The sequence below is a fragment of the Aegilops tauschii genome, chromosome 6, assembly GCF_002575655.3.
Source record: "Aegilops tauschii subsp. strangulata cultivar AL8/78 chromosome 6, Aet v6.0, whole genome shotgun sequence".
NCBI lineage: Eukaryota > Viridiplantae > Streptophyta > Magnoliopsida > Poales > Poaceae > Aegilops > Aegilops tauschii.
Genome location: NC_053040.3, coordinates 281,374,197 through 281,446,285, shown reverse-complemented (window position 1 = coordinate 281,446,285; position 72,089 = coordinate 281,374,197).

Sequence of the window (72,089 nt, the reverse complement as noted above, 5' to 3'; positions counted from 1 at the left end):
TGTGAGTTCGTGGAGTTCGTTCTGGAGATCTTAGCCAGTTTGGATGTGGGTTGGTAGGGAGGAAATCTTCGCGCGCACCCCAGTGTTCGAACCTTGAGGGTTTTGCCGGAACACGTGATCCGACATTTGGCGTGCCAGTTAGGGGTGCGCCGTAGCATTCCCTCCACCAATCTACGCTCCGCCACCACCGCGCTCCGCCTTTATGACAGGCGCCCCGCTACCGACTCCGATGGCCGATGCTGACGACGGGGCCAGGGGGCTCCGAGCCCTGGCCCCCGCCCTGCGGCAGGTGCGATGGCTGCCCAAGTTCAAGCCGGAGATGCCGCCGCGCTACGACAGCGCGGCGGACCCGTCGGCTTTCCTGCTGGCATATGAGGAGGCTGCCCTCGAGGCCAGGGGCGACGACAAGATCATGGCCAACTGGCTCCCCATGGCCCTCGTCGGCGAGCTGCGCGCTTGGCTGCTCAACCTCCCCGGGTCCACGGTGGCATTTTGGGAGGAACTGCGCGACCTCTTCACTACGCGCTACGCGGCACTGGCGCACCACGCGGTCGCGGATCTGCTAGGCGGCTCTCAAGCGCCGCCTTCAGATCGCCATGTCAAGCCATTCCTCCGTCAGATTGGCGCCCCCCCAAGCGCTCGGGGGCTCCGCCGAGCTGGGCTGCACCCGAAGCTGACCTCACCTTCGGCTCAGAAGACCACCCCGACTCCACTGCCGGCTCGGGCATGCTCCTGATGCTCTGCACGCGCACCATCTACAACGTGGCCGTCACCAAGACCCTCATCGACGGCGGCGCCAGCCTCAACTTGCTCTCCATAGAGGCCTTCAGCCTTCTTCACGTGCCGCTCGAGCGGCTCAGCCTCAGCAAGCCTTTCTCTGGAATTGGTGGCGGCACTGCCCGCTCCCTGGGGCAGATCCGCCTCCCCGTCACCTTCGGCACGCACGACAACTACCGCACCGAGCTGGTCGACTTCGACATCACCCTCATCGGCCTCCCGTACACTGCCATCCTCGAGTACCCAGCTCTGGCCCAGTTCATGGCAGCGACTCATCCGGCTTACAACCTCATGAAGATGCCTGGAAGCAAAGGCATCCTCACCGTCAAGGGGGACGCCAAGGAGGCCCTGGCGGCGCTCAAGCTTGCGCTCAAGACCACCGCGGCGGCGCAGCCCGACGACGCATGCGCCTCCGAGCCCAAGGAAGCCGCACCGACCAAGAAGAAGCAGCTGTTCACCCAAGACAAGGCGGAGACCAAGCAGGTGCCGGTTGACGAGGACTGGTCCTCAGGAGCCACCTTTACCATAGGTGCCAGCCTCGACCCGAGCCAAGAGGAAGTGTTGGTGAAGTTCTTGCGTGCAAACAAAGATATATTCGCATGGGAGCCCAACCAGCTGGTGGGGGTCCCGACAGAGGTGATTCAGCATCACTTAACGGTGTGTCCCAATGTGCGCCCCATGAAGTAGCGGGCGAGACGGCAGTCCATGGAGAAGCAGGCCTTCATTGTCCAAGAGACCCACAAGTTGGAGGCAGCGGGTGCCATTCACGAGGTTCGGTACCCCAAATGGCTGGCGAACCCCGTCGTAGTGCCGAAGAAAGGAGGGAAGGAGCGAATGTGCATCGACCAGATCATTGACTCCACCGCCGAGTGCGACCTACTGTGCTTCCTGGATGCGTTCTCAGGGTATCACCAGATCAAGATGGCGGTAGAAGATGTAGAGAAGACAGCCTTCCTGACCCCGTGTGGGGTGTATTGCTACACCCGCATGCCCTTCGGACTACGCAATGCGGGCGCGACCTTTCAACGGCTGATGCACATCGCCTTAGGGCGGCAGCTCGGGAGAAACACAGAGGCCTATGTCGATGACATTGTGGTGAAGTCTCGGGAGGCAAGGACCTTGATCCAGGACCTGAAGGAGACCTTCGCGAGCCTGCGCCAAGTGAACTTGCGGCTTAACCCGACGAAGTGCGTGTTCGGTGTCCCTTCCGCTAAGCTGCTGGGGTTCCTCGTGTCCCACAGAGGGATCGAGGCGAACCCACAGAAGTTCAAGGCCATTGAGGACATGAGCCCACCGCAGACCCTCAAGGAAATGGAGAAGCTGGCTGGTCGGGTAACTGCGTTGGGACGCTTCATCTCCAAGCTGGGAGAGTGCGCCCTACCCTTCTTCAAGCTGATGAAGAAGAAGGGCCCATCCGAGTGGACCCCGGAGGCCGACCGAGCTTTTCAAGACCTCAAGAGATACCTGACCAGCCCTCCAGTGATGGTGGCGCCACGACCTCTCGAGCCCCTAGTACTCTACCTTGCCGCCACCCCGTACTCCGCCAGCGCGGCGCTGGTGGCGGTTCGGGAAGAGCACCAGGCCAAGGGCGCGCCGCGCCAAGCTACGCCGCCAGCCGAAGTGACGCAAGATCAGGAAGGCGCCGCAAGGGCCTTAGCAGCATCAACAGAAGACCAAGCTCCGCAGGACGACGTCACCGAGATTCTCACAAGCGATCAGGCGTCAGGAGTCCCACCACCTCAGGAGACGCCCCAACTGCCGCAAGACACGACCCTCACCAACACACCAGCCCTCGTCGAGCACCCGGTGTATTTTGTAAGCATGGTGTTGCGGGACGCGAGGGCGCGATATCCCATGCTGCAGAAGCTCCTGCTCACGCTCTTGGTGGCCTCGCGCAAGCTGCGGCACTACTTTCAAGGCCAACCCATCAAGGTCGTCTCAGCCTACCCATTGGAGAGGGCGCTCAGGAGCCCCAACTCTGCTGGAAGGGTCGCTGAGTGGAACATCGAGCTACAGGCATTCCAGTTGGAGTTCAGCATAACCAGGGTCATCAAGGGAGCCGCGCTCACTGATTTTGTGGCGGAATGGATGGATGCCCCGACACTTGAAGTAGGCGAAGACCGGCCCACCTCACCAGGAAGTGAGGCGCTAGACGGTTGGGTCATGTATTTCGATGGCGCCTTCGCACACCAAGGCGCAGGGGCTAGAGCAGTACTCATCTCGCCCACTCAGGACAAGCTCTACTACGCAGTGTAGCTCTGCTTTCAGCAGGGCGAGAAGGTCTCCAATAACATCGCAGAATACGAAGGCCTCATAGCTGGCCTGAAGGCCGCGGCAGCTCTGGGGGTGAAGCGCCTTACCGTTAAGGGCGACTCGCAGCTCCTCGTCAACTTCTCCAACAAGGTATATGAGCCGAAGGACGAGCATATGGAGGCATACCTCGCGGAGGTGCGCAAGATGGAGAAGCAGTTCTTGGGCCTGGAGTTGCAGCACGTGCCCCGGGGCACCAACAAGGAAGCTGGCGACATCACCAAGAGAGCATCCAAGCGGCAGCCCCAAGAGCCCGGCGTCTTTGAGGAATGGCTCTTCAAGCCATCAGCGACACCACCACTTTCAAGCACAGCTCAGCCTCGGAAGGAGCTCCCACAGCCGCCTGCCACAGGAGCCCCAGCCTATGGCCCGACCTCAGGAGCTCGCCTGCTCTTGGCGCTCGAGCCCCAGGAGGGATGCTGGACCAAGGAATTCAAGGAATATCTGATGCAAGGGGCGCTGCCGGAGAAGGAGGAGGACGCAGAGCGCGTGGCCCGGCAAGCTACGGCATACTGCATCCAGGACGGTGCGTTGTACAGGAAGCGACCAAGTGATGTTTCACTGCGTTGCATTTCCAGAGACCAGGGGAAGGAGTTGCTAATTGACATACGCGATGGGGACTGTGGGCACCATTCGTCATCATGGACCCTCGTCGGCAAGGTATTCCGCAGCGGATTCTACTGGCCCACGACGCTCAATGACGCGGCCGAGCTGGTGAAGTCCTATGAAGCCTGCCAGTTCCACGCCAAGTAGATCCATCAGCCAGCTCAGGGCCTCCAGACCATCCCGCTCACATGGCCGTTCGCGGTCTGGGGGCTGGACATCTTGGGCCCATTCCCTCGAGCGCCTGGGGGCTACCGCTACCTCTACATCGCCATCGACAAGTTCACCAAGTGGGTGGAAGTGGAAGCCGTCCACACTATCCCAGCAGGTTCCACAGCCAAGTTTATCAAGGGTCTCGCGAGCCGCTTCGGGGTTCCCAACCGCATCACCGCCGACAACGGCTTGCGGTTCACTAGTAACCTCTTCAAAACATACTGTGCTAACCTTGGAACGCAGATCTGCTACGCTTCGGTGGCGCACCCCAGGAGCAATGGCCAGGCCGAACGCGCCAACGCAGAGGTCCTAAGGGGCCTCAAGACCAGGACCTTCAAGAAGAAGCTCGAGGCCTGCGGCAGGGGCTGGCACGACGAACTCCAGTCCGTGATGTGGTCCATCCGCACCACCGCCACCAAGCCGACGGGTGAGACCCCGTTCTTCCTCGTCTACGGAGCCGAAACGGTCCTCCCTCACGAGGTCAAGCATCGCTCCGCACGGGTCCTGGCATTTGATGATACGCAGCAGGACGCCACGCGGGGGATGGACCTCGTGCTGGGGGAGGAACGTCGCCGCGAGGCTGCACTGAGGGCGGCAAGGTACTAGCAGGCGCTGCGGTGATACCACTGCCGCAACATCCGCTCCAGGACGCTTGAGGCAGGCGACCTCGTCCTGTGGCGGGTCCTCTCAAGGGAAGGGTTGCACAAGCTCTCACCTATGTGGGAGGGCCCGTTCAAGGTCGTCCACGTCTCTAGGCCTGGCGCCGCGCGCCTTGAGACGCACGACGGGGTGCCCATCCAGAACGCCTGGAACATCCAGCACCTCCAGAAGTTCTACCCATGAAGCAAGGCCCAGTGCCTGTGAAGAAAGGCCTAGTGCCTATAAAGAAGGCCCGGTGCCTATGAAGAATCGCCGCCCGTGACACTCTCACGTAATAATGAGTGGGGCTGTACACGCCCCGGAGTCTCCGGAGAGCCACCCTCGGGCCTCGGGGGCTCCCTCCCTCGCCTAGTGGCAGCACTTAGCTCCGCGCTGGTGAGAAGACTTGAAGACTAGACTAGGTGCTAGACGTGGCTTTTCATTTGCTTTCCGTAGTTGGCTCGCCTTCTCTTAATTGAAGTTTGTTTCTGGTGTTCCTTGTTGATTTGGTTCGGTCGCCTTTTGCCGCCATTTCCGACTCTAGTTCGCCTATGTTCTCTCTCTTGCATACCTCGCGAGGGGGCTAGGCAGGTACCCTCGCGAGCATTTTTTCTTCTCTTTGCCTTCCGCCTGCTTTCTCGCGAGGCACCCTCGTTCGAGCCCACAAGCTAGCGCATCTCTCCTAATCCGTGCCCCTCGGGTACCGCGATATGAAGCGTTGGGTCAAGGCTCGGGTGAACAATAAGTCTCCTAGCGAGCTTCCTAACGAATTTGTTGCAGTTCCTGAGTGACCACTAAGTCAAGACGGGCACGAGGAAACAAGCGCCTCATGATGAGGAGGCTGCCCCAACGCGCCAGGCTAAGAAAGAAAGGAGGAACAAAACAAAAGCGACGCTGTAGCGGTCTACGGGGGCAGGCCCCTGGCAACGTCCCGATGTTAGCCGGATCCCTCCTCGCGCTTCACGGAGGCGCGGTGACTAGATGACCCGCTACCACCTTCGAAGCGAGCGCGGCGGCGTGGCGGCTGGTCGTAGTCGCCGCTGCTGGAGCTGTCTTCAAGAGAAGAGCCACCGTAACGGGACGAGGCGTGGCCGACGGGCTCGCCCTCGCCCTCGTCATGACCGTCGCCGAGGCCGAGCACCTCCGCGCCGTCGTTCATCTCGGGCAGCACCCGGCGCGGCGGCCATCTTCCCCAAACACCCTCATGTAGAGGGCCGCATCACCATCGTACTTGAAATGGAGGGTGCATCGCCTGCTCAGGCCGCGCGTGGGGGCGAACGTCTGCCAACCTCGGGCCAGAGCTATGTTGCCCGTGGCGGAGACCTCAACCACGACCCAGGAGGCCCTGCTACAGTAGCCGTCCGCCTGCAGCCAGAGCCCGCCTGGACCAGAGGCTGGCAGCTTGTCAATGAAGAAGCGCGGAAGCTGGAGCCAGTTGCCGGCCGGATCCTCCGACCAGACAACAAACTCCGGCAGCACCTCTGCCGAGTGGAAGCGCGGCCGGGGAGGCCGCGCAACCACGGCACGTCTCCCTTCATCGACGGGACTGCCGCGACCAGAGCGACCCCTGCCACGCGCAGGGACGCCGCCCCGGGAGCGGGGGGCCGCGGTGGTAGTCATGGTGTGCTTACGGGGATGGCCGCATTCTCGCTTGGGCGCCGGGGAGCCGGGCCCCTCGCGAGGGGCCTTTCCCTTCTCTGCGGTGGAGAACCTCTTCGACGGCGCCATGGGAGTCAGTGGTGGAGCAGAGGAGGAATAAGCAAGCGGAATGGGAAAGAATGGGTGACGGGGGCTCCGCCCCCTCCCTCATTTATAGCAGGAGAAGGCCAACCAGTGACCCCCACGATCACAGGAAATAATGGTTTTCCTTGCATGTCGCAGGGACTTGTCAAGTCGAGCAGTTGCCGAGGCAGTGTGGGGAAGCGGCGCTCCGCACTTGACCCTTGGCTTTTTTGGGCCCGCAGGCTTTTTGGGGCCTGCGGCGCTCCGCACTTGACCCTTGGCTTCGCCTCGAAGCCAAGCCCGAGCGCGCCTTGGGCCCGGGGGCTACTGTCGGCGTTCTGGGAACGGGGGTCCCCAGACTTGCCTGCCTGCAGCACGCGGCGTGGCTGTGCTAGCGGGCCTGTACGGCCCATCTTCACCAACAAGGCATTCCGGACCCTCGCGAGGGGCCAAGCCTCGCGAGGCGGACGACACAAGACCTCCTCAGGAGCGGCCTCACCAGGTTGCCTCGCGAGGAGCGAAGAGATCAAGGCAGGGCAAACCTCGCAAGGTTTGCGTGACGTGAGCCATGACGATCAAGATCAGGCGGGCGCCAGGCGGGCGCCAGCGCACGCAGCATCCTTGTTTCCTCTTTGGTGCTAAAGGGGGCAAGCGCAGGCGCAGAGTACCGAGGCATCAAGCAAAGGTTGCCATATCGGCGCAACAAGACCAAGACCAGCAGGACGGCAAGACGGAGGTCACCATGGAGCCCAAGGCGGCGTCACCACCAGATCCTTTTGCAGGCGAAGACCACTTTTGTCAGGATAAGCGGTACTAGTTGTCCCCTTTCAAATTGGCCGTTGTTGGCTCCCTTCTCGCTCAATATTTGGGAAGAGGACCAGGGACTATATAAGTAGAACTAGCCACCACAGTAGGGGGATCGATTCCATCTTCCATCCTCTCACCCACAAGCACACCAAGCACAAGAACACCTCAACCTCAGGAGGTTGTTCTTCCCCTTGTACTGTTCATCATCAGCCCAAGAGGCAATCCACCACCACCACACTGGAGTAGGGTATTACACCATAGCGGTGGCCCGAACCAGTATAAATCTTGTGTCCCTTGTGTTGTGAGTTCGTGGAGTTCGTTCTTGAGATCTTAGCTAGTTTGGACGCGGATCGGTAGGGAGGAAATCTTCGCGCGCACCCCAGTGATCCGACACTATGGGAATCACAAACTTTAACACAAGTATTTCTCAAATTCACAATTACTCACTAGCATGACTCTAATATCACCATCTTCATATCTCAAAACAATCATAAGGAATCAAACTTCTCATAGTATTCAATGTACTTTATATGAAAGTTTTTATTATATCCTTCTTGGATGTCTATCATATTACGACTAAAGTTATAACAAAAGCAAATTACCATGCTGTTTAAAGACTCAAAATAATATAAGTGAAGGATGAGAGTTCATCAATTTCTATAAAATAAAACCACCAACGTGCTCTAAAAAAGATATAAGTGAAGCACTAGAGCAAAAATTGCCTAACTCAAAAGATATAAGTGAAGCACAAAGAGTATTATAATAAATCACGATTCATGCGTGTCTCTCTCAAAAGGTGTGTACAGCAAGGATGATTGTGGAAAACTAAAAATCAAAGACTCAAATCATACAAGACGCTCCAAGCAAAACACATATAATGTGGTGAATAAAAATATAGCCTAAAGTAAAGTTACCGATAGACAAAGACGAAAGAGGGGATGCCTTCTGGGGCATCCCCAAGCTTAGGCTCTTGGTTGTCCTTGAATATTACCTTGGGGTGGCTTGGTCATCCCAAGCTTAGGCTCTTGCCACTCCTTATTCCATAGTCCATCAAATCTTTACCCAAAACTTGAAAACTTCACAACACAAAACTCAACAGAAAATCTCATAAGCTCCGTTGGTATAAGAAAATAAGTCACCACTTTTGGTACTGTTGTGAACTCATTATTTATTTATATAGGTGTAATATCTATTGTATTCCAACTTATCCATGGTTCATACCCCCGATACTACCCATAGAATCGTCAAAATAAGCAAACAACACATAGAAAACAGAATCTGTCAAAAACAAAACTGTCTATAGCAATCTAGATATTTCGAATACTTATGTAACTCCAAAAATTGTCACGGTAGATGTCCTCGTGAAAGGACTTAATCGTGGAGCCATCGCAACTAGGAAGCTTAAAGGGGTTAAAGCGTGACAAGGGACACGAGGGTTATACTGTTAGGCCCCTTACGGTGAAGGTAAAAGCCTAATCCAGTTGAGGTGGAATTGCTAGGGTTTTGATGACCAGTGAGCGAATCCGCTATGCCTGGCTCTCGATTTGATGTTACTTGCCCTAAGCCGCCGGCGGGCCGTCCCCTTATATACACGGGTTGACACCCCGCGGCCTACAGAGTCCCGGCCGGCTCATAAACAGTGTCCGGCTCGGTGACTATTTAATCTTGCCTTACAATGCAAGTCATGCTATTATGGCGGTTTATCCCTATGGGCTTTAAGTCGCCTTTGGGCTTGGGCCCTTAAGTGAACCGCCATCTTCAAGCTTGATATTGGGCTTATATGATAAATCGTTATAGCGTAACCCGGCCCCTCCTGGCGGGGTTACACTAGTAGTTATATCCCCAACATTAGGCCCCAGATTGATTTGAACCGGTTCATGTCAATCTTCAATACTTAAGAAAAAGTCTTCTGCCTTCTACCTGTGCAAAAATTTATAACCCGCCATGACGTCATCTTCTTGATTTATGATAACCCGCGTGACGTCATCTGCCATTTAATTTATATTTTATTCAATCATATCCCAACGGATCCTTATCATTAATGACCGTCCCGAAAATCGAGGCGCCTGAGTAGCTGGATAACAATGTTTCAGCCTCCTCATTCCTCGTGCCTACTCTGTCAGTCTTCTCCTTATAAATAGGCATGACTTTATGTCTTTCTTCATTCTCCCCTTTTCCGTCGTCTTCTTCCTCTCGTGAATCCGCTGCTGCTCGAGCTCCGCCGCCGCCGCCGCAGAGCACTTCGTCTTCGTCGACCTCGGTCGCTGCATCAACCTGAATCAGTCCAGAGAACGGCGGCGACCCTCCATAGTAGATCTGCAGCTGTAAGCCTTCGTCTTCCCGCACCTCAGATCCGCATTAGGGTTTGCGAGTTCCTCTGTGCTCCTCACTGTTCATCATAGATTCTCCATGGTTTTTTCATTGCATCTTCTTCCGATCCAAAAGAAGTACTAAATACATGCGGTAGTTGTTTCGCATCCATTTCAGACGCTAGTAGATCCCTTTTCTATTTTAGAGGCCTCATCAGAACTCACAAGCTCATCTGCACTAGATTTTTAGGTCTAGAATATTTTCTTTTTTGAACAGCCATTTGATCCAAATCAATAACTGCAACCTGTGAAACCTGCTTTTGTACACTTAGGTAAAATATGTATTTGTTAGATCCACCTGGTCATGGCGACTCTCGTCACCGGTTTAAAAAAGGCAATGCTCAATCGATAATCCAGACCACCCATGGCGGTTTAAATAACTTCACTGCTTCCGATTCTCATGGCGATTTAAATAACCTAACATAATTAGCCATATATCATTAGGCCCCTTTGTAAGCCGCCACCTTGAATATGTCTTGTCATACTTGTTCTCCGGCTTTAAGTTTCAACCGACAATTTCACTCTTTGTCAGGCTTCCGTTTTCACAATGCCGCCCAAAGCTCCCAAAGCACCCGTTACATGCAATTGGGTCAAATCCATTGTCACAGAAAACACACTTGCTAATTTTGTGAAGACTGGCTATCTGCCAAAGAAGGAAGTCATGTCTTACCGTGCTCCTGATCCAACAGAAGAGAAACCTCAACCCAAAGAAGGGGAAGTCATCGACTTTACTGATCACATGAACCGGGGTTTTTCTCCACCCGGTTCAAAGTTTTTTAGAGACGTCCTGCACTTTTTTGACCTCCGACCTCAAGACATCGGGCCCAATTCTGTGTCAAACATTTGCAACTTCCAAGTGTTCTGTGAGGTGTACCTTGGAGAAATACCCAATCTGCTGCTCTTCAGAGAATTATTTTACTTGAACCGCCAAAACGAACGTGCCAACGGACCTAGCTTGGAGCTTGGTGGGATCTCAATCCAGCGAAGGAGAGACTGCATTTTTCCGTATGCTGATCCACCGAGTCACCCCAAAGACTGGAACCAGACATGGTTCTATTGTCAAGATACCTCTCCGGCTAGTGAAAATCCTCTGCCCGGCTTTCGCGCCCTGCGCCTTGAGTCTACTCATCCTCTACCAGATAAGCTGTCAGCTGCTGAACGCCAGAAACATGCCCCCACCATGAACAAAGTCAAGGCTCTTCTGGGGAACGTCTTGAATGGCATTGATTTGGTCCGGGTTTCGCTTGCCTGGCGGGTTATTCCATTGAGCCGCCACCCTTGTTTGATGTGCAACTACACAGGCCAGAAGAATGATCCTCTGCGGCACAGCCCGGACGATTTACCTGATGACATCATTGATGATAGGACCAAATCACTTGTGAATGAGAGCCTGGTAGACTGTGGCAAAGTAGGTTTGAGCCCCTTCTGCAAAGCTAACCCGGCTCCAGCGGTAAGCTAGTAACTTAAGCATTTTTATCTTATACTATCACCTTTGAGGTTTTACTTTTACTCAAAACTCTTGTTGAAATTCACCTTTTGGAAAGCCAACTATGATCATGAGGCTGCAAAGAAGGCCAGAAAGGCTAAGAAGGACGCCAGGAGAGCCGCCGCCAAGAAGAAAGGACACAAACCCAGCGCCTCAGACATGCTTCGACTAGAAGACACCTCTGAGTCAGAGGTAGCTCTTGATTCTCTAGGCTCCTTTTTTAACTATCTTATTGACACTGATTATCATCAGGAGGATACAGGAGCGAGTCATGCAATGGTTGAAGAGGTAACTATTATTTCCTCCGACTCTGAGCCTTTGCCAAGACAGAAAGTCCGAAGAGTGACCCAGAAAGTAAGATTTTCACATCCTTTAGTTTACAAAGATCCTCAATTTCTTTTGAAGCGACAGACTCATGAGAGCCGGAGGCAGACCCGGACCAGCAAAGATGTGGAACTCTCCTCCGGCTTGCCCAATACACCAAGAAAGCGTCGGAACGAGGTCACCTCTGACTTATATCCCTTTTATCCTTTGGCGGGTCTCACTCGTCAACCACTCAATTCTTCTGACTCAAATTATCAGGAAACTTCACCTTCGTCCGGCGAATCAATGCAGTCCAATTTACCGACCTTTAAAACCGCTCCAGGGTAATGATAACCTGCTTAATTTGTGCTCATTTCAATTTGCTACACTTGTATTAACCTTTTGATTTCATGCAGTGGACAAGCAAAGCCCAGCAAGAGGGTGAAGAAGAACAAGCCGACCGAAGAACCGGTCTTAAATGAGCCGGAGCTTGGAACAGCTGCACCTGAAGCCTCCACTCATGAGCCGCCACCTGAGCCAGCCCATGACATACCAACTCCCACTGCTGACCCGCCTGTCGAGCGAACCATCGATGGTTCTGGAAACCCGGAATCCCCTAGCCCGACCAAGATGGATGATCGTCAAGATCTTGATGTCGAAATCACCAAGACCAGCTTTGTTGAGCCGGGGAGGCCTACCGTGCTGGCCAAATGTTCTGCCAAGGAAGAGCTTCTTGAACGCCGCAGAACTAAGCTGGATGTCACTGATTATACTCACATGGGTATTGGAGAAATCTTCTTTGGCTATATGAGCCAAGTGTACAATAGCCGTGACATGGAAATTAACATGGTGAAGCAGATGCACCGAAAATCTGAGGTATAACACTTCTTGATGTACTTTATTTATCCTTACCATACTAGCCCCCAAGTCTATTGCTTATGATGAAATATGCTGTAGTCTTAAGACCAACTTAGCAATATATGTAAGAAGTCCGGCTTATCCTGTAGCCCCCAAGGGCCGGCTTAAACAGTATGTTTAAACCAGTCCTTATCATGTTTAAATCAAAAAGTGCTTGTAACAGCAATATGCATTAGCCCCCAAGTGCCAAGTATCTTTGCTTGCAAAGTGCTTGGGACTTACTTTTATGAACCGCTACTGTAAGCAGAGTTCTTCAACACACATTAGCCCCCAAGTGCCAAGCGTCATTGCTTGCAAAGAGGCTTGGGACTTCAATGTGTCATTATGATAATCCTGACTTTAACCCGGCATTTGTGCAGGCCACCATTAGTCAATTTGAGTCAGAAATATCTGATTTGAAGAATTTCCTGGAAGCACAGGAAATTGAAACCTAAAAAGCCAACTCCAAGTTTGAATTCAGTGTATCTGAACAAGAGAAAATGAAAAAAGGCTTTGAATCCGAGAAGAAGGCCTGGGCTGATGAAAAGATCGCCTTGATCAATCGGGCTGAGAAGGCAGAGGCGGCTCTTGCAGAAACAACCGCCGAATTATCCGGTTTAAAACGCCATGTATCTCAGATGGTTTCAGCAATCTTTGGTAAGTTACTCTACAAGTGTTGAATCTTGGCTAATAATCATATCAATTGCGATGAACTCACCTGACATTGTAATGCAGGCCCCAGGAGTTCAAATCTTAACCAAAGCATGCTGGTATAGCTGAAGGCGGTTTATACGATGGTAGAACAACTTTACACCAGGTCTCAGCGTGCCTTTGCTGCAGTGGCTTTGTCAATTGAAGTCCCCACCCTCCTGGCGGATGTACTGAAACGGCTTGCCGTGCTACCTCAGTGGTTCAAAGAACTAAGGCGATCTTCTACGAGAGCCGGAGCCGTAACTGCATTAAGCCGGGCCAAGGCATGGCTATCGGAGCTAGACCCGGCCGACATCGCCATCGGGTATCCAAGCCTAAAAGAGGATGGCACACCGTTTGGACAGGAGGACTTCACCACTTGTGTTAAGGAAATAAGCCCTGTGGCCACCCTGATTGCTAATGACACAGATCTTACTAAGTATCATCCAGGCTATGACGCTGAAAACTGGAGGATTCCAATGCCACATTGTGAAGTGATCAGCCTGAGCCCTCCAATTCGTAAGCATACCTTCGCCCCTGAAGTTGACCCGGCTGGATTAATTGATGATGAAGCTGAATTTGAAGCTTTGAGTGGCATTGACTGGTCATCATCAACCTTCCAGGACAGGGAACAAGATGGAGGAGCGGAAAGGGATGATCCGGAAGCTTCAGGCCAACAACGTAATTGCTCCATCGGGCGGCTCATATTTACGCTTTGCTGAAAAAACAATGTTTGATCATTTGGACTCGGGGAGTCATGTAATAGGATAGAAAACATTTGATTTTGTCGTGCCATCGTGCACGTGTGTGGTGCTCAACACTTTTTAAGCCGCCATCTTATATTCCTCCATGTTGTGCGTATCATCTGTTTTCTTTATGCTTCAGAAAGCCATTGCACTGCCCTGCGTACAGAAAGATATCACAAGATCCTTGGCGGCTTACCGCAAGGCGGATCATAGATATGTAAACTTGTTTATCAATTATAACCTTGAAATACAATTGATGATATCATACCTGCGATCCTTTGAATGATACCACCGGTTCATGTGATCCAGATAATGAGGGTGATACCCCAATTCTGTAAAAACCGGCACATATAATGTTTGTTATGTGCTGACAACTTATTGATCAAGGTTAAGACAGGTGGAATAAGCCACTCACTAGATGCTTTCAAATATGATCAAAAGGTCTCGAGACAAAGTCAAAAAATTGTGATTGCAAAAAACTTACAGGAAACAAACAAAGTTTTGAGGCTTCTGATTCGAATACGATCAGAAAACCGTTCCAAAGGGGTTAAGCTAAGATTCGAATATGATCATATAGCCCCCAGTGGCTTTGGCGTTGCCGATCAAGAGGGTACCGACAGCTATGTTCTCTTTGGTTCGAATATGACCTATGTTTGAACAGGAAGCCCCCAAATGACCTTGAAGGTTGTTTAATGACGCTGATTCGAACACGATCCATGTCAGACCCAAAGGGGTTGAGCTATGATTCAGATACGATCAAGAAGCCCCCTAGTAGGTTTGGCGGCATGCCAATCAAAAGACTATCGACAGCTATGTTCTCTTTGGTTCGAATACGACCTATGTTTGAACAGGAAGCCTCCTAGTGATCGTGATATTTAGCGGCTAGATTTCAATACAATCATGAGCCGGACCAAAAGGAGAGCCAGATTAAAATATGATCAGTTCCCTGCCGGTTATTTTAAAGATATAATAATGAGGACATATAAACCTTTGAGGATGAAAAGGACAGAGGTCTTGCTTTATTACTTTTCATAATATATACATCATCAAAATATGTACATCATCAGAGCCGGCACCTCAAGTGTAGTAAGGCTGAAGATGAGCGATATTCCATGGCCGACGGGTCTCTTCCTCCGGCTTACGTGAGTCTTTGCGCTCTCGAACATCGATGAGGTAATATGACCCGTTGTGTAAATTCTTACTGACCACAAAGGGCCCTTCCCAAGGCGGGGATAACTTGTGCGCATCAGACTGATCCTGGATGAGCCGGAGCACTATATCACCTTCTTGCAAGGTTCTGGACTTAACCCGGCGGCTGTGATAACGCCGCAGGTCCTGTTGGTAAATCGCCGAGCGGGCTGCTGCTAAGTCACGCTTCTCATCCAACAAGTCAAGTGCATCCTGACGAGCTTGTTCGTTATTAGCTTCAACGTAAGCCGTCACACGGGGCGAGTCATGACGAATGTTGCTTGGTAGAACTGCCTCTGCTCCATAAACCATGAAGAAAGGCGTATAACCCGTAGACTTGTTAGGTGTAGTATTGATGCTCCATATCACAGAAGGTAACTCCTCCACCCAACAACCTGTCCGCTGTAAAGGGACCATGAGCCGGGGCTTAATGCCTTTCAAGATCTCCTGATTGGCTCTTTCCGCTTGACCATTGGATTGAGGATGAGCTACTGATGACACATCGAGCCGGATATGCTCACGTTGAAAGAACTCTTCCATGGCACCTTTGGACGGATTAGTACCATTGTCAGTTATGATGCTGTGTGGAAAGCCAAAACGAAAGATCACCTTTTTCATGAATTGAACCGCCGTGGCTGCATCGCACTTATTGACCGGCTCTGCCTCAACCCACTTCGTGAATTTATCAACCGCCACCAACATGTGTGTCTTTTTATCCTTGGACCTTTTGAAAGGCCCAACCATGTCAAGCCCCCAGACTGCAAACGGCCAAGTAATTGGAATCATCCTCAATTCTTGAGCCGTCACATGAGCTCGTCGTGAGAATTTCTGGCAACCATCACATTTACTGACCAGATCCTCCGCATCAGCATGAGCCGTCAACCAATAAAAACCATGACGGAAAGCCTTGGCCCTAGACATTTAGAACCAGCATGATGACCACAATCGCCTTCATGGATCTCACGAAGGATTTCTTGACCCTCCCCAGGCGAAACACAACATTGAAACGCCCCAGTAACACTACGATGATGCAACTCACCATTAACAATTGTCATCGACTTAGACCGCCGGACAATTTGTCTAGCCAAGGTCTCGTCCTCAGGCAACTCACCCCGGGTCATGTGAGCCAAATACAACACTGTCCAATCTGGGATGGCGTGAAGAGCCGCCACCAATTGCGCTTCTGGGTCTGGGACACCTAAGTCTTCCTCTGTGGGTAACTTAACAGAAGGCTTATGCCGAATATCTAAGAAAGTGTTAGGTGGCACCGGCTTATGCTGAGATCCCAGCCGGCTTAAAGCATCAGCCGCCTCATTCTTTCTTCGATCAAAATGCTCCACTTGATAACCTTTGAAGTGTCCAGCGATAGCATCAACTTCACGGCGATAAGCCGCCATGAGAGGATCCTTAGAATCCCACTTGCCTGACACCTGTTGAGCCACCAAATCTGAGTCGCCGAAGCACCTTACCCGGCTTAAGTTCATCTCCTTAGCCATCCGAAGACCATGGAGCAAGGCCTCATACTCAGCTGCATTGTTAGTACAGGGAAACATCAACCGGAGCACATAACAAAATTTGTCACCTCGAGGGGAAGCTAAAACAACTCCAGCCCCCGAGCGCTCCAATTGCCTAGACCCATCAAAGTGAATAGTCCAATATGTGTTGTCCGGCTTTTCCTCAGGCGTCTGCAGCTCTGTCCAATCGTTGATGAAGTCCACCAGTGCTTGAGACTTAATAGCAGTGCGTGGCACATACTTTAAGCCATGAGGCCCAAGTTCAATGGCCCACTTGGCGACTCGTCCTGTGGCCTCTCTATTCTGAATGACGTCTCCCAAAGGAGCAGAACTTACCATAGTGATGGGGTGACCCTGGAAGTATTGCTAAGCTTCCGGCTCGCCATGAACACCCCATAAACGAGCTTCTGCCAATGTGGATATCTTTGCTTAGACTCAATAAGCACCTCACTGATGTAGTAAACCGGCCGTTGAACCGGATGCTCCTTGCCAGCCTCTTTGCGCTCCACCACAATTGCAACACTGGCAGCACGTGAGTTAGCAGCCACATACAACAATAAGGGTTCCTTACCAATGGGAGCCGCAAGGACTGGTGGCTCAGATAACTGTCTCTTTAAATCTTCAAAGGCAGCATTAGCGGCATCACTCCAGACAAAGTTGTCTATTTTCTTCATCATCTGATAAAGCGGTATGGCCTTCTCACCTAATGGGCTTATGAACCGGCTTAAAGCAGCGATACGACCTGCCAGTCGCTGAACATCATTAACGCACGCCGGCTTAGCCAAAGAGGTGATTGCCTTGATCTTCTCCGGGTTAGCCTCAATTCCTCTGTTAGAAACCAAAAAACCCAAAAGCTTTCCTGTCGGCACGCCAAACACACATTTGGCCAGGTTAAGCATCATTTTGTACACCCGGAGATTATCAAAGGTTTCCTTCAGATCATCTATCAAGGTCTCCTTCTCTCTGGACTTCACCACAATGTCATCCACATAAGCATGAACGTTGCGCCCAATCTGATTGTGGAGACATTTCTGCACACATCGCTGATAAGTTGCCTGGGCACTCTTAAGCCCAAAAGGCATAGACACATAACAGAAGGCTCCAAGCAGAGTTATGAAAGTCGTCTTCTCCTGGTCCTTAACTGCCATCTTGATCTGATGATAACCAGAATAAGCATCCAAGAAACTCAAACGCTCACAACCCGCCATAGCATCAATGATCTGATCTATATGGGGGAGAGCGAAAGGATCAGCCGGACAAGCCTTGTTTAAGTCCGTGTAATCCACACACATACGCCAGCTGCCGTTCTTTTTAAGTACAAGCACCGGGTTAGCCCACCACTCCGGGTGAAAAACTTCAACAATAAACCCAGCCGCCAAGAGCCGGGCCACCTCCTCACCGATAGCTTTGCGCCTCTCCTCGTTAAACCGCCAAAGAAACTGCCTGACCGGCTTAAACTTTGGATCGATATTGAGAGTGTGCTTAGCGAGTTCTCTCGGTACACCCGGCATGTCAGAAGGTTTCCATGCAAAGATGTCCCGGTTCTCACGGATGAACTCGATGAGCGCGCTTTCCTATTTGGGATCCAGATTGGCACTGCTACTGAATTTCTTAGATGAGTCGCCTGGAACAAAATCAACAAGCTTGGTGTTATCGGCCGACTTAAATTTCATCACCGGCTCGTGTTCCGTGGTTGGCTTCTTCAGAGACGTCATGTCTGCCGGATCAACATTATCCTTATAAAACTTCAACTCCTCTGCTGCACAGACAAATTCAGCATAAGCAGCGTCGCCTTCCTCACATTCTAGGGCTATCTTCCGACTCCCATGTACCGTGATGGTGCCCTTGTGACCCGGCATCTTGAGCTGCAAGTAAACATAACACGACCGCGCCGTGAACTTGGCATAAGCCGGCCGTCCAAATAGAGCGTGATATGGGCTCTTGATCTTGACCACTTCCAAGGTTAATTTCTTAGCCCTAGAGTCATGCTCATCTCCGAAGGCTACCTCCAGTTCAATCTTACCCACTGGGTATGCCGACTTACCAGGCACCACTCCATGAAAAACAATGTTGGATGTCTTAAGATTTTTATCAGTCAGCCCCATACGACGGAAGGTTTCATAATAGAGGATGTTGATGCTGTTGCCTCCATCCATGAGTACTTTAGTGAATTTGTATCCACCAACTTGAGGTGCCACCACCAAAGCCAACTGACCCGGATTGTCAACCCGGGGAGGGTGATCTTCCCTACTCCATACAATGGGCTGCTCTGACCACCTCAAATAACGAGGGACTTCCGGCTCAACAACGTTCACAACCCTTTTGTGAAGTTTCTAGTCTCGTTTGCACAGACTAGTGGTGAACACATGATACTGTCCACTATTCAGCTGCTTTGGATTGCTCTGATAACCCGATTGCTGCTGTTGCTGACCTCCCTGGCCAGACTGTTGATGATAACCACCTTGATTTCCTTGAAAGCCGGAACTTGAGCCGCCACCTGAGTCATGAAAATCGCCTCCACCTGAGCCACCGCCGGGCCCAGGGTGGCCGTCGAACATGTTAGAATTTTTGAAAGACTTCATGATCGCGCAATCTTTCCATAGGTGAGTGGATGGCCTTTCCCGAGTGTCGTGTCTTGGACAGGGCTCATTGAGCAATTGCTCAAGAGTAGGACCTGACCCGCCAGACCGAGGGGCGGCCTCCCCTTGCGTCGTTGATTGTTACCCTATGAATTGGTGTTAGCCACAAACTCCGGGATACCGTCGGCCTTACGCTTATTGCCTCCCTGACTCGCCGGGTTATGCTGATGACCCTTTCCATTGCCGTTCTTCTTTCCCTTCCCCGCCTTCTCTTCATCAGACGCGGGACCCTTGGTACTATCAGAATCGGCGTATTTGACTAGAGCCTCCATCAGCTGGCCCATGTCATTACAATCACGCCTGAGCCGCCCCAGCTTCTGTTTCAGAGGTTCAAATCGGCAATTTTTCTCCAACATTAAGACCGCAGAGCCGGCATCCATCTTATCAGATGAATGTATTATCTCCTTGACCCGGCGCACCCAATGGGTCGTGGACTCACCTTCCTCTTGCTTGCAATTAGTTAAAACTACAATTGACATGGGCTGCTTGCATGTGCCCTTGAAGTTCTGAATAAACCGGGCCTTTAATTCTGCCCATGAACCAATGGAATTAGGCGGAAGCCCCTTCAGCCAAGTGCGGGCCGTTCCATCCAACATTATGGTGAAGTAATTGGCCATTGCCGCATCACTGACCTCCAACAATTCCATGGCCATCTCATAGCTTTCAATCCATGCCCCAGGCTGTAAACCGGCTGTGTAATTTGGCACCTTTCGAGGTCCCTTGAAATCCTTGGGCAAACGCTCATTACGCAAAGCCGGTATCAAACAAGGAACACCGTCAGTTCTCGTGGCCACGCCTACCTCAATAGAAGTCGTTGGATAATCCGGGAAGGTTTGGTGAGCCGCCTGCTCAGCCGCCTGCTGAGCCGCCCGCTCAGCCTCTTGACGTATCCTGCCCTGTACTGGATTATGCCCACCTGGCTGGTTACGGCGTTGGGCGTTGCTTGATACGGCCGCATAATCCATATGTCTGCTGTAGCTCGGGCTCTGGCTTGGGCGAGGAGTCGAATGAATCCTATCTCGACTATAAGAATAAGCCTCCTGCTACGCCAGAGCCGTCTGAAGAAGTTCTCTGACCCTTCGCGTCTCAACTGCTGTTGGAGAGTCGCCATCCACCGGAAGAGCCGCCAAACGCGCCGACGCAGCGATCAGGTGTTCCAAAGGGTTGGAAAAATGACCCGGTGGTGTTGGACGTAGCGAGGTAGGGCAGTATTCATGTGAGGAGGTTCCATCACTCGGGGCTTAACCGGGTCTGCCTCCGACGGATTACTAGGGCCGGCTCCGGGCATGCAGAAGAGATTCCGAGGATCACAAACCGGAGGCAGACGGGATTGAGCCTTCTGGTGCCTCCTCCTCATCACCTCATTAGACACGTTCAGATTCATTGTAAGCTGGAAAGCCTCTGACTAGATCTGCTGAGCTCGAGCATCCAAAGCCACCCGTTCTGCGGCCAATATGGTGTCCTCAGCTGCTAGGGCTTCTTTGGCTCGGGCTACCTCCTCACGTACCCGTGCTATCTCTGCATCATGCTCAGCCTGATCCGCCGGAATAACTGTGGCGTTAACAGGGCCGTCAATCTTTCCATGAGATCAATCAGCACCTGAGCCGGCGGGCGCACAGGGCCTCCTGCCCCGGCCGCTCCTGTCCCGGAAGTTATTGCTGCCGCAGCCATAGAGTTTCGACCGGGTTGAGTGCCAGCCATGAAGATCCCTACTCTGCTCCGCGGCTCAAAGGGGTCCGGAATACTGTTGCCATCGGAACAACCCCCAAGCCCACCGTCTTGTAATTGGTATAACAAATCCGTCTCACCAGTGGACGACTCACCATCAGAGTAGACGGCCGTCTCACCACCATCCACAGATCCTTCACAAAATTCCCCTCCGTGGATGCAACCCACGAAGGCACGCTTCATGGCGGGCTGAGCCCAGGAGGGTCTCGCACACTGAGCCGTCTCGATGATGTCGGTGCAGATGTCTGGCTCAGGGCCCGGCTCGCCAATCCAGCCGATGAAGACGTGGATTCCTTTGAAGGGGACCCGGTACCCGTACTCAATTGAGCCGGCATTGGGGCCCCAGCCGGCGTCATCGATGTAGAGCTTGCCGCGACGACTCTTGGTCATCCGGCCCACTGCGTATCCCTTGAGCCCTTCGAAGCTGCCCTTCAAGAACTCAAATCCACCGTGCGCTGGCCCCAAGGTGGGCGCCAACTGTCGTGGAATTGTCACGGCAGATGTCCTCGTGAAAGGACTTAATCGTGGAGCCATCGCAACTAGGAAGCTTAAAGGGGTTAAAGCTGGACAAGGGACACGAGGGTTATACTGGTTCGGCCCCTTACGGTGAAGGTAAAAGCCAAATCCAGTTGAGGTGGAATTGCTAGGGTTTCGATGACCAGGGAGCGAATCCGCTATGCCTGGCTCTCGATTTGATGTTACTTGCCCTAAGCCGCCGGCGGGTCGTCCCCTTATATACACGGGTTGACGCCCCGCGGCCTACAGAGTCTCGGCCGGCTCATAAACAGTGTCCGGCTTGGTGACTATTTAATCTGGCCTTACAATGCAAGTCATGCTATTATGGCGGTTTATCACTACGGGCTTCAAGTCGCCTTTGGGCTTGGGGCCCTTAACTAAACCGCCATCTTCAAGCTTGATATTGGGCTTCATATGATGAATTGTTATAGCGTAACCCGGCCCCTCCTGGGCTGGTTACACTAGTAGTTATATCCCCAACAAAAAGAAGTACTAAATACTTGAAGTGTATTTAGTACCATTAAATCCTCTAAGTCCATAGTATAAGAATTTTCATAAAGATCAAATAGGACAGTTTGAGAATTGCGTGAAGATGAAAATTCAAACCTCCTCACAAAGGAATCAGTGAGATAGTGGTACTGACGGCACTTATCTGCCTCGAAGCTCACAAGATCAGCGTTACGCACATATGCGTTAAATTCTTCCTTGATTCCTGCTCGATCCATGATGTCCTCTGCAGGCCATTCACAAGCACGCACTAGAGCGTCCCTTGGTGGTTCATCGTCGGCATCGTGCATTGCGAACATGGGTCCTTGCTTCCTTGAAGGGCTACCTTGGTACACTTTCCTAAGCATGTTTCTTCCTCTGAAAAATTTCTGAAAATTTTAGTAACTTCAAATAAAAGTGAACCAAACTCAACAAAATTGATAGTAACTACTCCCATAAGTGCCTAGAGACTATATCATGCATTAGAACTACTTGGGACCATATAAATTTGACATGCAAGCTCAAGAACATGGTCACCTAGGCAGCACAAATTTGCAATGAATAAAGCACTAGAACAAAAACTAATTCGACCATTGGAGGAGTCACATACCAAGGAACAATCCCCTAAAGCAGTTTTGTGAGAGGTGCTTTGAGCAAGGAGATCGAAAATCGCAGCAAAATGAGCTAGAACTCGTGCTTGAGCTGGTTGGTGATTTTTTGGGAGGAAGAAGGAGTGTGTGGTGGCTGGAATAAGTGGAGGGGAGCCACCATGGGCCCACGAGGCAGGGGGCGCGCCCAGAGGGGTGGGCGTGCCCTGGACCCTCGTGGCCAGGTGCTTGCTCCCCCTGTTGTGTTCTCAGTGCCAGATATTCTCAAATATTCCAGAAAAATCATATTTCAATTTCAGAGCATTTGGAGAGCCCTTCAGTTTCCCGTGAGTCATCCGGCCCACTGCGTATCCCTTGAGCCCTTCAGTTTCTGAACCCATGGCTCTCTTTCCTTACCGTGTTTCCTAGCAATGAAATCTCTCTTATCATAATGTTGATTCTTTGATTGTGGGTTATCAAGATCAACAGCAGGTTCAATTTCTACATCATTGTCATTGCTAGGTTGAGCATCAACATGAACATCATCATTAACATTATCACTAGGTTCATGTTCATCACCAGATTGTGTTTCAACATCAGAAATAGAAATATCATTGGGATTCTCAGGTGTGTCTACAACAGGTTCACTAGAAGCATGCAAGGTCCTATCATTTTTCTTTTTCTTCTTTTTAGAAGGACTAGGTGCATCAATATTATTTCTCTGAGAATCCTGCTCAATTCTCTTAGGATGGCCTTCAGGATACAAAGGTTCCCGAGTCATTTTACCAGTTCTAGTAGCCACTCTAACAGCAAAATCATTATTCTTACTATTCAATTCATTGAGCAAATCATTCTGAGCCTTAAGTACTTGTTCTACTTGAGTGGTAACCATAGAAGCATGTTTAATAATGAGTTTAAGTTCACCTTTAACTCTAGACATATAATCACTCAAGTGTTCAATCATATAAGATTGCGTTTTAATTCTCTACCAACATAAGCATTGAAGTTTTCTTGCTTAACCGTAAAATCATCAAACTCATCTAAGCATTGGCTAGCAAACTTAGTAGGAGGGATTTCAGCTTTATCATATCTATAGAAAGAATTTACCTATACTACCTGTGTCGGGTTATCAAGACCATGTGTTTCTTCAATAGGTGATGGATTAAAATCATGTATTTCTTAGACAGGCGGTAAATTCTTAACATCTTCAGCTTTTATACCTTTTTCTTTCATAGATTTCTTTGCCTCTTGCATATCTTCAGGACTGAGAAACAGAACACCCCTTTTCTTCGGAGTTGGATTAGGAGTTGGTTCAGGAAGTGTCCAATTATTTTCATTTGTCAACATATTATTCAATAGAATTTCAGCTTCATCTGGTGTTCTTTCCCTGAAAACAGAACCAGCACAACTATCCAGGTGGTCTCTGGAAGCATCAGTTAGTCCATTATAAAAGATATCAAGTATTTCATTTTTCTTGAGAGGATGATCAGGCAAAGCATTAAGTAACTGGAGAAGCCTCCCCCAAGCTTGTGGGAGACTCTCTTCTTCAACTTGCACACAATTATATATATCCCTTAAGGCAGCTTGTTTCTTATGAGCGGGGAAATATTTAGCAGAGAAGTAATAAATCATATCCTGGGGACTACGCACACAACCAGGATCAAGAGAATTAAACCATATCTTAGCATCACCCTTTAATGAGAACGGAAATATCTTCAGGATATAATAGTAGCGAGTTTTCTCATCATTAGTGAACAGGGTGGCTATATCATTTAATTTAGTAAGATGTGCCACAACAGTTTCAGATTCATAGCCATAGAAGGGATCAGATTCAACCAAAGTAATTATATCAGGGTCGACAGAGAATTCATAATCCTTATTAGTAACAAAGATAGCTGAAGTAGCATAAGCAGGATCATATTTCATTCTAGCATTCAGAGTTTTTTGTTTCAGCTTAGCTAATAATTTCTTAAGATCACTCCTATCATTGCAAGCAAGAAAGTCTCTAGCAGTTTCTTCATCCATAACATAGCCCTCAGGCACAACAGGCAATTCATATCTAGGGGAGAATCTTCATCATCACTTTCATCAATATTATCAGTTTCAATAATTTCATTCTCTCTAGCCCTAGCAAGTTGTTCATCCAGAAATTCACCAAGTGGCACAGTAGTATCAAGCATAGAAGTAGTTTCATCATAAGTATCATGCATAGTAGAAGTGGCATCATCAATAGCATGCGACATATCAGAATTAATAGCAGAAGCAGGTTTAGGTGTCGCAAGCTCACTCACAACAGAAGGTGAATCAAGTGTAGAGCTAGATGGCAGTTCCTTACCTCCCCTCGTAGTTGAGGGATAAATTTTGGTTTTCGCGTCTTTCAAGTTCTTCATAGTGACCAGCAGATATAAATCCCAAGTGACTCAAAGAATAGAGCTATGCTCCCCGGCAACGACGCCAGAAAATAGTCTTGATAACCCACAAGTATAGGGGATCGCAACAGTTTTCGAGGGTAGAGTATTCAACCCAAATTTATTTATTCAACACAAGGGGAGCCAAAGAATATTCTCAAGTATTAGCAGTTGAGTTGTCAATTCAACCACACCTGGATAACTTAGTATCTGCAGCAAAGTATTTAGTAGCAAAGTAGTATGGAAGTAATGGTAACGGTGGCAAAAGTAACAGTTATAGTTTTGTAGTGATTGTAACAGTGGCAACGGAAAAGTAAATAAGCGAAGAACAATATGTGAAAAGCTCGTAGGCATTGGATCGGTGATGAAGAATTATGCCGGATGTGATTATTCATGCAACAGTTATAGCATAGGGTGACACAGAACTAGCTCCAATTCATCAATGTAATGTAGGCATGTATTCCGAATATAGTCATACCTGCTTATGGAAAAGAACTTGCATGACATCTTTTGTCCTACCCTCCCGTGGCAGCGGGGTCCTAAAGGAAACTAAGGGATATTAAGGCCTCCTTTTAATAGAGTACCGGACCAAAGCATTAACACATAGTGAATACATGAACTCCTCAAACTATGGTCATCACCGGGAGTGGTCCCGATTATTGTCACTTCTGGGTTGTCGGATCATAACACATAGTAGGTTACTATAGACTTGCAAGATAGGATCAATAACTCACATATATTCATGAAAACATAATAGGTTCAGATCTGAAATCATGGCACTCGGGTCCTAGTGACAAGCATTAAGCATAGCAAAGTCATAGCAACATCAATCTCAGAACATAGTGGATACTAGGGATCAAACCCTAACAAAACTAAGTCGATTACATGATAAATCTCATCCAACCCATCACTGTCTAGCAAGCCTACGATGGAATTACTCACGCACGGCAGTGGGCATCATGAAATTGGTGATGGAGGATGGTTGATGATGACGACGGCGACGGATTCCCCTCTCTGGAGCCCCGAACGGACTCCAGATCAGACCTCCAGAGAGAGTTTAGGGCTTGGCGGCGGCTCCGTATCGTAAAACGCGATGAATCTTTCTCTCTGAATTTTTTTCTCCCCGAACACGAATATATGGAGTTGGAGTTGAGGTCGGTGGAGCTCCAAGGGGCCCACGAGGCAGGGGGCACGCCCAGGGGGCAGGCGTGCCCCCCACCCTCGTGGAAAGGGTGTGGGCCCCCTGGCCTTGATTCTTTCACGAGTATTTTTTATTATTTCCAAAAATAATCTCCATGAAGTTTCAGGTCATTCCGAGAACTTTTGTTTCTGCACAAAGATAACACCATGGCCATTCTGCTGAAAATAGTGTCAGTCCGGGTTAGTTCCATTCAAATCATGCAAGTTAGAGTCCAAAACAAGGGCAAAAGTGTTTGGAAAAGTAGATACGATGGAGACATATCAAGCCATAAGAAAAAATATCTGCTGGTTATGGTGGACAAATTCACTGAGTGGATAGAGGCTAAACCGGTCAAAACGGCTGAGTCCGACCCGGTGATAGACTTCATATCCGGTGTTGTGCCCCGTTATCATGTCCCACATAGCATCATCACCGACAACGGCTCTAACTTCACAGCCGATGAGGTAAAAACCTGGTGTACTAATCTGGGCATTAAACTCGATTACGCCTCCGTCTACCACCCGCAAACCAACGGTCAAGTCGAACGAGCCAATGGTCTTATTATGAGCGGCATAAAGCCCAGACTAGTGCGGTCTTTGAAAGAATCAGACAAGCACTAGGTTGATGAGCTCGACTCCGTACTCTGGGGGCTGCAGACCACGCCCAACCGTACTACCGGATACACACCTTTCTTCATGGTGTATGGCGCAGAGGCCGTGTTGCCCTGCGATATTATTCACGACTCACCTCGAGTGCGTATGTACGAAGAGAGAGAAGCCGAGCTTGATCGGCAGGACAACCTAGATGCCCTGGAGGAGGAGCGCGATGTCACAAAAGCCCGTTCAGCATTTTACCAACAGCAGGCTCGAAGATATGAAAGCAGAGAAGTACGGGCCAAGACTTACAACGTTGGCGAACTCGTTCTATGCCTGCCGGAGAAGAAAAAGGACAAACTCAAGCCCAAATGGGAGGGTCCCTTCATAATTGATGAAGTTCTCACCGGTGGAGCATACCGTCTTCGTGATGCATCAGACTATCGCCTCGAGCCGAACCCCTGGAACGCGGCCAGACTCCGAAGATTCTATGCCTAGCGCCGAACTCCTTGTTCGTCTCCTTCTCCCCTGCAGTTTCCATTATGTTTTCTCTCTTTTCCAATTACTTTTTCCTTTCTCTCTTTAAGGCTTTGGTACGGCTAGACCGCACACCCCTGACACATACATATTTAAAATATGTATGTCCATTATACCTCGGGGCTTCTTTGATAGAAGCTTTTTATTATTATTCCTCAAGCATCAAGCTCTTCACATATGAGTTCTTCCATATGTACCTTTTCTTCGCCATTATATGCATCTATATGACTTAAGTTTTGGCCAAGCAGGGTTGCCTGGCTCCTGTGCTTATGCCCTACGTTCCCGTTAGTTCGGCTAGGGCATAACGGGAGCACCTCTGCGATTGTTACTACCGGGCCATAACTAGCAGGATACAACTTGTCTGTTCAAGCAACTATGACCCCTACGCCTAGTTTTCCAGGCATACCCCGGTCTATTCGGCCGCGAGGGTATTCAGAAACACTCCGCACCCTCGGGTCCCGAGGTTGAAGAGAAAATGTCTTCCATGACAAATGCTATACAATTCAGCTAGAATTACACATGGTAAGGAAAGTACATAGTCACTTGGACTCAAACACTTCGTCCTCTATATCGTTCAACAGGCAATCTAACTTGAAATCCTGTTGGGAATATTTGGCGGCCACCTCTACTTGGTCATATACTAAACTAACGGGAATTTCTTCCCCATTCGACCCTAGCGGTCCGACCCGGGCCATGTGATTAGGATCCAGTTTGGTATATCGCGTTTTCACCATGGCCCAGGCCTCTCGCGCACCTTCTCGGCAGGCCAATATCTTCCATAGTCGGATACGCCGTCGTGCTCCCTTGAACAGCTCTACAAGCTCCCACATACTTCCTGGAGGGGAGGCGGATGGCCATAGGGCCTTGGCAACACTCCGCATTGCCAGCCAAGCCTGCTCGTGCACTTGCGACGACCTTTGTAGCAGATCACTTGATGATCCGGACACCTCCTCGTCGGGACGGCCCGTCAATATACCAGCAATCATCATTATATCAGTTCCATTTATCTCTGAACTACTTTCAAAATAGTTCAGACACATACTGAATATACCGCCTCGCAACGTCCTGTTCTCTTTCATGGAGTCGGCTAGCTGGGCTCGCACATCTTTCAATTCTTCGCCCAATGCGGTGTTGGAATCCTATAGCTTGTTTTTCTTGTCCCTGACTCGGGTCAACACACGGTCGCCTGTGGCGTGTAGCCTTTTTGCCTTTTTCCCCCTTCTTGGGCGATCTTCAACTTCTCTTCAAGTTGATCGGGCGATCCTATTATGCAATCAGCAACAATATTAGTACAGTTGGTATACAATTATCATTCCTCGGCGGAGGGGAATGTCACCAGAAGACGCCTTCTTGAAGTTTTCTAGTTCGGTGGTAGCAACATTCAGCTGTGCCCGACACTGCTCCAGCTCTTGGGCTAGCAGGGCATCCTTCTCGGTAAGGACCTGGTTATACAACGATCCTTAAATCAGTTGTACCAACTGCTTTCAGTCTCGGGGGCTACGGGCATATGGTTATCCTTTTCGGATGAAGAGAAAACTTACCTGCACATCTATCAAATGTTGCTTTGTGGATTTTCTAAGCCCATCTCGAGCAGCTCGGATGTATGCGTCAGCCGAGCTGAAGGCATTGAATGCCTCTTCCGAGAACTTGGGGTCTCGTAGGACAGCCATGCAGCGCCGATGATTCATGGCGCTCTCTACTTCCGAGTTGGTAACAGACATGTCTTCCGAACCCTCGGCCGAAGGACAGTCCGGCGTTGCCCCCATAGCGGCCCCCACCTCTCTGGTGGGATCTAAATCCCGGTTGTTCGGAGTGTGACCGGCCGAATCCCCGGACATTGTCCGATGAACCCTTTTTCCTGATACAGGACCAACATAACAATCACGGTTGGGTATGACTGCCAAAAGCATACCTTTAAATCCATACCTCTTCGACGAAGGGCCGGCCTGGTCTTCGCCAACCTTCCTTTTCGAAGTCTTGCTCGGCGCGGGAGCTGCTCTTCTTGGGGTCATCCCCAGCGAAGCATGACGCGCCGAACGCCTCCCCTTTGAAGCATGAGATAGTGCGGTGGGTGAGGCAGTGCAAGGAAACTCTTTCGAGGGGGGTTCCTCCTGATTACTTACGTGGGGGTTTCTTCTGTGCCGTCATAGCTCGCCTGGTAAGACACCCCTTCCGCGAGTACCATGAATATATCCGGGTCCTCTTCGAACCCAGGATCAAGCTCCCGGTTGTGTCTCTCCGGCTATGGGGCAGGGCTATTAAGCCCCTCGGTTACCTTCCGCCAGTGCTGTTTCAAAATAAGACGGATTGGGGATTCGTTAAAAATGGCCATGAGAACGGAGTGAATAAACGCAAAGGGGTTGGGACTTACCCAGCTGGGAGGGTTGTACATGGAGTACCCCTCTCTGCGATTGATGCGGAGAAATTCTTCTTCCTCCCCTTTAAACAGCTCGGCCAGTATCTTGGCTAGAGCGGTAGGAGTGTCCGGACCTTTCCGACCATAACGGGAGGCGTCGTCCTCCCCGTTTTAGTGCCACATTGGGAGCCCTCTGTATTGAAGTGGCTGAACCCCTCGCACTATGGAGGTCGCCATTACCTCTACTTTTGTAAAGCCGGACTGGGCAAGCATCCTTATCTTGCCCAGGAGCTGACGAACCTCCGCACTATCCTCTTCTTCAAGACTTTGGGGGCGCCAGCTGTGGCGTTTCCTCAACGGAACACTTGCAAATTCTGGGAGACCATTTCGAAATGGGCCGGGAAGCGCGACGTCCTCAATATAGAACCATTCGGAAGGCCATTCTTCAGATGCCTTCCTTGGTGTGCCGGACAGATATCCGGTATCGCGATGCGCCATACTTCGGCTCCGGCCACTTCAAATATTGACCCCTCATGGTTGTGTGGGACAAGACAGAACAACTTCCTCCACAGCTCAAAATGGGCCTCAATGCCCATGAATAATTCGCATAAAGAAACATAAACCGCAATGTGCAGAATGAAGGCGGGGGTGAAGTTGTGCAGCTGGAGGCCATAGTATTCTAGCAACCCTCGGAGGAACGGATGGATTGGAAATCCAACGCCTCTTCGCAGATAGGGGACGAAACACACTTGCTACCCCCCGGATGGATTGGGGAAGTTCTCTGCTTGAGTCTAACCATTAAAGGAGGTCAGCCCCGCTCGGACAGGGACCAGATCTGCAGGTGGAAGAAATCCCTGCGTTTGCAGCTTCGCTAATTGACTGTGGGACACAGAACACCTCTCCCACTCGCCTTTCTCTGGGCCGGAACGGGAGGAGGAGCTGGGAATGCTAACCATGTTGGAATGGTTTCTCCTAGCAGTCTCCGGGGATTTTTCTCTGTGTGGTGCCGAATGGGTCTAAGATCCAATCTCTTTAAATAGGCGCTCTTCCTTGCGTGGATGGGGTGCTATTTGCAAAAATACCCTGACCTTTCACATTCGCTCGACACGTGGAAGATAAAGTTATTTAACGCGCAGAAGCCGAGGGGAGCGACATTGATTAACGACCGAATACATCACTTGGAGGACATCGGAGGAGGAACCCGCCTTGCAATGCCGAAGACAATTTGTGTGTCGAACACTTTGTTATTGAAGACTGGTTCGGGGGCTACTGAGGGAGTCCTAGACTAAGGGGTCCTCGGGCGTCCGGCCTATTATCCATGGGCCGGACTGGTGGGCTGTGAAGACATGAAGGCCGAAGACTCTACCCGTGTCCGGATTGGACTCTCCTTGGCGTGGAAGGCAAGCTTGGCGATCAACTATGAAGATTTCTTCCTATGTAACCGACTCTATGTAACCCTAGATCCCTCCGATGTCTATATAAACCGGAGGGTGTAGTCCGGATAGGATATACTCCTTACGATACTCATACAGGCTAGACTTCTAGGGTTTAGCCATTACGATCTCGTGGTAGATCAACTCTTGTAATACTCATATTCATCAAGATCAATCAAGCAGGAAGTAGGGTATTACCTCCATAGAGACGGCCCGAACCTGGGTAAACGTCGTGTCCCCCGTCTCCTGCAGCCATCGACCTTAGACGCAAAGTTCGGGGCCCCTACCTGAGATCCGCCGGTTTTGACACTGACAGATGTCGGCTAGGACTACGTCGGTATTTCCCCAAATAGGAAGGGATGATGCAGCACATCGACGGAAGGTATTTCCCTCAGTGATGAGACCAAGGTTATCGAACCAGTAGGGGAACCAAGGAACACTACGTAAACAACACCTGCAGACAAATAACAAATACTCGCAACCCGACGTATTAAAGGGGTTGTCAATCCCTTTCGGGTAGCGGTGCCAGAAATTGGCAAACGGATGTGATAAAAATGTGATAGATTGGATCGCGGGAACTTGAGATAAAATAAATGAGAATAAATTGCAGCAAGGTATTTTTGTATTTTTAGGTTTCATAGATCTGAAAATAAAAGGCAAATAATATAAGAAAGAGACTCGGGGGCCATAGGTTTCACTAGTGGCTTCTCTCGAGAAAAATAGCAAACGATGAGTAAACCAATTACTATTGGGCAATTGATAGAACTTCAAATAATCATGATGATATCCAGGCAATGATCATTATGTAGGCATCACGTCCAAGATTAGTATACCGACGCCTGCCTGCATCTACTACTATTACTCCACACATCGACCGCTATCCAGCATGCATCTAGTGTATTAAGTTCATGGAGAAATGGAGTGATGCAATAAGAACGATGACATCATGTAGACAAGACCTATTTATGTAGAAATAGACCCCATCGTTTTATCCTTAGTAGCAACAATACATACGTGTCGGTTCCCCTTCTGTCACTGGGATCAAGCACCGTAAGATCGAACCCACTACAAAGCACCTCTTCCCATTGCAAGATAAATAGATGTTGGCCAAACAAAACCCAAATATCGGAGAAGAAATACGAGGCTATAAGCAATCATGCATATAAGAGATGAAAGAAACTCAAATAACTTTCACGGATAAAAAGATAGATCTGATGATAAACTCAAAGTTCATCGGATCCCAACAAACACACCGCAAAAAGAGTTATATCATATGGATCTCCAAGAGATCATTGTATTGAGAATCAACGAGAGAGAGGAAGCCATGTAGCTACTAACTACGGACCCGAAGGACTACAACAGACTACTCATGCATCATCGGAGAGGCACCAATGGAAGTGGTGAACCCCTCTGTGATGGTGTCTAGAGTGGATCTGGTGGTTCTGGACTCTATGGTGGCTGGAATTGATTTTCGTCGACTCCCCTAGGGTTTCTGGAATATTGGGGTATTTATAGAGCAAAGAGGCGGTTCAGGGGCACCCGAGGTGGGCACAACCCACCTGGGGCGCCTGGGCCTCCAGGCGCGCCCTGTTGGTTGTGCTCCCCTCAGAGAACCCCAAGTGCTTCTCCGGCCCACTGGATGTCTTCTGGTCCAAAAAAATCCATGAAAAGCTTTGCTGCTTTTGGACACCGTTTGTTATTGCTTTCCTGCGATGTAAAAAACATGCAGAAAACACTAACTGGCACTTGGCACTATGTCAATAGGTTAGTACCAAAAAAGTGATATATAATGACTATAAAATGATTATAAAACATCCAAGAATGATAATATAACAACATGGAACAAATAAAAATCATAGATACATTGGAGACGTATCAGCATCCCCAAGCTTAATTCGTGCTCATCCTCGAGTAGGTAAATGATAAAAACAGAATTTTTGATGGGGAATGCTGCCTAACATGTCATCTCATCTTCTTTTCTTTATAGCATGGACATTTGGACTTTTATATTGTTCAAAGCAATAGTCTAGTTTTGACATGATAATTTAGATACTCCAGCATACCAACAAGCAACCATGTATTTCAAAATATTAACGCTAAATTAAGTTATCCATAGCCCATCATGCTCAATCATTGATCCATTCATGATACACACTCGCATATTAGCTACACCCAATCCTCAAGTACGATCATAGTGCCTCCTAGTTGGTGCTTTTATAAGAGAAGATGGAGACTCAATTTTAAAGTAAAATTTGCATAAAGTAAAAGAAAGGCCCTTCGTAGAGGGAAGTAGGGATTTGTAGAGGTGCCAGAGCTCAAAGCAAAAATTGAGAGATAAAAACATTCTGAGAGGCATACTTTTCCCACCAACGAAAACGACTTAGATTTCCCAACACTTTCCATGGTAGATTTATTCCTTTTTCCAACATACTTTCACTTTCCATGGCTAACCGTATCCAAGGTGGTTTCCATACCAACACTTTCCAAGGAATTTATTATTTGACAACATAAAGTAAATTCATATTTCATTTCGGGACTGGGCATCCCTAATACCTTTGCCTTACTCTCGTGCAATGACAAGTGAATAAACACTCATCGTGAGAATAACACATCTAGCATGGAAAAAATTAGCCACCCCTCACAACCTCGCGAGCGGTACGAGCACACAAAAGAGAAATTTATTTTGAATATTAGAGATGGCACATACAAATTTGCTTAGAACGGCAAAAGAATACCACATATAGGTAGGTGTAGTGGACTCATGTGGGAAAACTGGTTTAAAGGATTTTGGATGCACAAGTAGTGATCATACTTAGTGCAAAATGAAGGCTAGCAAAAGATTCAGAAGCGACCAACCAATAAACAAATAATCTCATAAGTGAGCATTAAGCATAATTAACACCAAATAATGCCCCACAAGTAGGATGTAATTTCATTGCATAACTATTAACTTTCGTGCTTGCATAGGGAATCACAAACCATAACACGAGTATTCATACTAAAGCATAATTACTCATCAACATGACTCACATATCAAATCATCATATCTCAAAACTATTACAAGGAATCAAGTTTATTTTCTCCAATGATCTTCATGAAACTTCTTATTATATCCTTCTTGGATGTCTATCACTTTGGGACTAATTTTCATGTGTCGCTTTCGATAAGCTCAAACAAATTTAAGTGAAGATCATGAGCATAATATTTCTTTCTCTCAAATTAATTTAAGTGAAGCAAGAGAAATTTTCTTGAAAATTTACTAACTCTCAAATAAATGTAAGTGAAGAAAGAGAGTATTTCTTTCAAAATACTAAAGTACACCATGCTCAAAACGATATAAGTGAAGCACTAGAGGAATTACATAGCTCATAAAAATTTAAGTGAAGCATAGAGAGCAATTCTAACAGGTCATGACATAATTTTGGCTCTCTCAAATAGGTGTGTCCAGCAATGAATCAAGACTTAAAACACAAAGCAAAACACAAAAAGACTCATATCATACAAGACGCTCCAAACAAAACACATAGTATGTGACGAATAAAAATATAGCTTCGAGTAAAATACCGATGGTCGTTAGAAGAAAGAGGGGATGCCACTCGGGGCATCCCCAAGCTTAGTTGCTTGCTTCTCTTTGGATAATAGCTTGGGGTTCCATGGGCATCCCCAAGCTTAGGCTCTTCTTACTCCTTATCCTTCATCCATCGTAAGATAACCCAAAACTTGAAAACTTCAATCACACAAAACTCAACAAGACCTTCGTGAGATCCGTTACTGTTGGGTAACGCAGCAGAAAACAAAAATTTTCCGACCTACGCACCAGCCCAGGAGCACTATGGAGACTACATACATGGTTTGATCTTTTTCGTTACCGACTCGTAGCGCAGTGGGAAGTAGAGTCGATGACGATCGGCGGTGCAGATCCCCGCAGCTAGGATTTACAACCTCCCAACCGCGAGGATGTATACCCTCATCTGCTCCTCAGACAGCCCTCCGGGAGGCGATCGAACAGCCCCCCAGACGGTGTCGCGGACAGCCCTTCGGGAGGACCTTCGAAACTCGAACGGTCACTCGGACAGCCCTTCGGGAGGACCTTCGAAACTCGGACGGTCACACGGACAGCCCTTCGGGGGGCACTCACGAACTAAGACCGAAACTACGATCTCTCTACAGAGTTGCACACATACGGTGTCATCTATCCGGCAGGGCTTCGCCGTCCAGAACTAGTTCCTACCGGAACCCAGACAACCTTACGGCTCTACGAAACTCTTTTCGTGGGAGGGAGAGAAGAAGCCAGATCATAGCATGGCACTTGTATGTGAGAAAGAGTGAGTGTGGAGGGCTGCCCCTCCACCTCTATTTATAGGAAAGCCAAGGGGTAGGGATGGCTCACAAACACTACAGGAAACAGCTACTTTGCCGTCTGCCATGGCGGACGGCAAAGGCTCGAAAGGCGGACGGCAAAGACCTTTGCCGTCAGCCGCGGACGGCAAAAGGCTCCGGCAAAGAAGGCTACGGTAAACAGCTGCTTTGCCGTCTGCTTCCTGGCGGCGGACGGCAAAGTCTCTTTGCCGTCTGCGGCGGACGGCAAAGAGGGCGGACGGCAATATTTGCGCTGTCAGTCCGTTAAGTGGCTAACGGCAGACCTTTGCCGTCCGCCGCGGACGGCAAAATTTCTCTGGTCTTTGCCGTCCGCCTTATGATGTCATCTACACGTCACTAGATGGCAGGTTCTTTGCCGTCTGCCACGGACGGCAAAGTCTTTGCCGTCTGCCACTGTAGGCAAACTGACCAAATGGGTCAGCTCCCAGGAAGCACAGTTGGCTGCCACGTGGCTTTTTTGCCGTCCGCGGCAGACGGCAAAGGCTCTTTGCCGTCGGTGGCAGACGGCAAAGAGCCTGCATATTGTCTGTTTTTTCTGTTTTTTATTAAATCCCACAATTTGCAGCACATATCACATATATAAGTTTCATATCCAGCACATATCCAACACATATCTAGCACATAAGTTTCATATCACATCAGTTTCATCCATACACATTGTTCATACATAAGGAAGTTCCATCCATACACATTGTTCCATCCATATATATATATATATTACAATGCAAAGTGTCATGAAGATAGCAAGCTAGATACAATGCAAAGTTTCATCAAAGGAAAAGCAAGCACTCCATCATAGCAAGCTAGCTTCCATCAAGTGAATGAAATCTGCAAAATGGTAAATAAGAAAGTTAGAAATAGGTGACTAGAACAAGAAGAAGACTAGAACAAGAAGTATATGTCATTTATGAGCTAACTTAGGTGAAATGGATCATATATGAGCTAACTAAGTTGAAATGGGTTGTTTATGAGCTAACTTAGTTGAAATGGATCATTTATGAGCTAACTTAGTTGAAATGGGTCGTTTATGAGCTAACTAAGGTGAAGGGCATCGTTTTTTAGCTAAGTAAGGTCAAATGGGTCATTTTGGAGCTAACCTAGTTGAAATGGATCGTTTTTGAGCTAACTTAGTTGAAATGCATCGTTTTTTAGGTAACTAAGGTGAAATGGATCGTTTTTTAGCTCACTTAGGTCAAATGGATCGTTTTTTAGCTAACTTAGTTGAAATGGATCGTTTTTGAGCTAACTTTGTTGAAATGGATCATTTTTGAGCTAATTTAGTTGAAATGGATCGTTTTTGAGCTAACTTAGGTGAAATGGATCATTTATGAGCTAATTTAGTTGAAATGGATCTTTTTGAGCTAACTTAGGTGAAATGGATCATTTAAGAGCTAATTTAGGTGAAATGGATCGTTTTTTTAGCTCACTTAGGTCAAATGGATCGTTTATGAGCTAAATTAGTTGAAATGGATCGTTTATGAGATAACCTAGGTAAGATGGGTCATTTTGGAGTTAACCTAGGTGAAATGGGCCATTTTAAAGCTAACGTAGGTAAAATGGATCATTTAGGAGCTAATGTAGGTAAAATGGGTCATTTTTGAGCTAACTTGGATGAACTGCATCATTTATAAGCTAACCTAGGTAAAATGGATCATTTTGGAGGAAAATAAGCTAACTCTAGGTCATTATGGTAAGCATATTGGAGGAAATAAAGCTAAGGCTAGGTCTTTATGCATTTGTTAAGCAAAACACTAGAGAAACTTACCGTGATCAGGGAGGTGTAGGAGCGGGGTGGCTAGTGCCGCTACCTGGAGAAGGATCGTGCGATGCGTTTCTGGAGTTAAGCTGCACCAAAGATCATTTCCAGTGTCTCGTTAGCATTACGACACTCAAATGTTAAGACTACCAAGTAATGTCCATTCAAACTAAACTCACCGTGCTCCCAGGAGCAATCACTGGCATCGGCGGAGCGGGCTGACCGGACTTCTCGCACACAGACTGCATATTTGGTTTTCAGAACAAAGTCATACTAGTTAGTAATGAGACTCAAATGTTAAGACTAGCAAGTAATCTGCAGAAGAAACTTACCACAAGGAGCTCGTACATGGCCCTTGCCTGCATGTCATTCCGTGCCCTCTCCTCCTCCATCATCTTTCTCGTCCTCTCCTCCATCTCCCGCTGCCTCCCCGCCGCCTCCGCCAGAAGTTTCTCCGTTCTATCTCTCTCAGTCTGTATAGCAGCCTGCAACACCACTCACATGACCATTTGTAATCATTCATGGAAGCGCACACAATGTAATGGAGAAAGATAACTGAGTACGTATCACTAACCTTGATGGCGAGTTGCACTGGCCGTTCACGAGGCCTTATCTCAGGAGCGGAGCTCGACTGGCGCGCCTTGATCTCCGGGAGAGTGCTAGGACAACGGATAAGTCCATCTCCAATAGCTATGGAGCCATGGGACCTCCCGCCACCAGATATCATCACCAGCTCTGGATCAATGGGACCCTGGCTCGGGTTAAAGTCCTCCCCTTTCCTCGCCTTCCCCTCATCTCTATATCTCACGAGTTTGTTGTGGGAGGAGATGTTGGTGAAGTTGTTTGCATCATCGAGGTCAGACTGAGAGAAAGCCTTGACTTTCTTGTAAGAGCCAGTGTGGGCCATGGCATACAGGTCGTACACCTCTGGCACCTTATCCGCCTTATTGTGGCGTGCCTGAAAGAGAGAAACAATGAAAATTAGTAATTAAAGGGCTCAAGCTAGCATGATGAATGAATTGCATGAATCATGAAGCAAACCACATTCCCAGTTGCGCCCGAACTGATATAAGTTGGAGCTGCCTTGATGGTGTGGCACACCTTCCATTTGGGCACGTTTGTCCTTGGCCTGGTTGTGGAGGGCTAGCCATTCTTGTGAGCACCACTCATCGACCAACACCTCCCAACAATCCATCCGATCCGCACACCATCTCGGAGGCGCCTAAGTTAGCAAATAGAAACTTGAGCGCTACGGCTAAGAATTACTAAATGAAGGAACTTAAGTAGAAGGCCTTAAGAATTACCTTCATGTACTGCTCCTTACTCAGGAACTTATCGCGGCACGCCGGCTTGGTCTTCTTGATACCACGCAAGGCGTAGTAGTCTCGAACAGCCTGCACCCGAGCCTCGTGCCGTAAGTTCTGGAGTAGGCGCTTGCAGACGTTCTGGATAACATTTGCGCAGTCCTCCTCGTATCCCTCCTCACACCTGTAGAATGTCTGCAATCAAATGAGACAATATTGATTAGTACAATTAATAACTAGCTAGTTGAAGATTTTGAAATGTGTAAAGGAGAAATTACCCAGAACGTCCTGATCACCATGTCTGCCCTCGTGTCGCACACGACACCGTCGATAATGACATCCGGCGGGGCCAGGGCAGCCACGTAGTGCTCCCAGCTCAACCCAAGCTCTGGAAGCCGACCCTCACCAGGCAACGTGACAAACCCCGGGAAGTTTTGCCGGCAAAGAACTCCAAGGACGGAGTTGGGCCGGCGGACACTATGATGGTGGTCCCAACCCCTGCAGCATGACAAGGCCAACGCATTAGTTATTTGAAGAAACGTGAATGCAGAAGGTACAAAAATATTAAATGCACTTACGTACCTCTCCCCATGAGGGAAGATCAACCACCTCTGCTCGCGGGTCGCCGGCACGGACGGGAGCCGTGTAGCACCACGCTGGTAGACGGTGCCACCCTCCTCCTCAAGATCAGTCGGCTCCCCGCCATCATCAGCATGGCCACTCGGCTTCTCGGGCTGATCTGGCCAGGTACCCCATCCGGACGTGTGCTCCTCCGGGGTCTCGTGGGCCGAACTCTCGTGGGCCGAAGGCCAGTCGACCCGAGGCTCATGGGCCCAAGACCCGTGGACCGGAGGCTCGTGGACCGGAGTCCGTGTAGCCTCCTCCTCAGACGAGTCCACCCTAGCAGTCACGTGCTCGGGTGAAACAGCTGGGGGTGGCGGCGAGGAAGGCGCCCTAGCAGTCACCCTACCTCCTCTCCCGCGACCACGTGCCCCACCTCCTCTCTTCCTACCTCGTCCCCTGCTGGGCACCGCGGTGGACGAAGAAGGGCCCGGCGGTGTGGACATACTGTCCAGCAATGCTCGGCGAAGAGGTACGTCTGGAATCGAAGACCTCAGACCACGCGCCGAGGAAGAAGGGGCCTTGGCGCGCTCCCGACCAGCGCCCACCATATTTCAACACCTGCCATGACAAACAGTAAACGAAATTAGTACAACATAAAAAAAAGACCGACATGAATAATAATATGTGTATCACTTAAGTGTATCATCATCAAGTACAACATTAAAAAATTTAATACCTGACACTACTAATAATCTCGATCAGTATCATCAATAAATGCATAATCATCATCATCACTATAATCAATGACGGGCTCATAGGGTTCAGTGGCATCAACATGTGCAAGGCCACCTTGACGTAATCGGTCAAGCAATGACAGGTCATCCGCAGCAGTAACCTCTTCTTGTTCCGGCTCTTCTTGTTCCTCCTCTGGGGTGATGTCGGATTCACTGTCACTGTCTACTTCAATGTTTTGGGGTGAAGTATAGCGGTTCTTGAAACGCTTTTTGGAAAGACGTGTCTCTTGGAAGAATTCTCCTTCATATGTGTCTGGGTTAATGTGAGGTTCATAATCCTCTTCCTTTGGGGGAGATAGTCTAGCACGTGGCGGCACTTCATAAACGACATCCCAACCTTTCAGATTTGGATTAGTTTGGCAGGCCCACGGTAGATAGAATACTTGGGTCGCCTGTTGAGCCGTAATATAGACATCAGGAACATCTAAATGGGTGCTTTGGTTGATTTCAACTAGCCCTATATGTTCATGAGTTCTTCTAGTCTCCTTCGGCTGAAACCAATAACATTTGAAGACTACGACATTCGGTGGGTTTTCACCATAGAATAGAAGTTCATAGATTGCTTCAACTCTCCCATAATACTCGGTACCTCCTTCGCCGATAGCAGATACACAACAATTTGTAGACTTTCGGTCAGCCATAGATAGCTCTTTGCCATAGGTACGAAAGCGATACCCATTGATGTCGTATTTGTCAAATGAACGGACCTTATAGTCAAAACCATTAGCGACTTGTCTCAATTCGGCGTCCATAGACTCTGAATTAGCCTACAAGTTTAATATGAAAGGATTGTTGCATTACGCACAAATTAGCGAATGAAACCGGGATAGCCGCCTACAAATTAGCCTACAAGTCTAATAGAAATTACCGTTTGTTTGAACCAAGAGATGAAACCGGGATAGCCGCCACCTTGCTTTGCGAGAAGCTCATACTCTTCGACAGAATCCTTTTGGATCACCGCTCCATACGAGAATAAGGCGACGTATCGACTGTATGAAATATCCAGGAATAAGAGCAGTTCAAAGGAAATAGAAGTTGCGAAACTATGTACCGAGAACTTACTCGATGTACGGCCGCACTTCTATCAGGTTGTTGAAGATATACAACGAAATGGTCCGCCATTGTTCGTTATCCAAAGATACTGGATTTGAAACACTGGCTGGTGCGAGATTCCCTTTGAATAGGCTGAGGTTGGATCCACCCTTTTTAGGGTCGTCAGCATTGTACCAAGGCTTCGGATTATGCAAATGATGATTTTTGGCTTCGTAGTGTGCTGTCACGAAGTTTGCCGCCTCCTCAGTGATGAATGCCACAGCCATCGATGCTTCAATTCTACGTTTATTTTTACATTTTTGTCGAAGCGTCTTCTGCATCCTCTCAGTTGGGTAGCACCAACGATTTTGCACGGGCCCCCCCCAATCTTGCCTCGGTCGGGAGATGCAAAATCAAATGTTGCATTGGATTAAAGAAGCCCGGTGGAAAGATCTTCTCTAACTTGCAGATCAACTCCGGCGCCAACTCTTCCATTTCTTCTAGCACGCCAGGCAATAGTTCTTTCGCACAAAGAACACGGAAGAAATAGCTGAGTTCTGCCAGTACTAGCCATTCATCCTCAGGGATGAAGCCACGCAACATCACCGGCATTACCCGCTCAATCCATATGTGCCAATCATGACTCTTGAGACCAAATATCTTCAATTTATCAAGACTGGCTCCCCTCTGTAGATTCGCTGCATACCCATCGGGGAACATCAACTGCATTTTCACCCACAAGATAATTTCCCTCATAGCCGGCCTTCCAAGATTGAACCATGCCTTTGGCTTCGTCCAGTTCTGCTTTCCTTTCGGTTCTTTCATGTTTTGTAACGGCCTATCACATAGCGCCTCCAGATCGACTCTAGCCTTAGTATTATCCTTTGACTTCCCATCTATGCCGAACAATGTACCAAAAAGTGCCTCGGCGATATTCTTCTCAGTGTGCATCACGTCGATGTTGTGTGGGCAAAGGAGGTCTTTGAAGTAAGGCAGATCCCATAAGCATGTTTTGTGAGTCCAGGCGTGCTTAGAATTATACCCCTTGAAGTACCCTGGACGCTCGGGATCTCGCTCGAGAGCGTTTAACTGATCCAGGGTCTGTTGGCCTGTCAATGCATGTGGTGCAGAGTTTTTGACAACTCTACCTCTGATGAAGTTCTTCTTGTCTTTCCTAAACTTATGGCGAGGATTCAGGAACTCTCTATGCATGTCGAAGCAAGAAAACTTGCGACCTGCCTGAAGCCAACGAAACTCAAGAGCTCCCTTGCATGTGGGGCACGGGAACCTTCCATGCACACACCAGCCAACGAATAGCGCATACGCCGGCAAGTCATGCATCGAGTACATGTACCAGACACGCATTATGAAGTTCCGTTTGCTATAGGCATCGTATGTCTTGAACCCATTATCCCAGGCTTCTTGCAATTCGTCCTTAAGCGGTTGCATGTACACATTCATATTTTTCCCCGGATAGTTGGGCCCTGGAATTATCAACGTCAGGAAAATGTTCTTTCTTTGCATAATCTGTCCGGGGGGGAGATTGAGTGGAAAGACAAATACGGGCCAACAACTGTATTGGGCTGCCGTCATACCAAACACACTGAACCCATCCGTGCTGATGCCGACTCGAGGATGCCTCGGATCTGCCGCTTTGTCACCATGTAATTCATCAAACTTTTTCCACGCAACACCATCTGATGTGTGTACAATCATCAGATTCCCATCTGCATCTAGTTCGGTTCTTTTGCCCGTTTTGTGCCATGTCATCTATCTGGCCGTCTCTTCGACCATGAAAAGACGTTGAAGTCTTGGTACGATTGGCATATACCAAAGAACACTAACGGGGATTTTGGTCTGTGTCTTCTCACCCATACCGTTGTCTACCACAACATACCTGGAAGACTTGCAAATGGGACAACAGTTCAAGTCCGCATAGTCAAGCCTAAACAAGACACATCCTTTCTCATACGCATGTATCTTATCATAGGGCATCTTCAGTGCACGGAGGATTTTGTCCGACTGGTACAGGTTTGCAGGCATTACATGGCCTTTGGGTAGAAAGCGTCCAAATACTGTCATCATTGCATCGTAGCATTCTCTGTCCAAGTTGAACTGAGCCTTCAGAGCCATTACTTGTGAGATGGCATCCAACTGACAAAGCTCAGTGTGCTCATGGAGCGGACGTTTTGAAGACTCCAACATTTCATTGAAGGCCTTTGCAGATTCCTCCATCTCCTCGTCCGAATCCCGAGCATCATCAAAGTCTTGCACCATGTTTTCCATACCGGTACCATGCTCGTCGGTGCGACGACGATCCACCTCAGCTCGGTCACGTTGGGCAGACTCACCATGAAATGTCCACACCGTATAATCGGGCGTAAACCCACTCTTCTGCAGGTGTTTGCCCATTTCAGCCTCTGTCCTCTTTTCCCAATTGCCGCACCGTAAACAGGGGCACCAGGTTTTCCTCTGGCCATTTGCAAATGCGGCTCGCACAAACCCCTTGGTTTTTGTGAACCATTCAGTGCTCCATTTGTTCTGACCAGTGTGACCGGTGTACATCCACGCACGATCACTCATCTTGACTTTCAGAGCTACTAGACACACAACAAATATATATATATATATATATAATTCACCATGTATGTATTCATCAGTTGATCTACTTTGTCAATTTTATTACGTCCATGCAACCTACACTCTAATAGGTAATGATAGGTCCTAATCCCACCCGAGTATGTTTAGATTGGGTTCATTTTCCCATGCTATGCCTCGGATCCTACGCAAAATTTCGGCAGCACCTCCCCGCTGTTCTCCTGATACACGTCTCTGCAATAAACAGAGAGGATGTGTACCCGGAGAACAACAGGGGAGGCACTGACGAAATTTATGCGTCGGATCCGGAGCAAAGCATAAACCCAATCTAAACATCCTCGGGCTGTCCATGGATAGCGTTGGACAATTCGAAAGAATCAAGGTTATAAATATGCAAATGCATGCATATTTAGAACTATGACGCTTTCGAACGGGAGACACATATTGGTTACGCATACTGATGATTCAAGACACATATATATCTAGCTATCAAGTTTCATTGGAAGAGATCAAATAATTAATGGGGGAGGAGGACATGTCATTTGTGCTCACCCACGAACGAAGGGGCAGAGCTCGTCAAACGCACGGCGAGGTCGTCGAACACCAAACCTCGCAGCGATGAAACAACTGCACATTTAAAACTACCCGATCAACACAATTATATATGATGTTTTTCATAACAAAATCGAAAGATATATGACCTAACTAATAATGAACAAATATATGACCCCGTCGGCTTCTGGAAGGCCAAAGAACACCTTTTCGGGGTCGGGGTCTCGGGGTCGGGGTGTCGGGTCGGGGTGCCGGGTCGGGGTCGGGGTGCCGTGTCGGTGTCGGGGTCGGGGTGTCGGGTCAGGCTCGGGGTCGGGGTGTCGGGGTCGGGGTCGGGGTCGGGGTCGGGGTCTCGGGGTCGGGGTGTCGGGGTGTCGGGGGTGTCGTGTCGGGGGTCGGGGTGTCGTGTCGGTCTCGGGGTGCCGTGTCGGGGTCGGGGTGTCGTGTCGGTCTCGGGGTGCCGTGTCGGGGTCGGGGTCTCGGGGTCGGGGTGTCGGGTCGGGGTGCCGGGTCGGGGTCGGGGTGCCGTGTCGGTGTCGGGGTCGGGTGTCGGGTCAGGCTCGGGGTCGTGGTGTCGGGGTCGGGGTCGGGGTCGGGGTCTCGGGGTCGGGGTGTCGGTGTGTCGGGGGTGTCGTGTCGGGGGTCGGGGTGTCGTGTCGGTCTCGGGGTGCCGTGTCGGGGTCGGGGTGTCGTGTCGGTCTCGGGGTGCCGTGTCGGGGTCGGGGTGTCAGGGTCGGGGTGTCGGGTCGGGGTGCCGGGTCGGGGTCGGGGTGTCGTGTCAGTGTCGGGGTGTCAGGTCAGGCTCGGGGTCGGGGTGTCGGGGTCGGGGTCGGGGTCGGGGTCGGGGTCTCGGGGTCGGGGTGTCGGGGTGTCGGGGGTGTCGTGTCGGGGGTCGGGGTGTCGTGTCGGTCTCGGGGTGCCGTGTCGGGGTCGGGGTGTCGTGTCGGTCTCGGGGTGCCGTGTTGGGGTCGGGGTGCTGTTTCGGGGTCGGGGCTTCGGGGTGTCTCCTCCTCCTCCTCCTCCTCCTCCTCTTCTTCTTCTTCTTCTTCTTCTTCTTCTTCTTCTTCTTCTTTCTCCTCCTCCTCCTCCTCCTCTTCTTCTTCTTCTTCTTCTTCTTCTTCTTCTTCTCCTTCTCCTTCTCCTCCTCCTCCTCCTCCTCCTCCTCCTCCTCCTCTTCTTCTTCTTCTTCTTCTTCTTCTTCTTCTTCTTCTTCTTCTCCCCCCTTCTACTTAACCTAAACCTAAACTAACCTAAACTAAAAACCTAAACTAATTAAAACTAAACTAATTAAACCTAAACTTAAACAGAAAAAAACAGAAAAACAGAAGAAAAAAAACAAAAAAACAGAAAAAAAGGGAGGAGGGGCTCACTGTGGGGGGCGGCGATGGGTCGGGGAGGGGCCGGCGACGGAGGGCCGGGGTGGGGCGGTGGAGGAGGCGGGGCGGCGGGGGGCCGGGGCGGGGTGGTGGAGGAGGCGGGGCGGCGGGGGGGATGGGGGGCGGGGGGCCGGGGCGGGGCAGTGGAGGAGGCGGCGGGGGGCCGGGGCGGGGGGGCGACGGGGCGGTGGGGCGGCGGGGGCGACGGGGCGGCGGCGCGCGGCGGGCGGCGGCGGCGGGCGGTGGCGTGGGAGGAGAGAAACGGCGAGGGAGAGGGAAGAAGTGAGTAACGGGCGGGGGGGACGGGCCGTTAGGTAGTAGGCTCTTTGCCGTCCGCCCCCCTTTGCCGTCCGCTTTTTTGCCTCTTTGCCGTCTGCTAGCGGACGGCAAAGAGGTGGCCCGTTAAGTTTTTCAAAAACGGGCGGGGGGTGGGGGCCACCTCACTCTTTGCCGTCCGCCAGCCGACGGCAAAGAGCTGGCAGACGGCAAAGAGCTTCTTTGCCGTCTGCCCTTTCTTTACCGTTTGCTTTTGGGTAGCTGATGGCAAAGAGCTTCTTTGCCGTCAGCTAGCAGACGGCAAAGAGCTGGCAGATGGCAAATTAGTTGATTCCAGTAGTGAAAAACCATGCAAATGTCACACATGAAGGGCATAATGGGGAGGGAAGTGGAGCTCCATGGAGCCCCACACATGTGGCCGGCCAACCCCCTTGTGGGGGTCCCCATGAGGAGCAGACTTGGCCCCCAAGCCCTTCTAGAAGCCTTTTGGAAATATCCCAAAAGGTGACTCACCATAAAATATCCCAAAAAGCACTTTCACTATTCATGACGACATTTTTTAGCGTCTGATCGAACTAAAAATATTTATGTGGGCTAAGAACATTTCCAGTACCCACTAAAATGATTTTCAACGCGTTCCTAAACAATTTCGGTTTTAGTGATTTTCATCTGTGAAACGCATCTGAAGTGGCTCCGGCAGCTCCGGAACATTTCCGGTTTTTATCTCAGAAAATTCCAAAAAGCTTCCAGAATGATTCTGGCATCCTCCAAGAATTATCAGGCATGTGCCGAAACCAATTTGACTTAGTGGTATATCCCGAAACAACTTTTTGGTATCATCGAAACTTATCCGATGACCTCTCTCTGCGGTACGATTCCGCTATCCGAAACTTTTCGGTGTCCGAAACGTTTTCGGTGATTTTCTCTCACACTCCCTGTCTAGTATTCAGCAGATAGATGACACTTAAGCGAGTGACCCTATAGGGTCGGTGAAGTATAGACATGACCCGGAACCCCTTCCGATCAATGATCAACATCGGAGCCGTGGACACCCATATTGACCCCTATACCCACACGAATAAGTATTCGAGTGAACCTCCAGTTGCAGTGAGCTATTCCTGTGCTTCGCGATATCTTAAAAAGACCCGAGGTGAGATTTACTTGCATCCCCGTGGATCAACAACTTGTCCACTATGCTAGTTACCTCGTTACTGGTTTTGTTCTGTTTTCTCGTTTCCATGTTCCGGCATCCCTGTGATCAAATCACACTGTGTCTGGCCAGACGATGATGGATACCGTAACACCGAGAGGGCCCGAGAATATCTCTCCATTCGTCGGAGGAGCAAATCCCAATCTTGAGCTATCAAGTTACTTGACATACTTTTCCATGAACCCGTAAGCCGCCGTAATAGCCACCCATTTACGGATGACGTTTAACAAACCCCAAAGTTCATGAAGCAAGAATGAAGAAACTCGATACTCTCATGGTCTAAGGAATCATGCAAATGTTAACCATCTTTGTGTTATTTACCATTAACTTGTGATGAATGAATCTCATAGCATAACATCAATCCGGGTCGATTCAACACAAATGTTCTCTTAACATTGTGCCCTCAAAATTGCTGGCATAGACATGCCCATGATTGGGAAAACATACTCATCATGCAACACTTGAGCTAGTCTTAGAGGCATGACTAGGAATACATTTTACCGTTTATTATTCCACACATGCACATGGGTTTTCCCCAGAGCCTTTATGGATATACGGGCTCGGGAACCACAGCAGTTATAGCATGGAACATAAACACAATAATGAACTCGGAGATAAATAATATCATTTATTATTGCCTCTAGGGCATATCTCCTGCAGACTCCCACTTGCACTAGAGTCAATAATCTAGTTAATGCTAATGCACTTTACACCTATGGCATACTGGTGTAAAAAATGCTTCGCATGTGGTATAGCCTGATGTCCATCAGATCTGACAATTTCAGCTCCGTGTGTATCTCTGCATATCCTCGCATTTTCATGCTTTCACAAAATTCATATTTTGTGTGGACTTAGCATTGTATGTATGTGAATCATACGTCGGACCTGGATTCCTCAGACTGAGTTATGGAGCAACTACCTGTAGTAGTGTCCCATTGACAAAAGCCATCTTGGAACCATACTAAGTTCATGAATGAACTATATGATTCAACATCTTCTTTTGTCGCTTCTAAAGCGTCAACATACTTAGTCATTTGTTATAGAATTCGCCACAGTATCCTGTTGGGAACAATTTCCAACTACCGTGCCACCATATTGTGTATTACACAAAACCCTTAACTTAAATCAAAAATCGCATGGAGAAAAGATGAAGACTGTATCGATGTGACATTTTACAATGAACTCTTGATGATCTCCGCTTGCAAGAAAACATATCATCAGTACTTACTCTAGTACTCAATGACATCTTTCACTGTTGTCCCACGATCAGTACTTTGATCACTTTAGTATCCATACTCGCAACACCTTGGGAGTATCAGACATATCTGGTTCTTTTACATACCATGGAATACATGATTAATCCAAACACAAAAGTGTGTGGAATCTGCATCATGTATTTTGCTCATCAGTGTTTTGGGACACCGAGTCTTGCAAAAAACTCTTCCACGTGACTCCAGCAAGAATCACTCCTTGGAGGTTTTTAATGCTAAAAGGTTTTAGCACCTTGTCAATATGTATTCATTGCTTAGCCCTATTAAGTAAATCTATCTCCATAGATCATTATGCCTAATATTGAGGCTATTTAGCCTAAGCACTTCATGAAAAAAATATTTTCAATACAAGTTCTAATTCGTGTGAAGCAATTTATTTCCAATTAACAATGTGTCAAGCACACAAGGTTTTTAGAAATATTATTACGCTCCCACTTACTTTCTTGAATTACAAGCATCTTCGTTACCCATTGATGAAGTCAAACCCCTTTGACCATTTCATCAAAGCACAAAGATTCCAACTCCATTTTGCTCTCTTCTGTCCATCGCTGGAACTCTGAAGTTTGCACCCTTACTAGCATCCTCTGGATAGACAAAATGCCTTGGACTGTAACACATGCAAGTCCTTGGTTTCATTTCCATCAGATCGAAATCCTATTGTCATCCATGTTTCATATCTCATGATTGAAATATGTATTAATTGCTAGTTCAACCTAAACCGACTTTAAGCATCGCTACGATGAAAAGAACCTCATCGTAGTCAACTCTTGAACTTGTTATTTCAACAAGTCGAGCTTTATGGATAAAACATTTTTATCCGTATCAGTTTTAAGTTCCATAAATATTCGTTAGACTCTAAGTCTTCCGAAAGGTGTATCAAGGTTTTAATCTTGACTCACTTGTATGGAAACTAACTCGGGTTGTATTGGCATTTAGCCAATTCCGGAGTCAAGCCCATCAGCGCTTCCTTGTGTATCGTAGGTATAATGTTGTCTAACAACAATATCTCGTTTGCGCACCTAAGAGGTTTGCACGAGCCTTGCCTACGTGGTTCAGCTGCAAGTTCGACCGAAGTTCATACATTTTATTGTAGAGACTTCCATATCAGTCGCAGTAGGAAACTCTGGAATTACTTCCAAGGTCTCTTTCCTTTGATCTGATGACGAAGATACTATTTATCTCGTCGAGTTGCACTATTCTCCCACTCACCTTTTTGAAAAGAACCATTCTCTTTAAAAGCACACCGTTTCGCGGCAAAACTATTTGCCTCGGTATAGTGAGGGAGGAATACCCAACATTTTGGTATAACCTACAAAGTAGCACTTGTCTGATTTGGAATAGGTTTGTAACCTTTTACACAAGACCCATATTCCAAATGTTAAGAAAAGATATAACATGGTTGGGTGTACCATACCATGGCTTCATTTCAACAGACCCGATGTAGCTCTTTTCAGTGTAAAAGCCACAGTCTCTAAAGCATCACTTTAAAAGGGATAATGGCAAATTTATTTATGTCATCTTTGACCTTACCATGTCATAAATGGTTTGATTACATCTTCACAGACATTCCACTCATAGTGGTGTTCCGGAAGGTGTAAGTTATGAAACTCTTTTCACAACTCATCAGACATTCGCTAAACTTGTAACTCAGATATTTCTTTCTGCAATCAAATTGTAGAAACATAATTTCCTTGTTACAATAACTTCTACTTCATTTTTGAAAACCTTTCGAATGATTTCAAAAGATCTAGACTTACATCTCATCAAGAAAATATCCATATATCTACTTGAGTCATTTCTGAAGATATATAAATCCACTACTTGCAACAACATTTATTGAACTACACACATCAAAAAGTATGATCACCAATAAGTTTGTTGCTCGTTCCTTATGGCATGTGAACGGTATTTCAGTCACTTCACTTTTCGGAGGAAAGTTGCAAGTGTCAGATGATTCAAAATCAAACGACTTCAAAATCCATCATAATGGAATTTTTCCATGCGGGTTTCTCCAATGTGACCAAATGCAGTTCCACACATGTGTGGTATTCTCATAGTCTTGCGACATTTAGCGTCAGTGTTATGGATGTATCATTTTACCATCAATATTCATAACATACATCCCATCTTGGATGGAATCATGGCCCTTCATGTTATTCATAATACTGAACAACAATTGTTCTTCTATGAACAACCCTTTTGCAATAAACATTATGCAATGGGCTAGAGTGTAAGAAACTCTAAAATGAATTATGAAAGTAAACCAGAGGTATTGTATTATTATCAATATTCATAACATACATCTCATTCATAATGAAAGTATGGCCCTTGTGTTATTCATAACATCAAACATAAAAAGTTCTCTTATGAACAACATTCTTGCAAGATACCTTATGCAATGGGCTAGAGTTTGCAAAACTCTAAATGAATTATGAAAATAAATACAGACGGCAATACACCGATGGAAGGTATAGTAACATTTACTATGTTCCCTGTGTATACCTTAACCTCATTTCTGGCTAGTCTTTTTAGGCCAGAGTAGCTCTTACATTGATTTGCAACAGAATGCAATCGAGCGGGTATCTTTGTGATTAACTCACAATACCCAAGAATTAGTGATTAACATGTTTAACCATAATTCCCAAGAACTATATCTTTGACCAGCCTACTATACATCAAAAACTTGTATGACATTCATACATGAGCTGGATATTCCAGTCATCTCTCTTTCTGCCTTTATACTTCTAACTGTTTAACTTTTAGTATTTCTCCTGCTCGCAAAAGAAGCACCCAACTTAAGAGTGGCGTTAGCCCGGACTTCCTAGGCGTGTAAGTCATACTAACACCCTTTGGACACTTCCTTTCTCTTTAAGTTGTTGTTTTATTCACGTTTCATTATATGATAGGCGTTCTTCTGGATCCCTTTCCCAACAGTCAAATGCATAGTAAACACTTTTACTAATACTTGCAAACAAACATTTCTTTGTTTGTATCTGAAAATAATTTTCAGTTCCATGAATATCATATAACTATCCCAACTTTCGAAGTTTGGGTTTCATGGAAGCAAACATATTCCACTTGGCCGTAACAGAATTCTAGCTTTTGGATCAAAGGACGAGAGTCACATGATCCATAACATTAGCGGGAGGATACGGAAAGCATGCGATAGGACAAATTCCTTCTCGGCACTTCTGAGGACAATCCTCACATTACATTACCAGTACACTTCTATTTACTTACAACTCAAAATTACAACTCGACACGAGAAAAAAATATGACTCTATATGTATGCCTCTGGCAGTGTACCAGGATGTGCAATGATCAATCGTAACATGTATAAAAAATGATGAATGGTGGCCGAGTCACAAATACTATGTTAGCTATATGATCATGCAAAGCAATATGACAATGATGATGTGTGTCATAATAACAGTACAGTGGAAGTTGCATGGCAATATATCTTGGAATGGCTATGGAAATGCCATGATAGGTAGGTATGGTGGTTGTTTTGAGGAAGATATACGAAGACTTATGTGTGAAAGAGTGTATCATATCACGGGGGTTTGGATGAACTGGCAAAGTTTGCACCACATCTCGAGGTGAGAAAGGGCAATGCACAGTACCGAAGAGGCTAGCAAATGGCGGAAAGGTGAGAGTGCGTATAATCCATGGACTCAAATTAGTCATAAAGAACTCACATACTTATTATGAAAGTTTATTAGCCCTTGAAGCAATGCACTAGTACGCATGCCCCTATGGGGAAGGTTGCTAGGAGTTAACCATCGCGCGCCCCGACCTTCATGCAAAGGAAGACACTCAATAATACATTGTGCTCCAACTTCTAGCATAACGAGAGACTATACTTGCATGCTTCGGGAATCATAAACCTTAACATCAATGTTTTTAGTAAACCACAATCATTCACTAGTAGCTCCCACATATTACCATCTTTACATCACAAAACTATTGCACGGAATCAAACTTATCATATTCAGTGATCTACATGAAAGTTTTTATTATATCCCACTTGAATACCTATCATATTAGGACCAATTTCATAACTCGTGCATATTGCCATTACTATTGTCAAACTCTCAAAATGATATAGGTGAAGCATGAAAATATATCTATTTCTTTAAAATATAACCACCGCCATGCTTCAAAAGATATAAGGGAAGTACTAGAGCAACTTCCTAGCTCAAAAGATATAAGTGAAGCACAAATGGTATTCTAACAAATCAAGAAAAAATGTGTGTATCTCTCAAAAGGTGTGTCGAACAAAGATTATTGTGGCAAACTAAAAAGCAAACAAAGAAAAGAGTCATATAATACACGATGCTAAAAATAAAACTCATATCATATGATGAATAATCCAAGTAAATTACTGATGGTTGGTGGAAGAAAGAGGGGATGCCATCCGGGGAATCCCAAAGCATAGAGTCTTGTCTGTCAATCCCTTTCAGGTAGCGGTGCCAGAAATTGGCAAACGGATGTGATAAAAATGTGATAGATTGGATCGCGGGAACGTGAGATAAAATAAATGAGAATAAATTCGCAGCAATGTATGTTTGTATTTTTAGGTTTGATAGATCTGAAAATAAAAGGCAAATAATATGAGAAAGAGACCCGGGGGCCATAGGTTTCACTAGTGGCTTCTCTCGAGAAAAATAGCAAACAATGGGTAAACAAATTACTATTGGGCAATTGATAGAACTTCAAATAATCATGACGATATCCAGGCAATGATCATTATGTAGGCATCACGTCTAAGATTAGTACACCGACTCCTGCCTGCATCTACTACTATTACTCCACACATCGACCGCTATCCAGCATGCATCTAGTGTATTAAGTTCATGGAGAAATGGAGTGATGCAATAAGAACGATGACATGATGTAGACAAGTCATATTTATGTAGAAATAGACCCCATCGTTTTATCCTTAGTAGCAACGATACATACGTGTCGGTTCCCCTTCTGTCACTGGGATCAAGCACCGTAAGATCGAACCCACTACAAAGCACCTCTTCCCATTGCAAGATAAATAGATGTTGGCCAAACAAACCCAAATATTGGAGAAGGAATACGAGGCTATAAGCAATCATGCATATAAGAGATGAAAGAAACTCAAATAACTTTCATGGATAAAAAGATAGATCTGATCATAAACTCAAAGTTCATCGGATCCCAACAAACACACCGCAAAAAGAGTTATATCATATGGATCTCCAAGAGACCATTGTATTGGGAATCAACGAGAGAGAGGAAGCCATCTAGCTACTAACTAGGAACTCGAAGGACTACAAGAGACTACACTGTGCTGGTGTCTAGAGTGGATCTGGTGGTTATGTTCTCTATGGCGGCTGGAATTGATTTTCGTCGACTCCCCTAGGGTTTCTAGAATATTGGGGTATTCATAGAGCAAAGAGGCGGTTCAGGGGCACCCGAGGTGGGCATAACCCACCTGGGGCGCCTGGGCCTCCTGGCGCGCCCTGGTAGGTTGTGCTCCCCTCAGAGAACCCCAGGTGCTTCTCCGGCCCACTGGATGTCTTCTGGTCCGAAAAAATCCACGAAAAGCTTTGCTGCTTTTGGACTCCGTTTGTTATTGCTTTCCTGCGATGTAAAAAACATGCAGAAAACACTAACTGGCACTTGGCACTATGTAATAGGTTAGTACCAAAAAGTGATATAAAATGACTATAAAATGATTATAAAACATCCAAGAATGATAATATAACAACATGGAACAATCAAAAATTATAGATACGTTGGAGACGTATCAGCGTCCCCAAGCTTAATTCATGCTCATCCTCGAGTAGGTAAATGATAGAAACAGAATTTTTGATGTGAAATGCTGCCTAACATGTCATCTCATGTTTTCTTTATAGCATGGACATTTGGAATTTTATATTGTTCAAAGCAATAGTCTAGTTTTGACATGATAATTTAGATACTCCAGCATACCAACAAGCAACCATGTATTTCAAAATATTAACGCTAAAATAAGTTATCCCTAGCCCATCATGCTCAATCATTGATCCATTCTTGATACACACTCGCATATTAGCTACACTCAATGCTCAAGTACGATCATAGTGCCTCCTAGTTGGTGCTTTTGTAAGAGGAGATGGAGACTCAGTTTTAAAGTAAAATTTGCATTAAGTAAAAGAAAGGCCCTTCGCAGAGGGAAGTAGGGATTTGTAGAGGTGCCAGAGCTCAAAGCAAAAATTGAGAGATAAAAACATTCTGAGAGGCATACTTTTCCCACCAATGAAAACGACTTAGATTTCCCAACACTTCCATGCTAGATTTATTCCTTTTTCCACCATACTTTCACTTTCCATGGCTAACCGTATCCACGGGTGCCATCCATACAAACACTTTCCAAGGAATTTATTATTTGACAACATAAAGTAAATTCATTTTTCATTTCGGGACTGGGCATCCCTAATACCTTTGCCTTACTCTCGTGCAATGACAAGTGAATAAACACTCATCATGAGAATAACACATCTAGCATGGCAAATATTAGCCCCCCCTCACCGCCTCGCGAGCGGTACGAGCACACAAAAGAGAAATTTATTTGAATATTAGAGATGGCACATACAAATTTGCTTAGAACGGCAAAAGAATACCGCATATAGGTAGGTGTAGTGGACTAATGTGGCAAAACTGGTTTAATGGATTTTGGATGCACAAGTAGTGATCATACTTAGTGCAAAATGAAGGCTAGCAAAAGATTGAGAAGTGACCAACCAATAAACAAATGATCTCATAAGTGAGCATTAAGCATAATTAACACCAAATAATGCACCACAAGTAGGATGTAATTTCATTGCATAACTATTGACTTTCGTGCTTGCATAGGGAATCACAAACCATAACACCCGTATTCTTACTAAAGCATAATTACTCATCAACATGACTCACATATCACATCATCATATCTCAAAACTATTACAAGGAATCAAGTTTATTTTGACCAATGATCTTCATGAAACTTTTTATTATATCCTTCTTGGATGTCTATCACTTTGGGACTAATTTTCATGTGTTGCTTTTGATAAGCTCAAACAAATTTAAGTGAAGATCATGAGCATAATATTTCTTTCTCTCAAATTAATTTAAGTGAAGCAAGAGAAATTTTCTTGAAAATTTACTAACTCTCAAATAAATGTAAGTGAAGAAAGAGAGTATTTCTTCAAAAATACTAAAGTACACCGTGCTCAAAAAGATATAAGTGAAGCACTAGAGCAATTCCATAGCTCATAAAAATTTAAGTGAAGCATAGAGAGCCATTCTAACAGGTCATGACGTTATTTTGGCTCTCTCAAATAGGTGTGTCCAGCAAGGAATCAAGACTTAAAACACATAGCAAAACAAGAAAAGACTCATATCATACAAGATGCTCCAAACAAAACACATAGTATGTGACGAATAAAAATATAACTTCGAGTAAAATACCGATGGTCGTTAGAAGAAAGAGGGGATGCCACTCGGGGCATCCCCAAGCTTAGTTGCTTGCTTCTCTTTGGATAATAGCTTGGGGTTCCATGGCCATTCCCAAGCTTAGGCTCTTCTTACTCCTTATTCCTTCATCCATCGTAAGATAACCCAAAACTTGAAAACTTCAATCACACAAAACTCAACAAAACCTTCGTGAGATCCGTTAGTATAAGAAAACAAATCACGACTATAAGTACTGTAGCAAACCAATTCATATTTTATTCTTGCATTATATCTACTGTATTCCAACTTTTTTATGGCAAAAACTCATCAAAGAAAACCATAGAATCATCAAAACTAGCACACAACGCAAAGAAAACAGAATCTGTCAAAAACAGAACAGTCTGTAGCAATTTGGATATTTCGAACACTTCTGAAACTCCCAAAATCTTGAGAAAATAGGAAAACCTGAGAAATTTCTATATTAATCTTCTGCAAAAATAATTGGTATTTTATCACGCTCTGGTTAAAAGTGAAAATTATTTTCATGACCGCGAAAGTTTCTGTTTTTTAGCAAGATCAAACAACTATCACCCACGAACATCCTAAAGGCTGTACTTGGCAAAAACACTAATTAACACACAAAAACACAATCATAACAGTAGCATGATTGTGCAAACACTCAAGAACATAAAGCAAAAAGGAAAAATAAATTTTATTCATTGGGTTGCCTCCCAACAAGCGTTATCGTTTTACGCCCATAGCTAGGCATAAAGCAAGGATCTAAGTTTTGTCATCTTTGTTTCGAGATCCATAGAATACCCTCATGAATGATTCATATGGTGGCCTAATTCTTGTTCTAGGGAAGTGTTCCATTCCCTTCCTTAGTGGAAATTGGAATTTAATATTGCCTTCTTTCATATCAATCACGACACCGATAGTGCGTTAAAACGGTCTACCAAGAATAATTGGACAAGACGGATTGCAATCAATATCAGGAACACTAAAATCTATGGGCACATAATTCCTATTTGAAAGAATAAGAACATCATTAATTCTTCCCATAGGCTTTTTAATAGTAGAATCCACCAAGTGCAAATTTAAAGAGCATTCTTCAATATCGGTAAGACCAAGCACATCACATAAAGATTTCGGAATTGTAGAAACACTAGCATCCAAGTCACACAAAGAAAAACACTCATAATTTTTAATCTTGACTTTGATAGTAGGTTCCCATTCATCATGCAATTTTCTAGGAATTGAAACTTCTAATTCCAACTTTTCTTCTAAAGCTTTCATCATAGCATCAACAATATGTTTAGTAAAAGCTTTACTTTGTTCATAAGCATGGGGTGAATTTATCATGGATTGCAACAAAGAAATACAATCAATCAAAGAGCAACTATCATAATTAAAGTCTTTGTAATCCAAAAGAGAGGGCACATCACTAGTTAAAGTTTTTACCTCTTCAGACCCACTTTTATCAATTTTCTCAACAAGATTTTCACCCTCCGAATTATCGGGATGCCTTCTAGCTAAAGTTGACTCTTCTCCAGTCCCTTTTTCATCAATCTTAACTTTACTAAACAAGGAATCAATAGAAGAAACACCAATCATTTTAAGATCATCATTTTATCTTCTAGCGAGATTGGTTTAGCGGCCATTTGATTTACTAGGGTAGCTTGTGCATCGGCTATTTTTCCTAGCAAACTTTCAGCAAAAGCGTACTTAGATTGGAGATTGCAAACTTCTCTACTAATATCATCAAGTTGTTTTGTTATAGCATCAAGCACAACAGAGTGCTCCTTAAGTTCTTCGGTAAAATACTTATTGCGCTCAAATTTTGTAGTCATATATTCCTTAGTACTTTTCTCAATTCCAAGAAAAATATTGGGGTAAAAGGAACATCATAATATTTTCTTTGAGGCATCATGACTATGCAAACAAGAACGCACGCAAAAACAGATCTGGCAAGAAAATGGCAAACGAAAAAGAGGGTGAATAAAACAGCAAATTTTTGTGAAGTGGGGGAGAGGAAAACGAGTGGCAAATGAAAAATAATGTAAATTGTGAGGAGATGAGATTTGTGATTAGGAACCTGGTAGATGTTGAAGATCCTCCCCGGCAATGGCGCCAGAAATTCCTTTTGATGTCGGCTAGAACTACGTCGGTATTTCCCCAAAGAGGAGGGGATGATGCAGCACAGCGACGGTAGGTATTTCCCTCAGTGATGAGACCAAGGTTATTGAACCAGTAGGAGAACCAAGCAACACTACGTAAACAGCACCTGCACACAAATAACAAATACTCGCAACCCAACGTATTAAAGGGGTTGTCAATTCCTTTCGGGTAGCGGCGCCAGAAATTGGCAAACGGACGTGATAAAAATATGATAGATTGGATCGCGGGAATGCGAGATAAAATAAATGAGAATAAATTGCATCAAGGTATTTTTGTATTTTTAGGTTTGATAGATCTGAAAATAAAAGGCAAATAATATGAGAAAGAGACCCGGGGGTCGTAGGTTTCACTAGTGGCTTCTCTCGAGAAAAATAGCAAACGGTGGGTAAACAAATTACTGTTGGGCAATTGATAGAACTTCAAAAAATCATGACAATATCCAGGAAATGATCATTATATAGGCATCACGTCCAAGATTAGTAGACCGACTCCTGCCTGCATCTACTACTATTACTCCACACATCGACCACTATCCAACATGCATCTAGTGTATTAAGTGCATGGAGAAACGAAGTAATGCAATAAGAACAATGACATGATGTAGACAAGATTTATTTATGTAGAAATAGACCCCATTGTTTTATCCTTAGTAGCAATGATACATACGTGTCGGTTCCCCTTCTGTCACTCGGATCAAGCACCGTAAGATCGAACCCACTACAAAGCACCTCTTCCCATTAGAAGATAACTAGATCAAGTTGGCCAAGAAAAACCAAAATATCAGAGAAGAAATACAAGGCAATAAGCAATCTTGCATATAGAAGATCAAAGAAACTCAAATAACTTTTATGGATAAAAAGATAGAGCTGGTCATAAACTCAAAGTTCATCCGATCCCAACAAACACACCACAAAAAGAGTTACATCATATGGATCTCCAAGAGACCATTATATTGAGAATAAAACGAGAGAGAGGAAGCCATCTAGCTACTAACTACGGACCCGAAGGTCTATAAGAGACTACTCACGCATCATCGGAGATGCACCAATGGAAGTTGTGAACACCTCCGTGATGGTGTCTAGATTGGATCTGGTGGTTCTCGACTCTGTGGCGTCTAGAATTGATTTTCGTCGACTCCCCTAGGGTTTCTGGAATATTGGGGTATTTATAGAGCAAAGAGGCGGTTCAGGGGCACCCGAGGTGGGCACAACCCACCTGGGCACGCCTGGGCCTCCAGGCATGCCCTGGTAGGTTATGCTCCCCTCGGAGCACCCCCAGGTGCTTCTCCGACCCACTAGATGTCTTCTGGTCCAAAAAATTCCACAAAAAGTTCCGTTGCGTTTGGACACCGTTTGGTATTGATTTCCTGCGATGTAAAAAATGTGCAGAATACAGCAACTGGCACTTGGCACTATGTCAATAGGTTAGTACCAAAAAATGATATAAAATGACTATAAAATGATTACAAAACATCCAACAATGATAATATAACAGCATGAACAATCCAAAATTATAGATAAGTTGGAGACATATCAGCATCCCCAAGCTTAATTACTGCCGTCCTCGAGTAGGTAAATGATAAAAATAAATTTTTTGATGTGGAATGTTGCCTAACATGTCATCTCATATTCTTTTCTTTATAGCATGGACATTTGGAATTTTATATTGTTCAAAGCGTATGTATACTATCCATACTACACTTGTATTGGGTGTGTTGGGAACACGAGATATTTCTTGTATTTTGGTGAAGGGTTGTTTGAGAGAGACCATGTTCATCCTACACCTCCGATAGGTAGATAAACCTTAGGTGATCCACTTGAAGGAAATTTTTTGTTGTCCTACAAAATAATGCACTTAGAGGCCTAACAGCGTTTACAAGAATAAAAGTTGTGTAGTGTACATCAAGCTTTTTCTAGCGCCATTTCCAGGGAGGTGAGTGCTTGAAGGTATATCTTTAGATCTTGCAATAGAATCTTTTAGTTTCTTGTTTTATCACTAGTTTGGTTTATAAAAGAAAACTACAAAAAATGGAAGTGAGGTTGCCTCATATTATTCGTCTTTATCATGTCTTTCTTGAAAATGATGGATCAAAAATTGCGCTCAGTTGATAGAAGAAGAACAATGCGATAAAATGTTTGGCGTAAAATCCATGAATGATAAGCATGATTGCAATGTTGCTAAATATGCTTTCCTTGAATATCCATGATGTTAATGATATGCAAAGCCATAAGCTTGGGGATGCTATGTTTGATGAATATGATCTTTTTATTCCCCTAAGTTTTGGTGAGCCAATTTACTGTGATGATTGAATGCCTCCTATTACTCATGATTACAATGATGAAAGTGGGTTTGGAAGAGTGTCAACTTTAGATAATAATTATCCAACTATTTTGGAAGGTGTTGAATTTTATTATAATGATAAAAGTGGATCTGTTGAGGTCATGACTTTATTTTGTGATGAATCCACTATTTTGGAAGAGGTTTAAATTCATTATGAAAACAAAGTTACTATCTATGATGATTATGGTGATGACATGTATGCAATAAAGAGTAAAGATAACCATGAAACTTTTCATCCTGATTTTAATGTTCAATCGCATTATGTCTATCAAGTATCACATGATAGTTGTTTTGTTGAGTTTGCTCCCAGTAGTATTCTTGAGAATAAATTTGCTTATGTGGAGAGTAATAAAAATTCAACGCTTATGTATCATGAAAAGAATGATATATGTGACAGTTATATTGTTGAATTTGTTCATGATGCTACTGAAAATTATTATGAGAGAGGAACTTATTCTTTTACATATCTCAATAATACCAAGTTTCCTCTCTCTATATGTTGGAAGTTCTTAAGTCATGCTTGTGTTGCCTTCTATGCTAGTTGATTCTTGCTCCCATAAGTCGCTTGCTCACAAAATCCATATGCATAGGAAGTGGGTTAGGCTTAAATGTGTTTGCCATGTGATTCATGATGCTCTCTTGCATGTGTCAATTACTATTCTTATGTGAGCATCATTAAAATCATAATGCCTAGCTAAATTGCTACCTTGCTGTTTTTATATTTTCAAATTAGAAAAACCTATATCTACAATACATACTACACTTGTATCACCATTTCTTCACCGAACTAGTGCACCTATACAATTTTCCTTTGTATTGGTGTGGTGGGGACACAAGAGATTTCTTGTATTTTGTTGCAGGGTTGTTTGAGAAAGACCATCTTCATCCTTCGCCTCCCACGGATTGATAAACCTTAGGTCATCCCCTTGAGGGCAATTTGCTATTTTCCTACAAAACAATTCACTTGGAGGCCCAACAATGTCTACAAGAATAAAAGTTGTGTAGTAGACATCACAACTTTGAAGCACAAGTGTGGAAAAAGATAGTAACATTGCCCGTTCTCGTTTTCTCTCATTTTTTTGTGGGCGCTTTTTGGCCTCTTTTTTCTTGGATCTTTTTGGCCTCATTTTTTCTTTTTTATTTCCTCACCTACAATGCTCTAATAATGAATAATGATGATCAGTACACTTCTATTTACTTACAACTCAAAATTACAACTCGATACGAGAACAAAATATGACTCTATATGAATGCCTCTGGAAGTGTACTGGGATGTGCAATGATCAAGCGTAACATGTATAAGAAATGATGAATGGTGGCTGAGTCACAAATACTATGTTAGCTATATGATCATGCAAAGCAATATGACAATGATGATGTGTGTCATAATAACAGTACAGTAGAAGTTGCATGGCAATATATCTTGGAATGGCTATGGAAATGCCATGATAGCTAGGTATGGTGGTTGTTTTGAGGAAGATATACAAAGACTTATGTGTGAAAGAGTGTATCATATCACGGGGGTTTGGATGCACTGGCAAAGTTTGCACCACATCTCGAGGTGAGAAAGGGCAATGCACAGTACCGAAGAGGCTAGCAAATGGCGGAAAGGTGAGAGTGCGTATAATCCATGGACTCAAATTAGTCATAAAGAACTCACATACTTATTGTGAAAGTTTATTAGCCCTCAAAGCAATGGACTAGTACGCATGCCCCTATGGGGAAGGTTGGTAGGAGTTAACCATCGCGCGCCCCAACCTTCATGCAAAGGAAGACACTCAATAATACATTGTGCTCCAACTTCTTAGCATAACGAGAGACTATACTTGCATGCTTCGGGAATCATAAACCTTAACATCAATATTCTTACTAAACCACAATCATTCACTAGTAGCTCCCACATATTTCCATCTTTACATCACAAAACTATTGCACGGAATTAAACTTATCATATTCAGTAATCTACATGAAAGTTTTTATTATATCCCTCTTTAATACCTATCATATTAGGACCAATTTCATAACTCGTGCATATTGCCATTACTATTATCAAACTCTCAAAATGATATAGGTGAAGCATGAAAATATATCTATTTCTTTAAAATATAACCATCGCCATGCTTCAAAAGATATAAGGGAAGTACTAGAGCAACTTCCTGGCTCAAAAGATATAAGTGAAGCACAAAGGGTATTCTAACAAATCAAGAAAAAATGTGTGTATCTCTCAAAAGGTGTGTCCAACAAAGATTATTGTGGCAAACTAAAAAGCAAATAAAGCAAAGAGTCATATAATACATGATGCTCCAAATAAAACATATCATATGATGAATAAAATATAGCTCTAAGTAAATTACTGATGGTTGGTGGAAGAAAGAGGGGATGCCATCCGGGGAATCCTAAAGCATAGAGTCTTGTGTGTCCTTGAATATTACCTTGGGGTGCCTTGGGCATCTCCAAGCTTATGGTGTTTCCTTCATCCATCGCGATCTCACTCAAAACTTGAAAACTTCAGCACACAAAACTCAACGGAGAACTCGTGAGATCCGTTAGTATAACAAGCCAATCATAAACTTTAGGTATTGTTGTCAACCAATTCATATTTTATTATTGCATAATACCTATTGTATTCTAAGTTCACCATGACTTATACCCCCCTCGATACAATCCTTAGATTCATTAAAACAAGCAAAAATGGAATGAAAACGGAATCCGTCAAAAACAAAATAGACTGTAATGAACGCAATACTTCTGTAACTCCAAAACTTCTAGCAAATTAGGACAACATGGGAAATTTGTATATCAATCATTTGTAAAAAATTCAGAGTTAAATCATGTTCCAGTGAATTTAAACAACTCTACTACAGGGCGCAAAAGTTTTTGCTTTTCCACAGAATCAACTCAACTATCAACCAAATCACCCCAAAGGTTTTACTTGGCACAAACACTAATTTAAACACAATCATAACAGTAGCATAATTGTGTGCACACTCAAAAATAGAAAACACTGGGTTGTCTCCCAACAAGCTCTTTCTTTATAGCCATCAAGATAGGCTTGAAATTTTAACGATGCTCACATGAAAGACAAGAATTGAAGCACTAAGAGAGCATCATAAAACATGTTACAATCACATTTAAGTCTAACATACTTCCTATGCATAGGAATTTTATAAGAAAACAATTATCAAGACTATAAAATCTAGCATATGCAGGGGAGAAGAATAAAACATTGACAATCTCAACATAACGAGAGGTAATTTAGTAACATGAAATTTTCTACGACCATATTTTCTTCTCTCGTAATAATTACATATAGGATCATAATCGAATTTAACAATATAGCTATCATATAAAATATCTTCTCCATGATCAACATACATAAATGTTTTATAATCTTCCAAGATAGCGGGATTAACATCAACTAAAGGTATGACCTCTCCAAACCCACTTTTATCAAAAAATTCATAAGATTTAACACTCTCCAAATATGTGGGATTCTTATTTCCTAAAGTTGACACTCTTCCAAAACCCACTTTCAATATTATTATCATTATCATATTCATCGCGAGGCTTAAATAAATCTTCAAGATCATAAGTGTCGGTGCAACAAACCCTGGGTCTGTTGCCTAGACTGTGCACAGGCACGGGAACAAGATCGAGGCTCCAACCTAAGTTAGAGTACAAGAGACCAAGAGCATCGAAAGACCAGCATGCAGATCAAGAGGACCAAAGTCAAGCCAGACAAGCAAGATACCACCAGGAGAAAAGCCTCCCCTTGCCGGGTAGGCGATCTCGACAAGGACGGGGCCACCCCCGGAAGGAGGCTTTCGAAGTGTCCCAGCAGAGCCTGCCGGGACTCACGGAGGCAAAACCACCTCACCAACTACTCCGCCACGACCCTCGTCATCAATCAGTGCGGTGTCAAGCTGCAGAGTGACTAAGTGGCAGCCATTTGCCACATGGTGGCCTCTTTCTATAGGGGATGCCTACAAATGACACCCGTCCCTCAACGTGTGAAGCGAGAAGACGTGGAGCTGGCAAGATAGCCTAGCAAAGCTTGTCGGGCAACCAACGATGTGACGTTGAGCGGTTCATTTAATGCACCCTGTCAGCCTACAGAGTTAGGCATGAACGCACTGTTTGCTATCTAATAAGTGCATAATGACTACTTTGCTATTGTGGTAACACCTTAAACTATAAAAGGAGGCCCATGGCAACCGTAGAAAGGGTTAGAAGGTTGGATAACTCACACCCCCACACTCGTGTAGCCACGACCGCCCTTGCCAGGAAAGTGTACTACGCTCCACCACCACCTTTGCACCATCAATCCACCAAAGCAGGAGTAGGGTTTTACACCTCGCGGCGGCCCGAAACTGGGTAAAACTGCTTGTGTGATCTCTGTCGTGCTGCCCCACGTTCGTCTGCTCTTTGTGCAACGCGGCCTCCCCCCACCGAACCCGCAAGGGGCCCTCCGGTCCCATAGGTGACCGTGGTTTCCCACGACATCTTTGGCACATCAGGTAGGGGAATAGCTTGCGCAAACCTGAATGTGTGTGCAGCACGTCATCTTCACCACCGTCTTCGTCTTCGACGACACCATAGACCATGGTGCCCAAGAAGAAAACCGGTGCTCCAGCTCATCCATCCACCTCGAAGGCTCCGCCGCCCGCGGCCTCTAATGCTGCGGGGGGTGCGGAGGCGCGCGAGGACGTGGACGCTGCTGGGGACGTGGTCGGCGCAGGCGGCGCCATCACCACTTCCCCCGCGGCCGACACAGGAGCAGGAGACATCGGAGGAGAACATCATCAGCAACGCCCCGACGGCCACGCTCCACAAGGTACGGGTGAGGGGGTTACTCCATGTGTGCCGCTCCTCCCGTCGACGGGCACAGCCGCAACAACGGCGCTCAGACCGATGCAGACCTTTGCCCTCCGGCCGCCCCCATTATGGGAGCGACCGCGGCACGCGCGCCTCCCCCGGGACAGGTCGACCAAGTTGATGCGCCCGACGGAGCCGCTGGCCCTCAAGCGCCTTTGTCGCGCCACCCTGCCATTCAGGTGGCTGCCCCGCAGCATCGGGGGCGCGGCACTACCGCTGCTGGCACAGTCAACAGCCGAGCAACGGTGTGATCTACTTCTTCATCACCCATGCCAAGCACAGCCAAGGAGGCCACGGTGCGGGCTCAGCTGCTGCGGAGGTTTCCGCTTGCGGCCGAGCAGATGGACGAATGGCAAGCCACCATCCAAAGTATGCTCGGTTTTGCCGAAGCTGGGGGCTCGCAGCGAGCTGTCCAGCCACGGCCTCCCCAAGCGACAACAACGGCTCATGCCACTGGCCCCACAAAAGGGGCCACCCCCACGGTGCAGTCCCTGCCACGGCAGCCAGCGCGAGCGCAGCAGAATCAAGACCCTGGCGATGTTTCGATGGCCTCTTCTGACCCTCGAGCATGTCCAGGCCGACGGCGAGCCCCGGAGGATAGGCGGAGGGGAGACACGTGCATCAATGTCGAGCAACGCCGCAACCACCCCCGCCGGACCGATGGGTGCGACGGCCCCGACGTCGACGAGCCCGCGCTCGGTATCGGCGGGTGCCTACCTTTCGAGGTTGGCTGCCCTGCCTTTACTCGTGAGCTGCGGCAAGTCCGTTGGCCGTCCGTTCGCACATTCAAGCAAGAGATACCTGAGAACTATGATGGGAGGCTGAACCCGGCAGAGTTCCTCAACATCTACAGCATCGTTATTCAGGCTATCGGGGAAGAGATGAGAAAGTGTTTGCCAATTACTTCCCTTTGGCTCTCAAGTCCAATGTGAGGTCTTGGCTGATGCACCTGCGGGAGAACTCCATTTTGTCATGGGCTGACCTATGCTGTGAGTTCATTGGTGCCTTCACCGGCGGCCATCAAGAGCCAGGCCGACCCAGCGACCTACAACTTGTCCAACAGAAGGAAGGAGAAACTGTCAGATTTTGGGTTCCGCAAACCCTTGAGAGGTTCGAACTCTCGGGTGCGTGCGAAGGACTCAACCTCCCCAGCCTGCCTACTCGCTAATCTTGCGGCCTAGCTCAACGAACTGAATAGAAAGGAGACACAACAGTTTACCCAGGTTCGGGCCACCTTGTGGTGTAAAACCCTACTCCTGCTTTGTGGTGGATTGGCCTCGAGGGGCTAAGGATGAACTAGTACAGTGGGAGAACAACCTCAGGAGGAGGAGTGGTCTTGTGCTCGATGAGCTGGTGCATGTGAGAGTGATCTGGATGATCCGTCCTTTCCGCGGTGGTGGTGCTGCTCTATTTATAGGAGCCTTGGTCCTCTTCCCAAAATGAAGGCGGGAAGGGATCCCACAACGACCAAATTCAAAGGGAGACAACTAGTACATGCTATCCTGACAAAAGTAGTCTTCACCCGCAAAATCCTCTGGTCGTGACGCCTGGGTGGGCCCGGCGATGACCTCCGTCCTAGCGGTCTTAGCCTTATTGCACCGGAATGGAAACCTTTGGCTGATTCCTCGGGACTTCGCGCCTGCGCTTGCATCCTTGGCACGGAAGAGGAAACTGGTACACTGCACCCACTGGTGCCCGCCTGGCCTTGGTTTTCATGGCTCACGTCATCTAAACCTCGCGAGGTGAGGCTTGCATAGAAATCAAGGTCTTGGTGTCGGCCTCCTCGTGAGACTTGGCCCCTCGTGAGGGTCTTGATTTGTTGATGTTGGAGCTAGGCCGTACCAGGCCGTCGATGGAGCCACACCGTGGGCCGCGGGCAGGCAAGTATGGGTAACCCCGTTCCCAGAACGCCAACAGTAGCCCCTGGGCCCAAGGCGCTCTCGAACTTGGCTTCAACGCAAAGCCAAAGGGCAAGTGCAGAGCGCCGCGGGCCCCAGTTGCCTGCGGCCTCGATAGACGCGTGGCGCTTGACGGGACATGGGCACCCCCACTCCCCACGCAGCCTTGATATTCACTGGGCTCGGCGGCCGCCCGTTGCCATAGCAGCTCCGCCTTCATCGCCTGTCATGCTCACCGTTGGTTCCTTCACCTTCCCCACAAACAGCGGTTCTATTCCCGGATTTGACGCCAGCGCCGGTCCTCCCTTTCCGCCATGGCGCCGCGATCGAAGAAGAAGGGGAAAACCTGCGCTCCGGTCGATTCCCAGCCAGCCTTTGAGGCATCCCTTTTTGCGGTCGAGGGTGGTCAATCAAGAGGGGCTGGCCAAGGTCCGTCCGGCCTTCGCCACCAATTCCAATGAGTGGAAGGCGACGGTGGCTTGGCCCGCTTCCCGGACCATGGTTGACATGGAAGCGACCGAGATCCCCATCTATCTTCATGCCCTCTTGGCCGGCCTGATCCGCCCTTTCTCGGATTTCTTCAACGCCATACTCTCGCATTACCAAGTCCAAGCGCAGCATCTGGATCCCCAACCATCATCCGCCTTGCCATCTTCGCCTTCCTCTGCGAGACCATGGTGGGCATCGCCCCTTCCGTAGCCCTGTTTTGCCATTTCTTCTCGCTTCACCTGGTCGACGCCTGCCAGCGCTCGGGGTGTGTTGCCTTCCAGGCTGTAGCAGCGACAGCCGGCTTGGTCATCGACTTCGAGCTCTCGCCAGCTGTAAGTGAATTCCGGAAGCGGTGGGTGTTCGTGGATGCCGGCGTGCTCAACCCCTTGCTACTGCTTCCGCAAGTGTCGGTCGTTCCCAACTCTGGCTGGGGGTGAAGGAGCTCGGGGTTACGGTGCCGATGGTGGTGAAGGAGTTCGCTCGGTGGCGCATCACCCCGCTCTAGCACCATTCTCGCCCTATGTGGGACTTCTCCGGCACCAAGGACCCCATGAGGCTCCAGGTGCCGGCGCTTCCTCCCAAGATGCTGTGTGCGATGCTCGAGCTCCTGACGGGCAACCCAGCGCTAGCCACGCTTCCAAAGCAGGGCTGCCTCCGGTACCAATGCTCGAACAAGGCAGATTTCATGAGGCAGATGCCCCTTTTTGACAAATGGGGGCTGCGCCCGGCGGGCCTTGAAGGGCCTCGCGAGAATCCCATCTTCGTGGTTCGCTTGCTCGCCGACCCTGTGGCATGTGCCCTAGACGTTGAAGGGCCTCGCGAGAATCCCATCTTCGTGGTTCGCTTGCTCGCCGACCCTGTGGCATGTGCCCTAGACGTGGATGTAGGGGGCGAACGCCGCCGTGTACCATTGGGGCGACTGCTAGGGAGCTAGCGTCAACAGGTGTTCCTGAGGTAGCCGCCCCCGAGGCTCTGGCGGGTGCCCCTGAGGTGGTTGCTGGAGAGCTGGCGCAGTCCGACGCTCCTAAGGTGGCAGCCCCTGAAGCCCGGGCGAGCAATCCTAAGGTGGCGGCTAGAGAGCTGGCACAGTCTAACGCTCTCGAGACCGCCGCCCCAGGAGCCCCGCCGAACAACCCAGATGCTGACGGCCATGCCCCGGACCTCGGCCGGCTTCGCCTGAACCTCGAAGCATTCCGCAAGAGGAAAGGGTCTCCGAGCTGTAGTGGCGATGCCTACCGGCCGCTGAAGCAGAGGAAATACATAGCCATAGATGAGTAAGTACCTTCTCTTCGTGATTTCCTGCGTGTTGCGTCCTTCCCTGACAATGGCTCCTCAGGATCCCTTCGGCTACGGCGGCGATATCTCCTGAGAAGCGACCCCCGCAGGTCCTTGGCTCGCTCTTGATTTCGAACCCCCCGCAACAGACTCCCGCGCGAGGCACGGGGCCGGTCCAAGAGGAGGACGCACCAATGGGGGCCATGAGCCTGCGTTCCCAGCGTCCTTCCTTCACAGTCTGGCCTGGGGTGCAGAAGGCATGCCGAGGTCTCCTCCATTGGTCATCGCCGGTGGCTGGGTGATCCCAGCTTCAGCTTCGTCTTCGAGCAGCGAGACCGCGCTGCCCAGCACCTTCGCCGAGGCCCGGAAAGCGGCAGGGAAGGCACCGGCCTCCAGCCCACTGCCTGGAGCAGGTGAGCCACTCCGAGACCCTCCGACAGCCCCCGCCGCGAAGGATGGACTTGGCCGTGCGCTCGAGCTCACGCACGGGCGTGGCGCCGTCCGTCACGAGCTTTTTCGGGAAGCGATGGATGTGCTGAGCTGGCTTGGCGAAGAGCTTGCTGATGTCGACGCCCGCCTTGAGACGGAGGGCCTTCGCTTGGCGCACGAGTGGCACTAGTTGAAGGTCGCCAACAACCTTGGGCATCTTCAGCATGAGCGCGCCAGCGCAAGTGCCGCGGCATCCCTTGCGACTTCTCGCGAGGCTTGTGCCCGTGCCCTAGAGGAGGCCAGGGCGGCCGACCATTGTTGTGAGGTTGCCGAGGAGCATGACCGGGAACTCCAAGCTTCGAATGCCACCCTCGAGCAGCGGATCAAAGCACGGAAGGGCGCCCTGGCTGCATCACTAAGCGGGGCACCTCCCGATGAGAAAGAGACCTAGAAGCGCGAGGAAACATTGGCGCTGGAGGCCTTCGAGCACAGTCTGGAGCTTGAGTGGCTGGAGGTAAGGGAGCGCCAGGTAGCCTGGCTGAGGATGCCGTTGCCGCACGGGAAGCCAAGATCCAGGAGGAGGTCGACCAGAGAGTGGCAAAAGCTCGAGTGGCTCTTGCTAGAGAGCACCGCCTGAAGTTGGGGCTCCTGGAAGCCGAGGTTGAGGGCAAGACCGCCGCCCTCAGGACAAATCTGGATGAGGCGGAGCAGCATGAGAGGGTCGCCAAGGCAGCTTAGGCCTCTGCCCAGGCTGACTTGGCCTCCACACGCGCCGACTTGCTCTCACTCCAGCAGTAGATCGAGGGCGCCGTGTCTCTCACGAAGAAGAATGCAGATGAAGCGTGCCGCCGTCAGACGCTGCAGCACGAGCATGCTTCAATGCTCTAGGCCCTCAGGGTGAGGGCCAATCGAGCCTTGAGCACCATCTGCAAGGATAGCGCCCCTCACCCGCACGAGGGTGACTACGCCAGCCACCTCCGCTTCTTCATTGAGGTCGTGACCCGCCTGGAAGATTGGGCCGTGAGGGCTCACGAGCTCGCTGAGGAGAGAAGCCGGGGCCTTCTCGGGCATGCGTTCTCACGTGTCTTCAGTCACCTTCTGAACCTCGATCCCCATTTTGACTTTGATGCCGCCATAGGCCCCGTGCCCAGGGTCACCCAGGACAATCTGGTGAACTGGGTGGACGCTAACGTGGTTGCGCTGGTCGCAGAGTTCGCCCCCGAGGATGATGTGGTCGTGATCGCGGCCGATGAAGGTGGTGCGGGAGGACGATGATGAAGGCGACGTCGGTGATGACGCAGATGGCACGGATGAAGATGACGAGGACGACGCCGAAGGCAGCGCACCCAGCTAGGCCAGCATTCCTCATTGCCTTGATCTGCATGCAAAAACCTTCAGGCACGCCCCTGCGGGGCGTGAAAGCATTTTTGAAAAAAGGGGGGCCCTTGTAATGTATAAAATGATGATATGTCTCTAAAAATAGGATTTCAAATGTGTCATCGCGAGCCTGCGAGCTCCTGAGCAGGGTAGTTGTTGCGACTTATCTTGGTTCGGTAGGTCTTGAGTGGGTCCTGAGGTCATGACGTGCTTTCCTCCTGAGGCGAGCCCTCCGGGGCTCGCGAGGTTTTAGGTCTCCCGAGGAGCCTGCTGTCCCGCCCAAGAGGGCCTCGCAAGGAGCCCATTGTCGGATCACGGCAAGGTGTGCGCGCGACGATCCTGCGGTGGTTGCGCTCCAGCCCCCACCCCCCTGGGGGCCCTAGCACTTTCTGGGGCCAGCCCGAGCACGAGTTGGCGTGCATACCAGGCCCAGCCCCCGCTTGCGGGGCGCTCGCAGGGGGGAGCAGCAGGCGCAAGCTTTGCTCTCAAAACACGAAATCAGAAAGCAAGAAACTGTGACGAGACAAGAAAAGATTTCCCCCATTTTTCTTTGATAAACACACAAAATTCGGAATATCATTCCAAAAGGCGGCAAGATGAGTTACAGAAAGAAAGGCGAAACCAAATGGCCGCGTCCGACACCTAGCTATTCTTCTTGTCTTCTCACCAGCGCGGAGCTAAGTGCTTTCACTGGGCGTGAGCATAGTCATTGGGGGACAGTGTCGACGGCCAGCGCGGATCATGGTGCTTCCACTTGGACGTGGGTGGGAGCCCCCGTGAGGCCCGAGGGCGGCACTCAGGACACTCCGGGGCGTGTACAACCCCACTCGTTATTACGTGAGAGTGTCACGAGCGGAGACCGCCATAGGCGCGGGGCCTTGCTTCATGTCGCCTGACGAGGACCCCGCCCTGCGCCTCCCACGACCACCGTTGGGGCGTCCGGAAACCAAGACGAGACCAAGCGGCAAGGGGGATGCTGGCGGTGCCCTCGACGATCGCAGGCCTTCCACCGGGGGGAAGGGCTCGTCGGAGCCTTCCCCGGCAGAGGACCTACCTCCGTGCAGGGCCTTGACCCATGCGGCACGAGGGAGACCCTAGCTCCGGGCTCCCCCCACGCAGCCCCCAGTGCACTCCGCTCGCCTGGAGCGAGGCCATCGCCCTGGGGTCTCTGGCTGCCGCCGTGGCCTGGTTCACCTGCGGTCCATGCTTAGCGTAATCATGCTTACGAGATATCGGCGGTACCCAGCGGCTGTTGTCGTTGAATGGGTCGGTGGAGCTTCCGGGCGGCTTGTGGAAAGCCTCAGCTTCTTACGTCCCCGCTACCCAACCTGGCTCCGGGAACAGGCGGGGGCCTTCCCTCGGCGCGTACATCAGGACCATCATGGGGGGCAAGTAGGCGTCTAAAATTGCTGCGCTAGGGCCATCGCCTGGGTGCCATGCGTCATGGGCCACTGGGCTCGGCGCCAGGCTCTGATGACTGCGGGGCGGCATCCAGGCACGGCCGCAGGAGGGACCGCCTGAGCTTGCCTCGCCCGGGGGTGGCACAGTCGAGGTAGGATGGGCGGCGTTGCGGACCGTGTTGACGCCGTCGAGTCCCCCAGGTGCTTCAGGGGGGTGCGCGGGCGCGGCGGGGTCCGGCACGCGCCCCCGCCACAATCTGTGATGTGGGAAGGGTGTAGAAAGGCGCCGCACCCCTGCAGGCGGCATCAAGCAGCTTGGCGACCCGCTCCAGCAGGGCGGCGCGGCTGCCTTCCACCAATCTGCAACGCAGCAGCTCTCACACCACGATGAGTGCGGCGTGCATGTTCGCCTGTTCCCGGCGAGTGTGTGGGGCCTTTGCCGCGGCATAGCCCGAAGATCGTGTTGTGGTGCGCGCACGTCGCGGCGCGAGGGCGGACGGCGCCGGCCCATGCCGCCCGCGTCCGATGATGTTAGGTGG